This window comes from Triticum aestivum, chromosome 3A (assembly GCF_018294505.1).
Source record: "Triticum aestivum cultivar Chinese Spring chromosome 3A, IWGSC CS RefSeq v2.1, whole genome shotgun sequence".
Classification (NCBI taxonomy): domain Eukaryota; kingdom Viridiplantae; phylum Streptophyta; class Magnoliopsida; order Poales; family Poaceae; genus Triticum; species Triticum aestivum.
The window spans coordinates 585,804,610-585,876,211 of NC_057800.1; the positions used below are offsets into that span (position 1 = coordinate 585,804,610).

Genomic DNA, 71,602 nt, shown 5'->3' on the forward strand with positions numbered 1-71,602 from the left:
GAGCAAAACATGATCAGCACCAAGACTCCATGGGTGTTAGAATCATTACAATGTAATCTATATTATTGACTCTAGTGCAAGTGGGAGTGAGGGAGTCCTGGATTCGGGGGTGTCCAGATAGCCAGACTATACCTTCGGTCGGACTCCTCGACTATGAAGATACAAGATTGAAGACTTCGTCCCGTATCCGGAAGGGACTTTCCTTGGCGTGGAAGGCAAGCTTGGCAATACGGATATGTAGATCTCCTACCATTGTAACCGACTCTGTGTAACCCTAGCCCTCTCCGGTGTCTATATAAACCGAAGGGTTTTAGTTCGTAGCACGAACAACAATCATACCATAGGCTAGCTTCTAGGGTTTAGCCTCTCTGATCTCGTGGTAGATCTACTCTTGTACTACCCATATCATCAATATTAATCAAGCAGGACGTAGGGTTTTACCTCCATCGAGAGGGCCCAAACCTGGGTAAAAACATCGTGTCCCTTGTCTCCTGTTACCATCCGCCTAGACGCACAGTTCGGGACCCCCTACCCGAGATCCGCTGGTTTTGACACCGACATTGGTGCTTTCATTAAGAGTTCCTCTGTGTCGTCACTTTTAGGCCTGATGGCTTCTCCGATCATCAACAGCGATGCGATCCAGGGTGAGACTTTTCTCCCCGGACAGATCTTCGTATTCGGCGGCTTTGCACTACGGGCCAATTCGCTTGGTCATCTGGAGCAGATCGAAAGCTACGCCCCTGGCCATCAGGTCAGATTTGGAAGTTTGAACTACACGGCCGACATCCGTGGAGACTTGATCTTCGACGGATTCGAGCCACAGCCGAGTGCGCCGCACTATCACGATGGGCATGATCTAGCTCTGCCGCCGAACAGTGCCCTGGAGGCCACACCTGTGTCCGCTCCGACCCCTAGCTCGGAGCCGATCACACCAATCGAAGATGGGTGGTTAGACACTGCCTCGGGGGCTGCAATCTCTACGGCGATCAAGCCGAACACCAGCCTTGTCCCCTGCGAAGCCCGTGACACCAAGGTGCCGGACTCCTCTCTGGACTCCGAGCCCTCCGCGCCCCTGCCGATCGAATCCGATTGGGCGCCGATCACGAAGTTCACCGCCGCAGACATCTTTCAGCACTCGCCCTTCGGCGACATCCTGAATTCACTCAGGTCTCTCTCTTTGTCAGGAGAGTCCTGGCCGGACTATGACCGGCAGGATTGGGATGTGGACGACGAAGAAATTCGATACCCATCCACCACCCACTTTGTACCACTGTCGATAATTTAAACGACGTGCTCGACTTCGACTCCGAAGACATCGACGGTATGGACGACGATGTAGGAGATGAACATGAACCAACGCCTATAAGGCACTGGACAGCCACCTCGTCTCATGATGTATACATGGTGGACACACCCAAAGGAGGCGACGACGAGGAACACAGGGATGCAACGAGGGATCGTTCACTCGAAAAGCAATCAAAGCAGCGACGTAAGCGCCGCTCCAAGCCCCGCCTCGACAGAGACAACAGCCATACAGACCCAGCCATAAAGTAGGATGAGCCGGCGGACGACAAACATGCCTTTGAGCAGCCGTCCGAACAGGGCAACTTGGATAAACAAACTGAACACCCCGTCCCTGAAGAAAACAATAGTCCGGACGACCTTGCGCCGGATAAGCTCATGGAGCAAAAGAACCTCCATAAAAGACTCGTCGCCACTGCGTGTAGCCTGAAAAAGCAGAAGCGGAAGCTCAAAACTACGGAAGAGGCACTCAGAATCAGATGGAGCAAAGTACGCAGCACCGCAGACAAATATGGCGGCAGTCGCCGCACAAAAAGCTATCCAAAGCGAAAGCTACTGCCTGAATTTGACAAGGAGGCCTTAGAGCCCTGCAGTCAAAAAATAGGAAAGCCACCCGGTCGGATAGACGACCGCATGGCTAGCATGGAGCGGCAAGGGGCGCCGCACACAAGCCGGCACGCGATCCACCAAAGGATCCGCATCAAAAAGATGGCCCAGCCATATCTATCTACGGGCCAAGAAAGCAAGCTCTAGTAAGCAATGCAACACAACAAATATCCAAACATCACGGCACACCCAAATACAGGGGTGCCGCACACCCCCTATGTTTCACCGATGAGGTGCTGGACCATGAATTTCCAGTGGGATTCGAGCCCATAAACATAGAGGCGTACGACGGAACAACAGACCCTGGGGTCTGAATCGAGGATTATATCCTCCACATACACATGGCAAGAGGAGATGACCTCCACGCCATAAAATACTTACCCCTCAAGCTTAAAGGGCCAGCCCGGCATTGGCTCAAAAGCCTTCCCGAAAACCCCATTGGAAGTTGGGAAGAGCTTGAGGATGCTTTTCGGGCAAATTTTCAAGGGACCTATGTCCGCCCTCCGGATGCAGACGATCTCAGTCACATAACTCAATAGCCCGGAGAGTCAGCCCGGAAATTCTGGAACAGATTTCTTACTAAAAAGAATCAGATAGTTGACTATCCGGACGCCGAAGCCCTAGCAGCTTTTAAGCATAACGTTCGAGATGAATGGCTCGCCAGACACCTCGGCCAAGAAAAGCCAAGAACAATGGCCGCATTAACAAGCCTCATGACCCGCTTTTGCGTAGGAGAGGACAGCTGGTTGGCAAGATGTAGCACTAGCGACCCAAGTACATCCGAAGTTAGGGATGGAAACGGAAAACCCCAACGCAGCAAGGACCAGCACCAGAGAGAAACAGCCCAAAGAGCACGGCGGTCAACGCCGGATTCAAAAGCTCGCGGCAGAATCAGAGAAAGCCGCCCCTCAAGGATAACAGGGACGAGCTATCCAACTTAAACAAAATCTTGGACAAGATATGTCAAATACACAGTACTCCCGGGAAGCCTGCGAACCACACCCACAGAGATTGTTGGGTTTTCAAGCAATTCGGAAAACTCAACGCCAAACACAAGGGGCTCGACACACCAAGTGAGGACGATGACGAACCCCACAAGCAGAGCACGAGGAAACAAAAGGATTTCCCACAAGAAGTCAAAACAGTAAACTTACTTCACGTGACGAACAAAATGGCGCCAACAGAGACACGTGCCATACGGCCTATCCCAAAGGAGTCTCGCCAATGGTTGTTAAAACCGATCACCTTCGACCATCAGGATTACTCTAGAAGTATCCGGAACGCAGGCTGGACTGCCTTGGTATTAGATCCAATAATTGGCGGACTCCACTTTACAAATGTCCTGATGGACGGCGGCAGTGGTCTAAACCTGTTATACCAGGACACAATCCGCAACATGGGGATAGACCCAACAAAAATTCGCCATAGCAAAACCTCCTTTCAAGGGGTAACGCCAGGCCCGGATGCCCGTTGCATGGGTTCTCTCCAGCTAGAAGTTATGTTTGGCTCCCCCGATAAATTCCGACGCGAACAGCTAACTTTCCACATCGCCCCATTCTCAAGTAGCTATCAAGCACTGCTGGGACAAGAAGCTTTCGCCCGCTTTAACCTAATACTGCATTATGCATCTCTTACGCTTAAGATGCCCGGTCCACGAGGCATCATATCATTAAAGGGAAAACATTGAGTGTTCCTCTCGCACGGAAGACAGTGCGGCTGCCTTGACAGCCCCACAATAAAGCGGCTTCACCAGCCAAAGCACCTAAACAGGTCGTCAAGACCATGGACACGGCTAGACAAGTTCGGCATAAACATACAATTGATAAAGGCTTAATAGCCGTATACCCCTGTACTAGGGGCTCCGCGCATATAAAACAAGAGACAATAAAGCTCAATTTTACCCATTTCGATTTATACTTTGTTTATTTAGTATAACTCATGTTAGGCACGATCTTTCCTAAACTAAGTTCCTCTCTTTTACAGATAAACACCGTGCTACGCCCGTCCAGGATACGGCACAACGGAGACACATGCGCAGACGTGCAGCAGGGACCCGTTCCAAGGATTCTTTTCAGATTAAGACCCTGCGTAAACCTTTTTTACTGTCTCTTGTTGATACACATCCCTTGGTTTCTTGGTATAACCAAGGAGGAGGCTGGCGTTTTGGCATGTGGCCATGTCAGAGTTTTGCGTGTACCTGGACACTAGGGGCTTATTATTAAGGGCGTTATCCCGCCCGCCCTCATAAAGACCGAATACCTTAGAGAGTGTTCGGCGTCGTGAGTTTGGCCTTATATGCATCAGCTCCGAATCATGTCTTCGGTCAAATGTTGGGTTTGCCCGGCTCCTGTGTTTTGCTACCTTACGTTCTGCTCTATCGGCTAAGGCAGGACCAGGAGAACTACTGGGATTGTGCCCCGTTCGGCCAGGCGAGCACCTCAGTAGAGAAAGCTGAAAACTAACTGTCATGATATAGCGTGAGACTGGTCAACCACTCGATGACTTACCAGAATCTTTAGGATTCCTCCGCATTAACGAAGGGCCGCTTCCCGGCCAGGTACATACGCGCCCCGAGTTCGGGCGAGCACAGGCGCCACCAGGGGCTATATAAGTAGCCTCACTGTCAAACTCCTATGGGTAAGTGAAAGTGATAAAGCATCATAGTCCGATTTCCTAGTTCGCTATGCTATCACCTCCTTTGTAGGACCAAGACATTGGATCAAGTGTGAAAATGCGCCTTCTGCGAACACCCCCGCATTATGTGTGTGGGGGCTGAAGCCGACGACTGCCATCTTTCAGATTATATATACATATATGATAAACGGCCGCACAGGAGGTATTATAATACTTGCAGGCACAAGTATAAAAAGCTTCTACAATTTATCAAAATATTGTTTTACAATAATAATATGCTATTCGAATATAGTATCCTTCGAGCACTGCGTCTCTATTAAACGAGCGCCTTGCAGAACTTCCTGAAAAATAGTGCTCGGCAGGTACTCGGCTTCCATCCAAGTCCGGGGATGCAACAGCGGTGGCCTCCATTTCCGCCCAGTATGTCTTGACACGGGCAAGAGCCATCCGCACACCCTCTATGCACGCTGACCTCTTCATCGCATTGATATGCGGCGCCGCACCAAGGAACTGCTGCACCAAGTTGAAATAACTTTTCGGCTCTGGCCTCTCTGGCCACAGATGACTCATGACATACTTCATGGGGAGACCGAACAACCTATTTAGCTCGGCCCATTCGGCCAAACGATCGGCTAATGACAGTGGATGCTCCGGATTGTGGAACTATGACCAAAAGAGCTTTTCCACATCGCGATCTTCTTGATCTCGGAAGTGTTCGGCCGCATCTGCGGCACTCGCTGCCAAATCCAGATAGGTATCCGCCGTACTCCACATCCGGTCCAATGGAGCATGTTTAGGATCAAAGAACTTCCTCCGTAGCATAAAGGGCTTTCCAGCCGCGATCTCTCCGGCCTGACGCAGCTCCTCCTTCATAGCTCTCATCGCAGAGCGAGCATCCTTGGCATCGGCAACGACCTTCTCCAGGTCCGTCTGTTCCGCCTGATCTTCTTTTTCTAGAAGCTTACAACGGTCAGCAGCGCTCTTCAGCTTCACAGCCATCTCGGCCATTTCCTTCTTGCTTCGGCAGTGAGCAGCCTGTTCGGCTTTCAGCTCTTCAATTGCCTTTCCGGCAGCCGCATCACTTTTCCTGGCTTGCTCCTTGGCTCGGGCAAGTTTCGCCCAAAGATTCTCCGTGGCAGCAGCACCATCTGCATCAAGCGCACACATTGTAAGATACTGGCATAAAGCTCCTCTTACCAGGTGTCGCCGGAGTAATTATATACCTTGTGCCTCGTCAAGCCGCTGTTGACAAGCGCGATGTCGGCATCTACCACGTCAAGTTGCCGCTTTAGCTCGGCAAATTCATCAGTCCGGCTGACCACCCGACACTTCGCCACCTACATATGAAGGCGGCATATTAGACCTGAGATTATGATCCTCTGTGCGTCGTCACTTTTGACAACGCACAGAGTCTCAGGGGCTACTATCTACGCAGGGCGCATCTTATTTATGCGCAACTGTCCAAAAAGGGTACATTATTTCGCGTACCTCAAAACCTGTCAGTAAACTCCTGACGGCCTCGTGCAATCCGCTCTCCGCGGATGAAATCCTCTCAATCACCGTACCCATCAATGCACGATGCTCCTCTGAGATAGATGCTCGCCCTAGCAGATCCTTCAGCTCCTCCGACCGCGCACCAGACGGTGACGGACTAGTCCGATGGCCCTTTTCGAAGGCCAGACGCGGAGGGCTTTGGGGGGCCATATGACTACCTTCCGGCCATGCCGGATTCGGAGAAACCCTCTACGACGATACCTCAGGGTCGCCCGCCTCGCAAGGCGGTACGGCAGGGGGAGGCGTTCCGCTCTCCATCATCTCCGGAAGAAGATCCCCCGAAGACGAGCTCTGCTGAGAAGGGCTAAGGTCCGAGCTACAAGGTAAATTTTCGATTACTCTTCTCAGATATAACGCAAGGATTTCTCTCAATTCTTAAAAAGAAAAAATCCTCTCTACTTACGGCTTGGTGGAGGGTTGATCCCCTTGAGGGCATAATTCGGCCGAAGTATCCCCCGGCGCAGGACCCTCTGACGAAGATTTCTTCCCCCGCTTTGAGGCCATGGTCTCCGGGTCGTCAGAGGCGGTCCTCTTCTTCCCCTGAGGAGAGGAATTTTCGATTCCTCCCTTCCGGACAACCTTCTTCGAGGAGACTGTAGCTTCCTTGTCCCCTCCATCGCTTTCCTCCGAAGGCACAACCTCCAACATCCTGACTAGCACGGGATCCGGCGTGGTCTCGGGGAGGGGGGCCAGATACCTGATTAGCTTTGCTTTCGCTATCCACTCCTGTTTAAAGGACAGCTCTTTTAGGGGCAATTTGATGATAAATATACGGATAGCGAGTCCGGGCACAAGGCTACTTACTTGAGTATCCGGACGATTGCAGCTCAAACCTGCGTCCTCCATAGAATCTGGACACACTACTTGTGGTCCGAAGAACAATTTGTACATCTCCACGGGCGTCATGCCAAGAAAATGTTGGAGAACTCGTGGTCCCTCCGGGTTGAACTCCCACATGCGGAGGGGGCGACGTTTGCAGGGCAGAACTCGGGGAATTAACATAACCTGCGTCACCACGACCAGACTGATGTCTCTTTCTAGGAGATCTCGGATGCGGCCCTGCAACAGGGGCACATCCTTTGCCGACCCCCAGTCCATCCCCTTATTGACCCATGACGCCAGTCATGGCGGGGGACCCGAGCGGAAAGCAGGCAGCGCCACCCACTTGGTGCTCCTGGGAGCTGTGATATAAAACCACTCTCGTTGCCATAAGCTGGACTCCCCTTGAAAAGAGCCCTCGGGCCATGGAGCACTAGCATTCTTGCTTATAAAAGCACCTCCGCACTCTGCGTGCCGTCCCTCGATCATCTTCGGCTCTACTTTGAAGGTCTTGAGCCATAGTCCGAAGTGAGGAGTAATACGGAGGAAGGCTTCACACACGACGATGAATGAGGAAATATGGAGGATGGACTCCGGAGCTAAGTCATGAAATTCCAGCCCATAATAAAACATGAGCCCCCTCACAAAGGGATCCGTCGGGAAGCCTAGCCCCCGAAGGAAGTGAGACATGAACACCACACTCTCACCAGGCTTGGGAGTGGGAATGACCTGCCCTTGAGCAGGCAGCCTATGCCAGATTTCGCCGATCAAGAACCTGGCCTCTCTCAACTTCAGCACGTCCTCCTCCGTGACGGAGAAGGGCATCCATCGACCTCGAAGGTCGGAACCGGACATTGACGAAGGTCCGAAGCGCCTGCAATCTGGAGCCTTGGGTGTTGGAACTCGAGGTGAAGGGCGAACTCGTTTGAGATTGAAAGAAAGGAGTAAGGCCCTGGTCTCTTTATAAGAGGTTGAATACCAAGGGCCCTCCCCGTGACCGTTTGCGACTCGCCTTTGATCGAGAAAACATACCAACGGATACGGTTGGGTTGCCCACGCCCGTATTGATGAGAATCCCGGAATAAAGGGACACGATCTCTGCTTTGACAAGACATGCCAAGGAAACCGCCTCGCTAAACGCGCTGAGGTGGGACAGTAAAACGATTCGAATAAAGACTTGGCCGTGGTGTGATGTCACGCTACGGAATATGTCATCAGATTAGATTTGTGTAAATATTATTCAAACTTATTTTGCAGAACCGGACACTACCTTTGTGTTCAAAATCTTCTATGAAGTAGTTGGACGAGGAACCCGCCTTGCAATGCCGAAGACAATCTGCGCGGACTCGTCGTCATTGAAGCCTGGTTCAGGGGCTACTGAGGGAGTCCTGGATTAGGGGGTGTCCGGATAGCCGGACTATACCTTCGGCCGGACTCCTGGACTATGAAGATACAAGATTGAAGACTTCGTCCCATATCCGGAAGGGGCTTTCCTTGGCGTGGAAGGCAAGCTTGGCGATACGGATATGTAGATCTCCTACCATTGTAACCGACTCTGTGTAACCCTAGCCCTCTCCGGTGTCTATATAAACCGGAGGGTTTTAGTCCGTAGCACGAACAACAATCATACCATAGGCTAGCTTCTAGGGTTTAGCCTCTCTGATCTCGTGGTAGATCTACTCTTGTACTACCCATATCATCAATATTAATCAAGCAGGACATGGGGTTTTACCTCCATCGAGAGGGCCCGAACCTGTGTAAAAACATCGTGTCCCTTGTCTCCTGTTACCATCCACCTAGACGCACAGTTCGGGACCCCCTACCCAAGATTCACCGGTTTTGACACCGACACGGAGACTGAAGGAAATATGCCCTAGAGGCAATAATAAAGTTGTTATTTATATTTCCTTATATCATGATAAATTTTTATTATTCATGCTAGAATTGTATTAACTAGAAACTTAGTACATGTGTGAATACATAGACAAACAGAGTGTCACTAGTATGCCTCTACTTGACTAGCTCGTTGAATCAATGATGGTTATGTTTCCTGACTATAGACATGAGTTGTCATTTGATTAATGGGATCACATAATTAGAGAATGATGTGATTGACTTGACCCATCTGTTAGCTTAGCACGATGATCGTTTAGTTTGTTGCTATTGCTTTCTCCATAACTTATACATGTTCCTATGACTATGAGATCATGCAACTCCCGAATACCGGAGGAACACTTAGTGTGCTATCAAAAGTCACAAAGTAACTGGGTGACTATAAAGATACTCTAAAGGTGTCTTTGATGGTGTTTGTTGAGTTGGCATAGATCGAGATTAGGATTTGTCACTCCGTGTATCGGAGAGGTATCTCTGGGCCCTCTCGGTAATGCACATCACTAAAAGCCTTGCAAGCAATGTGACTAATGAGTTAGTTACGGGATGATGCATTACGGAACGAGTAAGGAGACTTACCGGTAACAAGATTGAACTAGGTATTGAGATACCGACGATCGAATCTCGGGCAAGTAACATACCGATGACAAAGGGAACAACGTACATCGTTATGCGGTTTGACCGATAAAGCTCTTCGTAGAATATGTGGGAGACAATATGAACATCCAGGTTCCGCTATTGTTTATTGACTGGAGACATGTCTCGGTCATGTGTACATAGTTCTCGAACCCGTAGGGTCCGCACGCTTAACGTTCGGTGACAATCGGTATTATGAGTTTATGTGTTTTGATGTACCGATGGTAGTTCAGAGTCCCGGATATGATCACAGACATGACGAGGAGTCATGAAATGGTCGAGACATAAAGGTTGATATATTGGACGGCTATATTCGGACACCGGAAGTGTCCCGGGTGATTTTGAAGAAAACCAAAGTGCGAGAGGGTTACTGGAACCCCCCCCCCCCCGGGGGGGGGGAAGTTGGGCCTTCATGGGCCATAGGGAAGAGGGGAGGCAGCTCACAAGGGGCAGCCGCGCCCCCTCCCTGTAGGGAGTCCTAATTAGACTAGGGAGGGGGCGCGCCCCCCTTTCCTTCTCCTCTTCCTCTCCCTTCCTTCCTTCCCCTTCCCCTCCTAGTTGGACTAGGAAAAGGGGAGTCCTACTCCTACTAGGAGGAGGACTCCTCCCCTCCTTGGCGCGCCCTTGGGCCGGCCGGCCTCCCCCCTTGCTCCTTTATATACGGGGGCAGGGGCACCCTAGAACACACAAGTTGATTGTTTCCAGCCGTGCGCGGTGCCCCCTCCACCATAATCCACCTCGGTCATATTGTCGTAGTGCTTAGGCGAAGCCCTGTGCCGGTAGCTTCATCATCACGCCATCATGCTAACGAAGCTCTCCCTCGACACTCAGCTGGATCGAGAGTTCGTGGGACGTCACCGAGCCGAACGTGTGCAGATCGCGGAGGTGCCGTACTTTCGGTACTAGGATCATGAAGATGTACGACTACATCAACCGTGTTGTCATAACGCTTCTTCTTATGGTCTATGAGGGTATGTGGACAACACTCTTCCCCTCTCGTTGCTATGCATCACCATGATAGATCTTGCGTGTGTGTAGGATTTTTTTTTGAAATTACTGTGTTCCCCAACAATTGCTTGCACATGAAGTCATTCTGCTTCTCTAGTTTGGCTATTTTTTGTCATAAGACCGTCTATCCATCACCCTGGCATAGTTATGGTCATGAAACATCTCCCACAATTTTGTCGGCACCTCTGAAGTATGACAGGCCAGGGACCATCAACCCACTCAATCACTCCACAGTCAATACCTCCCTGCCAATTTAGTTGACAGTAGTAATTGTATTCAGTTAACAATAATAAATTGAGTTCAAACTATGATTCAGTTAACACTATCAAATTCAGTTGAGAGTAGCAATTCAGTTAATAGTATCAAATTCAGTTAACACTATCCAATTCAGTCTATAGTACCAATTCAGTTAACAATATCAAATTCAGTTAACAGTATCAAATTCAATTGACACCACCAAATTCAGTTAACAGTAGTATTTCACTTAACAACAGCAAATTCAATTAACAGTAGTGATTCAATTAATAGTAGACAGTTCAATTAATAGATGTAATTCAGTTAACACTAGTGATTCAGTTCACACTATCAAATTCAGTTGGCACTACCAAATTCAGTTAACAGTAGTATTTTAGTTAACACTACCAAATTCAGTTAACACTAGTGACTGAGTTAATAGTAGCAAGTTCAATTAACAGATGTAATTCAGTTAACACTAGCACATTCAACTTCAGACCACATTCAATAAACAATAAGCTCATGAATTAATAGTAGCAAATCAGTTAACAAATGTGATTCAGTTAACACTAGCACATTCAATTACAGGCCACATTCAGTAAACAATAAGCTCATCAATTATTACCTACTTAGCACATCCATAGAATATTCTACCTACAATTTATGTCATCGAATGCAACACATTTCTTGACCCTAAACTAGTGAAGCTTGCATTTGATCTATGGATCAGTCATTGAACACATGGAAGGAAGCATCAATAGTTGTATCAAGATTCTCCTTCATTGACAAGAAGCCTCTTAGGCATGGATGAGAGGTGGAGAAGGGAGGATCTAAAATGTCACACTCTGCAATTCATAATATTCAACCCTAACCCTAACCTAAATGAAACCAGTGTATACGTACCCACACATCCACGTCCATGCCGGTGTAGGTCAGCTCGTTATCCTCACTGATATCTTGTAGATCTCTCGAAGAGGCCATTGCGGTGGCGGTGGTGGCGAGGTTGAGCAGTGAGGGTGCAGAGGGGGAGCGAGAGTGGGAGTGATAGCTCAAAGGGGGCCGAGTGAGCGGGTGAGGAGCGAGAATGGAGAGAGCGGACGATGTTTCCTTTTTGTGAATCTTTCGACCGACTCAGTTGGACAGGCCGTTAACGGCCGTTACTGCTTGCGACGTCCATCACTAGTCACTTGGTTGCTTTACCGCGTCAAAATGACCTCAATTCTTTTGTTAGGTGTGAAGTGTCACATTTTGTAAAGTGGTGGTTTTCCGCAAGTCATGGCACGAAAGTGGTGGTTCTGTTCATTTAACTCCACTCACAGTGGTGACTATTGCAACTACCACTTAGTAGGACAACATTGTGATTGTCTCTCAATAGGACTCTTGTTGTGAGATTATTTACCAGGGGGTCCACCTAATCCGACTTAGTAATTTAGGCCTTGTTTGGTTTACCAAAAGTTGTAGGAATTCTAAGGAATAAAAAGTTTTTAGAAAAAGTATTCGTTGGAGCCCTTTAGTTTGTATAATGGAATCCTATGCCTCTAGTGTAGCGACCCGACCTCAGACGGTCAAGTCTCTGTGCTTAAGTGTCATCCCTGGATCGGTATTGCTGACACACACAATACTCGAGGATTTATAACAGAGTTCAATCACACATTTATTACATCGAATGTCTCAAAAGATAACTTATTACAATAATATGGTTGAAGGCCATCTAAATAAGATAACAACGGAAGCTTCGAAGGTAGAAGAGTCCATCCAACTCCACGGCAAAACTGAGTGCATGACAACGACCTAGCGTACCTTACTCCTCGTCTGGAAACTCTGCAACATAATACATTGCAGCCTGTGTAGGTCACCACATGGAACATGCTCGCAAGATAACACTATAGAGCAATGAACAAATAACAACTATCACTACATGCATATATGGCTGGTGGAGGCTCTATGGTTATCATTTTCATAAAGCTAGTTTTTTCCTACAACAAAGGAATATATTTTATTTAACTACAAAGTTTGTTGATAATATTAAGGATGGTAACCCCATCTCAATCCCAAAATAATAATTAATAACCCAAGAAATTAATTAAGTAAAGTGATGAGATCAAATCAATAATTCAAGTAGTAGATACTCAAGATGTCCATAACCAAGGACACGGCTAATCATGATTAGTTTTTACACTCTGCAGAGGTTTGCGCACTTTTCCCCACAAGACTCGATCTCCTCCATTGAATTTCTCGCACTGCATGATGTTTGAGAAATGGATGACTGAGACACAATCTTTTCGAAGAGGTCCCCTTAACCGATAGATAGGCCGGTACACCTACAATCCCCTACATCTGCTAGCACATCATGGAAATGTTTCCCACAAGTTACTCAACTATGCCAGAGCCCATAATGGCATGTGTCTGCACACGAAAGTTTCTAGCATGAATAATCTTATGATCCCTTTGAGCCTGGGTGGCGAACCATATGATGATCACACAGATGCCCTGGGATCTCCTTGGACAACACTAGATTCCCCAGGTGCCCACAAACAATCCACCCAGATGTGGATTAAAGTAACCATTAGGTTATCCCTTAATTCATAATAATACTCACAACTGTCATGAATCACTGATGTCTACTACACAACCTTCTTTTTGTAGACGTTGTTGGGCCTCCAAGTGCAGAGGTTTGTAGGACAGTAGCAAATTTACCTCAAGTGGATGACCTAAGGTTTATCAATCGGTAGGAGGCGTAGGATGAAGATGGTCTCTCTCAAGCAACCCTGCAACCAAATAACAAAGAGTCTCTTGTGTCCCCAACACACCCAATACAATGGTAAATTGTATAGGTGCACTAGTTCGGCGAAGAGATGGTGATAAAAGTGGTATATGGATAGTAGATAAAGGTATTTGTAATCTGAAATTATAAAAACAGCAAGGTAATAATGATAAAAGTGAGCGTAAACGGTATTGCAATGCGTGGAAATAAGGCCTAGGGTTCATACTTTCACTAGTGTAAGTCCTCTCAACAATACTAACACAATTGGATCATAAAACTATCCCTCAACATGCAACAAAGAGTCACTCCAAAGTCACTAATAGCGGAGAACGAACGAAGAGATTATGGTAGGGTACGAAACCACCTCAAAGTTATTCTTTCCAATCAATCCGTTGGGCTATTCCTATAAGTGTCACAAACAGCCCTAGAGTTCGTACTAGAATAACACCTTAAGATACAAATCAACCAAAACCCTAATGTCACCTAGATACTCCAATGTCACCTCAAGTATCCGTGGGCATGATTATACGATATGCATCACACAATCTTAGATTCATCTATTCAACCAACACAAAGGACCTCAAAGAGTGCCCCAAAGTTCTACCGGAGAATCACGACGAAAACGTGTGCCAACCCCTATGCATAGGTTCATGGGCGGAACCCGCAAGTTGGTCACCAAAACATACATCAAGTGATTCACGTGATATCCCATTGTCACCACAGATATCCACGGCAAGACATACATCAAGTGTTCTCAAATCTTTAAAGACTCAATCCGATAAGATAACTTCAAAGGGGAAACTCAATTCATTACAAGAGAGTAGAGGGGGGAGAAAACATCATAGGATCCAACTAAAATAGCAAAGCTCGCGATACATCAAGATCGTATCACCTCAAGAACACGACAGAGAGAGAGATCAAACACATAGCTACTGGTACATACCCTCAGCCCCGAGGGAGAACTACTCCCTCCTCGTCATGGAGAGCACCGGGGTGATGAAGATGGCCACCGGAGAGGGATTGCCCCCTCCGGCAGGGTGCCAGAACGGGTTTAGATTGGTTTTCGATGGCTATGGAGGCTTCTGGCGGTGGAACTCCCGATCTATTGTGCTCCTGGATGTTTTTAGGGTATATGGAGATATATAGGCGGAAGAAGTACGTCAGGGGGGCCACGAGGGGCTCACGAGGGTGGAGGGCGCGCCCAGGGGGTTGGGCGCGCCCCCCTGCCTCGTGGCCTCCTTGCAGATCCCCCGTCGTGCACTCCAAGTCTTCTGGGCTTCTTTCCTTCCAAAAATGAGTTCCGTGAAGTTTCAGGTCAATTGGACTCTGTTTGATTTTCCTTTTCTTTGAAACCCTAAAACAGGGTAAAAACAGAAACTGGCACTGGGCTCTGGGTTAATAGGTTAGTCCCAAAAATGATATAAAAGTGTATAATAAAGCCCATAAACATTCAAAACAGTAGATAATATAGCATGGAGCAATCAAAAATTATAGATACGTTGGAGACGTATCAGCATCCCCAAGCTTAATTCCTGCTCGTCCTCGAGTAGGTAAATGATAAAAACAGAATTTTTGATGTGGAGTGCTACTTGGTATAATTTCAATGTAATTCTTCTTACTTGTGGCATGAATATTTAGATCCATAAGATTCAAGACAAAAGTTCATATTGACATAGAACTAATAATACTTCAAGCATACTAACAAAGCAATCATGTCTTCTCAAAATAACATGGCCAAAGAAAGCTATCCCTACAAAATCATATAGTCTGACTATGCTCCATCTTCACCACACAAAATATTTAAATCATGCACAACCTCGATGACAAGCCAAGCGATTGTTTCATACTTTTGATGTTCTCAAACTTTTTCAATCTTCACGCAATACATGAGCATGAGCCATGGATATAGCACTATAGGTGGAATAGAGTGGTGGTTGTGGAGAAGACAAAAAGGAGAAGATAGTCTCACATCAACTAGGCGTATAAACGGGCTATGGAGATGCCCATCAATAGATATCAATGTGAGTGAGTAGGGATTGCCATGCAACAGATGCACTAGAGCTATAAGTGTATGAAAGCTCAACAAAACAAACTACTGTGTGTGCATCCAACTCGCTTGCTCACGAAGACCTAGGGCATTTTGAGGAAGCCCATCATTGGAATATACAAGCCAAGTTCTATAATGAAAGATTCCCACTAGTATATGAAAGTGACAACATAGGAGACTCTCTATCATGAAGATCATGGTGCTACTTTGAAGCACAAGTGTGGTAAAAGGATAGTAGCATTGCCCCTTCTCTCTTTTTCTCTCATTTTTTTATTTTTTTTATTTGGGCCTTCTCTTTTTATGGCCTCTTTTCTTTCTTACTTTTTTTATTTGGGCTTCTTTGGCCTCTTTTATTTATTTATTTTCGTCCGGAGTCTCATCCCGACTTGTGGGGGAATCATAGTCTCCATCATCCTTTCCTCACTAGGACAATGCTCTAATAATGATGATCATCACACTTTTATTTACTTACAACTCAAGAATTACAACTCGATTCTTAGAACAAAATATGACTCTATGTGAATGCCTCCGGCGGTGTACCGGGATGTGCAATGATGCATGAGTGACATGTATGAAAGAATTATGAACGGTGGCTTTGCCACAAATACGATGTCAACTACATGATCATGCAAAGCAATATGACAATGATGAAGCGTGTCATAATAACGGAATGGTGGAAAGTTGCATGGCAATATATCTCGGAATGGCTATGGAAATGCCATAATAGGTAGGTATGGTGGCTGTTTTGAGGAAGATATATGGTGGGTTTATGGTACCGGCAAAAGTTGCGCGGTATTAGAGAGGCTAGCAATGGTGGAAGGGTGAGAGTGCGTATAATCCATGGACTCAACATTAGTCATAAAGAACTCATATACTTATTGAGAAAATCTACAAGTTATCAAAGCAAAGTATTACGCGCATGCTCCTAGGGGGATAGATTGGTAGGAAAAGACCATCGCTCGTCCCCGACCGCCACTCATAAGGAAGACAATCAATAAATAAATCATGCTCCGACTTCATCACATAACGGTTCACCATACGTGCATGCTACGGGAATCACAAACTTCAACCCAAGTATTTCTCAAATTCACAACTACTCAACTAGCATGACTCTAATATTACCATCTTCATATCTCAAAACAATCATCAAGTATCAAACTTCTCTTAGTATTCAACACACTCATAAGAGAATTTTATTATTCTTGAATACCTAGCATATTAGGATTTTAAGCAAATTACCATGCTATTTAAGACTCTCAAAATAATCTAAGTGAAGCATGAGAGTTCATCTATTTCTTCAAAATAAAACTACCACCATGTTCTAAAAGATATATGTGAAGCACTAGAGCAAATCACAAACTACTCCGAAAGATTTAAGTGAAGATCAATGAGTAGTCGAATAATTATGCAACTATGTGAAGACTCTCTAACATTTAATAATTTCAGATCTTGATATTTTATTCAAACAGCAAACAAAGCAAAATAAAATGACATTCTAAGAATGGCAAACATCATGTGAAGAAACAAAAACTTAGGATCAACCGATACAAACCGATAGTTGTTGAAGAAGAAAGGTGGGATGCCAACCGGGGCATCCCCAAGCTTAGACACTTGATACTTCTTGAAATATTATCTTGGGGTGCCTTGGGCATCCCCAAGCTTGATCTTTTGTGTCTCCTTAATTCCTCTCATATCACGGTCTCCCTAAATCTCAAAAGCTTCATCCACACAAAACTCAACAAGGACTCGTGAGATAAGTTAGTATAAACCATTGCCAAAACCTTATCATACTCTACTGTAGCAAATCACTAAAATTATTATTCAACATTGAATACTAAATTCCTCTGCATATTTAATAGTCCTATCCTCAAATAGAATCATTAAAGAAGCAGACATATGCAAACAATGCAAACATAACAGCAATCTGCCTAAACAGGATAGTCTGTAAAGAATGCTGCAACATCCATACTTCACTAACTCCAAGAATTATGAAAGAAAATTCCCACTGTAGTAAATTTATCAGAGCTTAATATGCAAAAGGTTTCAATATTTTATCACATTATTACTTTCCTAGGGAATTATTGCAACAGCGGTAAACTTTCTGTTTTCAAACAGCAACATGTGGACTTCTAAAATAGGCATAGTAAAGACTATCAATGCCACTTTTATTGAAATAAAAGATGCAAAACATTATTCTAAATAACAGAAAGCAAATCCTAACAAAATAAATTGACGCTCCAAGAAAAACACATATCATGTGGCGAATAAAAATATAGCTCCAAGTAAAGTTACCGATGAACGAAGACGAAAGAGGGGATGCCTTCCGGGGCATCCCCAAGCTTAGGCTCTTGGCTATCCTTGAATATTACCTTGGGGTGCCTTGTTCATCCCCAATCTTAGGCTCTTGCCACTCCTTATTCCATAGTCCATCGAATCCTTACCCAAAACTTGAAAACTTCACAACACAAAACTTAACAGAAAACTCGTAAGCTCCCTTAGTATAAGAAAGTAAATCACCACTTCAAAGTACTGTAATGAACTCATTATTTATTTATATTGGTGTTAAACTTAATTTATTCCAACTTCTCTATGGTTTATAAACTATTTTACTAGCCATAGATTCATCAAAATAAGTAAACAACACATGAAAAACAGAATCTGTCAAAAACAGAACAGTCTGTAGTAATCTGGATCAAACGTATACTTCTGGAACTCATAAAATTCTCAAATAAATTGCTGGACCTGAGGAATTTATCTATTAATCATCTTCAAAAATAATTAACTAAATATCACTCTCCAAATAAAAATGGCAGCAATTCTCGTGAGCAATAAAGTTTCTGTTTTTTACAGCATGATCAACAAGACTTCTCCCAAGTCTTCCCAAAGGTTCTACTTGACACAAACACTAATCAAAAGCATAAAACCACATCTAAATAGAGGATATATGAATTATTTATTACTAAAAAGGATCAAGAAGCAAGGAACAAAAATAAAGTTGGGTTTCCTCCCAACAAGCGCTATCGTTTAATGCCCCTAGATAGGCATGATGATTTCAACGATGCTCACATAAAAGATAGGAATTGAAACATAAAGAGGGCATATTGAAGAATATGACTAGCACATTTAAGTCTAACCCACTTCCTATGCATAGGGATTTTGTGAGCAAACAACTTATGGGAGTAATAATCAACTAGCATAGGAAGGCAAAACAAGCATAACTTCAAAACTTTAAGCACATAGAGAGGAAACTTGATATTATTGCAACTCCTACAAGCATATATTCCTCCCTCATAATAATTTTCAGTATCATCATGAATGAATTCAACAATATAACCAGCACCTAAAGCATTCTTTTCATGATCTACAAGCATAGAAAATTTACTACTCTCCACATAAGCAAGATTCTTCTCGTGAATAATAGTGGGAGTATCATAAGAGACTCGAATACTATAAATTGCTTCCACATTAAAAGAGTAATGTTCAGAGAAGGGGTAATCATAATCATGACAAGTTCTATAAATATAATCACTACTTTTTATAGCATAAGTATCATCACAATAATCATCATAAGTAGGAGGCATGCTATCATCATTATAAACTTGCATATCAAAACTTGGGAGACTAAAAATATCATCTTCATTAAGCGTAGCATCCCCAAGCTTGGGACAAACATTAATTGCAGCAAATATATTCTCAAAAACATCATCTTCATCAAACATAGCATCCCCAAGCTTGGGCCTTTTCATATTATAAGCATAATCACTCTCATCATTAATAGTATGGATAGCACCAATAGTATAGCAATTATCATATTCTTCCAAGCAAGTGCCAAAAAGATTTCCAAGATCATAAGAAGTATCATTATATTCCACAGTTATATTTTCATGAGGCACAATAGTAATAGGAGCAGCATTATCTGGGAGAGATATCTTTTTACCTCTCTTCCTTTTTCTTTTCTTCTTCTTCACCACATCATGCGTGGGAGAGATATCTTTTTACCTCTCTTCCTTTTTCTTTTCTTCTTCTTCACCACATCATAGGATCCAACTAAAATAGCAAAGCTCGCGATACATCAAGATCGTATCACCTCAAGAACACGAGAGAGAGAGAGAGAGAGAGAGAGATCAAACACATAGCTACTGGTACATACCCTCAGCCCCGAGGGAGAACTACTCCCTCCTCGTCATGGAGAGCACCGGGATGATGAAGATGGCCACCGGAGAGGGATTGCCCCCTTCGGTAGGGTGCCGGAACGGGTCTAGATTGGTTTTCGGTGGCTATGGAGACTTCTGGCGGCGGAACTCCCGATCTATTGGGCTCCTGGATGTTTTTAGGGTATATGGAGATATATAGGCGGAAGAAGTACGTCAGGGGGGCACGAGGGGCTCACGAGGGTGGAGGGCGTGCCCAGGGGTGGGCGCGCCCCCTGCCTCGTGACCTCCTCACAGATCCCCTGACGTGCACTCCAAGTCTTCTGGGCTTCTTTCCTTCCAAAAATGAGTTCCGTGAAGTTTTAGGTCAATTGGACTCCGTTTGATTATCCTTTTCTTCGAAACCCTAAAACAGGGTAAAAACAGAAACTGGCACTGGGCTCTAGGTTAATAGGTTAGTCCCAAAAATGATATAAAAGTGTATAATAAATCCCATAAACATTCAAAACAGTAGATAATATAGCATGGAGCAATCAAAAAATATAGATACGTTGGAGACGTATCAATCACTCAAACCAAACCACGTCTACGAGCATAGCATAGCAGTATAAGCATAACGTAGTAACTCCCCAGGGTTTGATATAAGGCAATAGGTTCTATCTCTTCAACTACTTCCCAATACCCACATGTTACCAAATCCTACTCATGCAATGTTTGAGGGTTGAAACTAATGCATAAAAACTGGGTATTAAAGGGATATGATCAAAGTGTTACTTGCCTTGCTGACGATCTGAAAACCCTAGTAATTCGTAGTAGCAAGCCTCGCACTTTGAAAACTCTATCGTGAACAAACAATAGCATACAGAAGCACTCAAGCATAAGATGCAAAGGTAAAACCCAAAAGAAAAGATCTGAATAGAAAGTTCAAGAGAAGAGCTTCGATTTGCAAAAAGAATCAATCAATTCGGAGCTACGAAACTCAAGTACGATCAAAAGAAGTTCAAATTCAAATCTGCTTGAAACCAAATTTTAAATTTTCAAAATATGTTTAAGTTGATTATATAGATAGAGGGAAACAATACGAAGATTTTGGCATTGGTTTCACTCGATTTGGATAGACGAGCAAAACTAGTGAAGGTTGAAGATCAGGGAGTAATCTGCAAGAAAACTATTTGCAGATAGGTCCCTGGCCAAAAATAAAACTAAAAATAAAAACCTAACGAACGAACGTTCACTAAGAGAGACTAACAAACGAAATCATTCGTTATAGGAAACTAATGGGTGAACGTTCGTCAACTAATGAACTAAAATAAAAACCAATCTAAAAATAAACCGGAGAAACCGAACAGTTTATACCGTTTAACCGGAGAAAACTGGCGGCGGTGGTTTCGACGGCGGCGGGATCCGGCGAGGTTCGGCGGTGAGGCGGGGCGGCTCCGGCGGCGTGCGGCGGCGCCGCGGTGGCTAGGCGGCGGTGGCTAAGGTGGCGGCGGCTTGATGAGAAGGAGAGGAGGCGGGGCCTCGGCTTATAAAGCCCGGGGGGCGGGGCGGTGGCTTGGGCGAGGGGGCACCGGAATGGGAGTCCGAGCCGGACTCCTCAGGCGGCAGCGGAGGCAGGGACTCCTCCCGAGCGAGGAGGAAGGCGGCGCGCGAGCTGGGCCGGCCCAGGAAGTTTTTTTAAAATAAAATAAATTTCTCCGCAAACAAAAATCCTAATAAAATATAAAAATTGTAAAAAAAATTCTAGAAACAATTTTCACCGTCCAAACCTAATATTTAGGACAAGATGATCATTTTTCTGGACTAAAATGCAATTTTCAAATATGCATGTTTTTTCTCTAATTCAAATAAAATAGCAAATAAAAACATCGATAAAATAATTTGATTTTAAAATTTCCTCTCCAATATTTCTCCTCTGTTGAAGAAGTCATTGTATCTTCTCTCATTTATTTTTTTATTAGAAATAATTTGAGAGAAAATATTAAAGTCAAATTGATCCTGTTTTTCAAGTTTGAATTAAATTCAAATATGAAAATTTTGTGAAACCGTCAACTCTTTCCTTGGGTCCTTGAGTTGCTTAAGACTTCTAAGATCACAACCAAAATGCAAATAAAATATGATATGCATATGATGATCTATGTATAACATCCAAATTGAAAATTGGGATGTTACAAACCTACCCCCTTAAGATGAATCTCGCCCTCGAGATTCGGGTTGGCTAGAAAATAGGTGTGGGTGGTCTTTCCATAGGTCTTCCTCTCGTTCCCAGGTGGCTTCCTCCTCGGTATGGTGGCTCCACTGAACTTTCCAAAACTTGGTAACCTTGCTGCGTGTAACTTGGCTGGCAAACTCGAGAATCTTGACTAGTTTTTCCTCGTAAGTTAGGTCACTCTCCAACTAAATTGCTTCCAGGGGCACTGTATCTCTCAGAGGAATATCGGCCATCTCTACATGGCATTTCTTCAACTCGGAAACGTGAAACACATCATGAACTCCTGACAGTCCCTCGGGTAACTCCAACTTGTAGGCCACTTCTCCCATACGTTCCAAAACTCGATATGGCCCTACAAATCTTGGGGCTAACTTTCCTTTAACTCCAAATTGTTTAACTCCTCGAAGCAGTGACACACGAAGATATGCTCTATCTCTGACTTCGTAGACTACCTCGCGTTTGGTGTCCGCATAACTCTTCTACCTGGACTGAGCTATCTTCAGTCTATCACGAATCAACTTAACCTTCTCTTTAGACTCCTTGATTAAATCTGGTCCGAACAACTGATGGTCTCCAACTTCATCCCACATCAATGGTGTCCTGCACCTCCTTCCATACAAAGCTTCGAAACGGGCCATCTTCAAACTAGCCTGATAGTTGTTGATGATGAGAACTCTGCGTAAGGCAAATTATCTTCCCAACTAGATCCATAATCTAGCACACAAGCTCTCAACATGTCCTCCAGAATCTGATTGACTCTCTCGGTATGTCCATCTATCTGTGGATGAAAGGCTGTACTGAACTCTAGCCTAGTACCCAAAGTTTGGTGCAACTGATTCCAAAACTTCGAGGTAAATTGTGTTCCTCTATCTGATACGATGGTCCTCGGAACTCCATGCAGACATACGATCCTGGTCATATATATCTTGGACAACTTCGCGCTCGTATAAGTGGTTTTCACGGGGATAAAGTGAGCCACTTTGGTCAAGTGATCAACTACTACCCAAATGGAGTCATATCCTGACCGCGTCCTGGGTAATCCGGTGATGAAATCCATGCCAAGCTTATCCCACTTCCATTCGAGTATCTGCAGAGGCTGTGGTAATCCCGCTGGCTTCTGGTGTTCTGCCTTAACTCTCTGACATACATCACATACTGCTACATACTCGGCAATATCCTTCTTCATACCTGTTGATACGTCTCCGTCGTATCTACTTTTCCAAACACTTTTGCCCTTGTTATGGACTCTAACTTGCATGATTTGAATGGAACTAACCCAGACTGACGTTGTTTTCAGAAGAATTGCCATGGTGATATTTATGTGCAGAAACAAAAGTTCTCGGAATGACCTGAAACTTCACAGAACGTCTCTTTGGAAATAATAAAAAATCCTGGCAAAAGATCAAGACCAGGGGGCCCACACTCTAGCCACGAGGGTGGGGGCGCGCCTGCCCCCTAGGCGCGCCACCCTACCTCGTGGGCCCCCTGGAGCTCCTCCGACCTCAACTCCAACTCTATATATTTGCTTTCGGGGAGAAAAAAATAGAAGAGAAGGATTCATCATGTTCTACGATACGGAGCCGCTGCCAAGCCCTAAAACCTCTCGGGAGGGCTGATCTGGAGTCCGTTTGGGGCTCCGGAGAGGGGAATCCATCGCCATCATCATCAACCTTCCTCCATCACCAATTTCATGATGCTCACTGCCATGCGTGAGTAATTCCATCGTAGGCTTGCTGGACTGTGATGGGTTGGATGAGATTTATCATGTAATCGAGTTAGTTTTGTTAGGGTTTGATCCCTGGTATCCACTATGTTCTGAGATTGATGTTGCTATTACTTTGCTATGCTTAATGCTTGTCACTAGGGCCCGAGTGCCATGATTTCAGATCTGAACCTATTATGTTTTCATGAATATATGTGAGTTCTTGATCCTATCTTGCAAGTCTATAGTCACCTACTATGTGTTATGATCCGGCAACCCCGAAGTGACAATAATCAGGACCACTCTCGGTGATGACCGTAGTTTGAGGAGTTCATGTATTCACTATGTGTTAATGTTTTGGTCCGGTACTCTATTAAAAGGAGGCCTTAATATCCCTTAGTTTCCGCTAGGACCCCGCTGCCACGGGAGGGCAGGACAAAAGATGTCATGCAAGTTCTTTTCCATAAGCATGTATGACTATATTCGGAATACATGCCTACATTACATTGATGAATTGGAGCTAGTTCTGTGTCACCCTAGGTTATGACTGTTACATGATGAACCGCATCCGGCATAATTCTCTATCACCGATCCATTGCCTACGAGCTTTCCATATATTGTTCTTTGCTTATTTACTTTTCCGTTGCTATTGTTACAATCACTACAAAATACCAAAAACATTACTTTTGTTATCATTACCTTTTGCTACTGTTACCACTACTATCATATTACTCTTCTACTAAATACTTTGCTACAGATATTAAGTTTCCAGGTGTGGTTGAATTGACAACTCAGCTGCTAATACTTGAGAATATTCTTTGGCTCCCCTTGTGTCGAATCAATAAATTTGGGTTGAATACTCTACCCTCGAATGTTGTTGCGATCCCCTATACTTGTGGGTTATCAAGACTATTTTCTGGCGCCGTTGCCGGGGAGCATAGCTCTATTCTTTGAGTCACTTGGGATTTATATCTGCTTATAATTATGAAGAACTTGAGAGATCCAAAAACCAAGATTTATCCCTCAACTACGAGGGGAGGTAAGGAACTGCCATGTAGCTCTGCACTTGATTCACCTTCTATTTTGAGTAAGCTTGCGACACCTAAACCTGCTTCTGCTATTTCTGATATGTCGCATGTTATTGATGATGCCACTTATGCTATGCACGATACTTATGATGAAACTACTTCTATGCTTGATACTACTATGCCACTTGGTGAATTTCTTGATGAACAACTTGCTAGGGTTAGAGAGAATGAAATTATTGAAACTGATAATATTGATGAAAGTGATGATGAAGACTCTCCCCCTAATAAATATGAATTGCATGTTGTTCCTGAGGGTTATGTTATGGATGAAGAAGCTACTAGAGCTATTTTAGCATGCAATGATAGATATGATCTAAAGAGGTTATTAGCTAAATGGAATCAGCAGTCCCTTAATGCTAGAATGAAACCTAGCCCTGCTTTTGCTACTTCACTTATCTGTGTTACTGATAAGTATTATGAATTCTCTGTTGATCTGGATATAATTACTTTGGTTGAATCTGATCCTTTTTATGGCTATGAATCTGAAACTGTTGTGGCACATCTTACTAAATTAAATGATATAGCTACCCTGTTCACTAATGATGAGAGAACTCGCTACTTTTATATCCTTAAAATATTTTCGTTCTCATTAAAGGGTGATGCTAAGATATGGTTTAATTCTCTTGATCCTGGTTGTGTGCGTAGTCCCCAGGATATGATTTATTACTTCTCTGCTAAATATTTCCTTGCTCATAAGAAACAAGCTGCTTTAAGGGATATATATAATTTTGTCCAAATTGAAGAAGAGAGTCTCCCATAAGCTTGGGGGAGGCTTCTCCAATTACTTAATGCTTTTCCTTATCATCCTCTTAAGAAAAATGAAATACTTGATATCTTTTATAATGGACTAACTGATGCTTCCAGAGATTACCTGGATAGTTGTGCTGGTTTTGTTTTCAAGGAAAGAACACCGGATGAAGCTGAAATTCTATTAAGTAGTATGTTGACTAATGAAAATAATTGGACACTTCCTGAGCCAATTCCTAAAGCAACTGCGAAGAAGAGAGGTGTTCTATTTCTCAGTCCTGAAGATATGCAAGAGGCAAAGAAATCTATGAAAGAAAAGGGAATTAAAGCTGAAGATGTTAAGAATTTACCTCTTATTGAAGAAATACATTATCTTAATTTACTGCATGTCGAAGAAATGCATAATTTTAATCCATCTCCTATTGAAGATAACCCGACACAGTTAGTAAAGGTAAATTCTCTCTATAGATATGATAAAGCTGAAATCCCATTCACTAAGTTTGCTAGCCCATGCTTAGATGAGTTTGATAAGTTTATGGTTAAGCAAGAAGACTTCAATGCTTATTTTGGTAGAGAATTAAAACGCAGTTCTGATATGCTTGAACACTTGGGTGATTATATGGCTAATGTTAAAGGTGAACTTAAACTTATTAGTAAACACGCTTCTATGGTTACCACTCAAGTAGAACAAGTACTTAAAACTCAAAATGATTTGCTCAATGAATTGAATAGTAAGAATAATGATTATGTTGTTAGAGTGGCTACTAGAACTGGTAGAATGACTTAGGAACCTTTGTATCCTGAAGGCCACCCTAAGAGAATTGGGCAAGATTCTCAGAGAAAGAATATAGATGCACCTAGTCCTTCTAAAAGGAAGAAAAAGAAAAATGATAGGACTTTGCATGCTTCTAGTGAACCTATTACTGAAACACCTGAGAATCCAAATGATATTTCTATTTCTGATGCTGAAACACAATCTGGTAATGAACCTGAAACTAGTGATAATGTTAATGATAATGTTCATGTTGATGCTCAACCTAGCCATGATAATGATATAGAAATTGGACCTGCTGTTGATCTTGATAACCCACAATCAAAGAATCAACATTATGGTAAGAAAGACTTCATTGCTAGGAATCACGGTAAAGAAAGAGAACCATGGGTTCAGAAACCCATGCCTTTTCATCCCAAACCATCCAAGAAAAAGAATGATGAGGATTTTGAGCACTTTGCTTAAATGATTAGACCTATCTTTTTGCATATGCGTTTAACTATATGCTTGTCACTAATAAAAGAAAGATACCGGAAGCTGAAATTTCCACCATGCTTGCTAATTATACTTTTAAGGGTGGAATACCTAAGAAACTTGGAGATCCAGGAGTACCCACTATACCATGCTCCATTAAAAGAAAGTATGTTAAAACTGTTTTATGTGATCTTGGATCCGGTGTTAGTGTTATGCCTCTCTCTTTATATCGTAGACTTGATTTGAATAAGTTGACACCTATTGAAATATCTTTGCAAATGGCTGATAAATCAACTGCTATACCTGTCGGTATTTGTGAGGATGTGCCTATTGTGGTTGCAAACGTTACTATTTTAACAGACTTTGTTATTCTTGATATTCCCGAGGACGATAGTATGTCTATTATTCTTGGAAGACCCTTTTTGAATACTGCAGGGGCTGTTATTGATTGAACCAAAGGCAATGTCACTTTTTATGTTAATGGTAATGAGCATACAGTACACTTTCCGAGGAAACAACCTCAAGTCCACAATATCAATTCCATTGGGAAAATTCCATCGATTATTTTTGGAGGTTTTGAATTTCCTCTCCCTAATGTCAAGAAGAAATATGATATTCTTATTGTTGGGGATGTGCATATCCCCGTTGAGATAACCTAGTGTTATTCGAAAATTCTCCGGTTCCATGTTATTCAGAATGAGTTTGTTAACAAGACCTGATCAACCTTGTTAGTGGATTCCTTTTGATGAGCATGAGATGGATGAATTTAGAAAACACAACTCTCTGTACCCTCCTTTTACTTTCTGTTGTTTATAATAAATAAAGTAAAAATAAGTATTTTCCGTCTGTTATCTGAATTATCCGTGCAATATAAAAATACCCCGAAAATAAAAGTTCTCCAAATGCCCTGGAATTTAAATATGATTTTTTCTGGAATATTTGAGAATATTTGGCACTAAGAACACAGCATGGGGGCATCTACCTGGCCACGAGGGTGGAGGGCGCGCCCTACCCCCTGGGCGCGCCCCCTGCCTCGTGGGCCCATGGTGGCCCTCCTCCACTTATTACTGCACCCACACACTCCTTCTTCCTCCCACAAACACCATTATCCCGCTCAAACCCGAGTCCAAGCTCATTTTGCTGCCATTTTCGATCTCCTTGCTCAAAGCACGTCTCACAAAACTGCTTGGGGGATTGTTCCTTGGTATGTGACTCCTCCATTGGTCCAACTAGTTTTTTTTCTAGTGCTTTATTCATTGCAAATTTGTGCTGCTTAGGTGACCCTGTTCTTGAGCTTGCATGTCAACTTTATATGGTTAAAAGTAGTTTTGATGCATGATATAGGCTCTAGGCACTTGTAGGAGTAGTTGCTATCAATATTATTGAGTTTGGTTCACTTTTATTTTAAGTTACTTAAAATTTCAGAAATTTTTCAAAGGAAGAAATATGTTTAGGAAAATGTACCAAGGTGTCTCTTCAAGGAAATAAGAACCCAGGCTTGCAATGCGTGATGCTGATGATGAGCCACCAAGGGACGCTCCAGTGCGGCCCTGTGAATGGCCTTCAGAGGACTTTATGGATCGAGCGGAAATCAAGGAAGAATTTAACGCATATTTGTGTAACGCTGATCTTTTGATCTTCGAGGAGGAAAAGTGCCGCCAGTACCACTATCTCACTAGTTCCTTTGTGAGGAGGCAAATGGGAGATATTTTATAACCAGAGAGGAGGCGGAAGAGTATAAGAGGAGGGCTGAGATGGCTAGCCTCCAAGCTGCAGCCCACGATGCAATGACTGCTGCTTCTCAGTACGAACCCAACTATTACTGTGGATATCCGCTAGCCCAACCGTGGCCACAGACCAACTTAGGCCAAAAGCCTAAGCTTGGGGGAGTACGTATTTCTCACTGACATTACATTTATGTTCACACACTCATTGCTAGATGTCGGTGCTCATACTTTTTCATTGTATCATCCATGCTAGTTTATTTTCTCTTTCTATGCTTTCTTCTTGTGTGTTTAATAAACCTTAAGAAAAACCAAAAAATTAGTTGTAGCTTTTAGCTAGTTTAATTTTCATGCTTGTAGTAGTAATTAAAAAGAAAACCCAAAAAGATTTCCTGCTCTTCTTTTGCTTGTTGGGAGCTTTCCCATGTAAATAGTTTTATTTCTTTTCTTTGGGGGTCGATAGGAGAAGACCATGATTAAATTGTTGAAGTGGCTCTTATATGCATTATTGTTGATCTGACAAAAGAGCCCATATTGCCTTGTCTTCTCTTGTTTATTGAATGCTTGTAGATTCCACCTTAGTCCAATGCACGCACACTATTATTATTACTCACATCGTTCAGTCGTGCAAGTGAAAGGCAATTATGACGATATATGATGGACTAACTGAGATGAGAAAAGCTGATATGAACTCGACCTCTCTTGTTTTTGTAAATATGATTAGTTCAACGTTCCTGATTCAGCCTATTATGAATAAACATGTTTGCAATGACAACTAGAGATCATAGTTTCTTGTGCCATGCTTAATTAGCTAGGAGCTTATAATGGTTTACCTTGAATGCCAACATGCTATTAAAATGGTTGTGATGTGGTATGATAGGGTGGTATCCTCCTCTGAATGATTTAAGTGACTTGACTTGGCACATGTTCACGCGTGTAGTTGAAACAAAATCGACATAGCCTTCACGATATTTATGTTCATGGTGGATTATATCCTACTCATCCTTGCATTTGGTGTTGATTAATGTAACATCCCAAATTTTCAATTTGGAATGTTATACATAGATCATTCTTGCATATCATATTTTATTGCATTTCATCTCGCCATCCTCGAAATCCTAAGCAACTCAAGGACCCTTGGAGAGAGTTGGGGATTTCCCTGGTTTTCAAATTTGATTTTTATCAAATTTTGGAATGAGGATTTTTGGTTTTAATTATTTTTCTTCCGTCAATATTTCATATTAAAATATATGAGAGGAGATAATATGACTTCTCCAAAATAAATGAAATATGGAAGGAAAAAATATTAAAATCAAATATTTGTTTTTATTTGGATTTTATTGCAATTTTATTTGCATTAAAAAAATTGCACATTTTTCAAAGTTGCATTTTAGGGCCAAGAAAATGTTCATCTCGTTCTAAATATTTTATTTAGACGGTGAAAATTTGTTTTGACATTTTTAGATTTTTATTTTATTTTCTACGATTTTTTTTCTGTTCGGCGGAATTGTTTTTAAAAAAAATTGCGCACTGGCTAACTGGGCCGAAGCCCAGCCGCCGGCCCGCCTCCCCCGTGACGCCATCTCCTCCAGGAAACCGACGCCGCCACGCCGCCTTGCACCTAGAGTCCGGCCAGGACTCCGCCTCCGCCGCCCTTGCCCCCTCCCCAAGCCACCCCTCCCCCTCTTAAATACCCAGCCCCCCACCGCCACCACCACCCGCCACCGCCGCCCGCAGCCCCGCCGCGACTCGCCTTGCCCCGCTGTCGCCGCGCGTCTCGCCGGACTGATGAGGTAGCCGTTGCCGCCGTTTTTTAAAGAAAAACCAATCCGGTTTTTTTAAAGAAAACCCTAGGTTTTTTTGGATAGATCGGTTCGCCGTTTTTTCCCGGTTTTTCTTTTTAGCGGACGTTCGTCCGTACGTTTGTTTTAACGAATGGTTTTCGCTCGTTAGTTACAGACAACGAACGCTCGTTCATTAGCATGTTCGTTAGTTTTCTTTTATCGGATTTTTCCGCGATTATTTCTGATCGCGATTTCTGATCCGATTTTCCTTTTAGTTTTTCTTTTCGCTCGTTTGTCGGAATCAGGCGATTCAAGCACCTAGATCTTCGTCTCGAGACCCTCTTTCTATTTAATCAACTTGAACAAGCTTTTGCTACTGTAAAATTTGACCTAGGTCCAGATTAGTAAATGGATCTTGTTTCTTTCGCCGTTTGAGTTTCGTTGCTCCGTTCGATTTGATTCTTTTTGCTAACCGGAGTTCTTAAGTTGAACTTTCTGGTAGATCTTCTTATTCGAGATTTACCCGTTCTTCTTTGCTTGATTGCTTATGTATGCTATTGTTTTTTTGCGATAGAATTCCTGGAGTGCGGAGCGTGTTATTTGGAGTCCCTAGGTTTCGCGGATCGTCAGCAAGACAAGTAACACTTTGATCATACCCCTTTATCACCCAGTTTTATGCATTAGCTCCAATCCTCAAACATTGCATGGTTAGGATGTCATTAACTTGTGGGTTGGGAAGTAGTTGATGATGTAGAACCTATTGCCCTATTATATTCAAACCTTGGGAGTTACTTATACGAATTGCTTATACTGCTATGCTATGCTCGTAGACGTGGTTTGGGTGAGTGAAATCCATGACAGATGTGAGATTGTTAAATAATGGTTAAACTTAAGGTGGCAACTTGAATACACATCTGGGTGGATTGAGGCACCTGGAGTACCTAGTGTTGCCTGTATTTTTGGAGATCCCGGGGTTCCGTGTGATTTTCCTATGGACAGCCACCCAGGCTCAAAGGGAACTGAGATGATTCATGCTAGAAACTTTCGTGTGCAGCCAAAGGCTATTATGGGCTCTAGAATAGTTGAGTAAGTTACGTGAAGCTCTTGAAGGGGTGGATCAGCAGGTAGTGGGTTGTAGGTTTGGTATGGTCTGCCCGATGTAGAGAGTTAATGTTTCTGAAAGACTGTGTCTCGGTCATCCGTTTCTCAAACATCATGTAGTGCGAGAAATTCATCGGAGGCGATCGAGTCTTGTGGGGAAAAGTGCGCAAACCTCTACAGAGTGTACAAACTAATCATGGTTAGCCGTGTCCCCGGTTATGGACATCTTGAGTATCTAGTACTTGGAGTATCTTAAGTATCTCATCACTCTAAATTACTAATTGTTGGGTTGATAATTACTTTAATTGGGATTGAGTTGGAGGAACCTTCTCAATGATGTTTCAACTACCATGATAGTTAAAGTAAAATCTATTCCTTTGTTGTAGGGAAAAATTGGCTTTTTGCAAAATTGTAACCATAGAGCTTTCCACCAGCCAAATATGCATGTAGTGATAGCATTATTCTGTTCTTGCTCTACTGTGTTACTTTGCCAGCATATTTCATGTGTTGACCCGTTTTCGGGCTGCAACGTATTATGTTGTAGACTTTTCAGATGAGGAGTAAGGTTCGTTAGGTCATCGCCGTGCAGCTCAGCTATGTCGTTGGAGTTGATGGACTCACTTTATCTTCCAAGCCTTCCGTTGTTATCGTATTAGATGGCCTTAAGCCATATTTATTGTAATAAGTTCTCTTTCGAGACATTTGATGTAATAAGTGTGTGATTGCTACTCTGTTATAAATCCTTGAGTACTGTGTGTGTCAGCATTACCGATTCAGGGATGACACTGAAGCACAGAGACTTGACCATTTGAGGTCGGGTCGCTACAAGATGGTATCAGAGCACACGCTGAGTGTAGGACACGACCACTAAGCTAAAACCATAGATCACTATTCTCTTCTCATTTCTGACTTCTCTCCATTTTCCATTCTTTAGGATGGCGGATGCAAGGAACAAGTTTGCACAACCGGATGAAGAAGCACCTTTTGGACGACACTTGAAGGAAGTCACTAGGTACCTGAACATTGGAATACCAAGTTTCACTGGGACTTACAACGCCACTTTACCAGAAGAGGACCGATGGATGATTCAAGTTCAAGTTCCAGGAAGGACATTCATGACAGTCACTAAGCCCATAGAGTTTTCCTTCGATGCACCAACCTGGAGTCTAGGAAAGAGTATGGCAGCTCACATCACCATGGGATGCATTGGAGAAGTTTATCACAAGGAGCTTAAGGATACTATCTATCAGATTTGTGGGCGCCGAGACGAGCAATGGGAGATGATCAGCACCAGGAAGGATAGATCAATTGCAGCTTTCATCCAGGAACTAAACCAGCACATTTGACGCCAGGAGAATCAGATGTGTGCAGGCATGATAGATCTGAAGAAGGCAATGACTAGGATCACGGAACTGGAGGAAGAACTCAAGGCTACACGTGAAGATTATGAGGAAGAAATCGTCGTACTAGTGGAGAAGAATGACGACCTGATTAAGAAGATCGGGGTATTCCTGGGAGACCCCGCTCCATGAGGAGAAGACAAAGAACCCAAGGAGATTCGCCCGGAGGACTACATCATCATCGACGACACCGACTCCGACCTTAGTGATGATGACTATGAAGACGAAGCTGGAGCAGACATCATGGAGTCTTCAACCGAGGAATATTTTTAGCAGAACACCACATCAGTAGTAGTATTTCACCATGTAAATATTGTAGTCCGAGCACTTTTGCGATAGTTCTAGACCGATTGTATGCCCTTACTTGATTGATTGAGTGAAATGATTGTGTTTGTCTCATGTGCATATGGGTAGTGCTTTCTCATTAGACCTCATTCTATTCTAATTCTCTCCCCTCTAAACCAATCAGATGCCTCCGAGACGTGACCCCGGATTTACCTTCCCACTGGAGCTCACTCAGTTGATCCAGCAACAGAATACCCTGATGCAATTGTTAGTCCAGAAACAAGGCAACAACAACAACAATCCACCACCACCACCAGTTGACAACTTAGACCGTTTTCTGAGGTTGCGGTCGCCGATGTTTTCCAGTAGCACCGAGCCTATAGTAGCAGATGATTGGCTCCACGGGATTGGAAGGGAGTTAACCACTGCAGGATGTACCGATGCTGAGAAGGTGCGTTTTGCCGCACATCAGTTGGATGGACCAGCAACCTCATGGTGGGAGAATTACACGGTCACCTACCCTACAGCCACGGTGACATGGGACCAGTTTCAGCAAGCTTTATGTATAGCCCATGTCTCAACTGGAGCAATGAGTATGAAGAAGCGTGAGTTTCGCAACTTACGCCAGTGGAACCGTACTGTGGCTCAGTACGCGGATGAGTTTAGCAAGTTATCTCGCTATGCCCCGATGATGTGGCCACAGATGGCGCAAAGCAGGAGAAGTTTATGGAAGGGTTAAATGATGAAATGAGCATGAAGTTGATGGTGGCAACATTCAACAACTACCAAGAGTTGGTATATAAGGCTCTTATGATTGAAGGGAAGCAACAGCAGATTGAGAATCGTAAGAGGAAATATGGACAAGGGAGGTATAACTCAGGAGCTCAGTGGAAACCTCGCCTAACCCCGAACTCAGGAGGACTTGTTCATAACCATGGAGGCCACACCCATAATGGAGGAAGTAACCATAACCATACATGTCCAAGGAATGGGAATGGGAATGGAGCAAGCAACAAGCAGAACCGCCCCAATCCAGCCACACCCACCAAGAGAGACCTAAGTCGCGTTACTTGTTTCAAGTGTGGGAAGACTGGACACTATGCCACGGAGTGCCCTAAAGGGAAGAATGGAAACAGAAATGGGAGCGCTGGGAAGAAGCCCAATCCATTCAACAAAGGACAAGTGAACCACGTTAACGTGGAGGAGGTTGAAGAGCAGCCAGACGCGGTTATAGGTAAGTTTTGGTTAAGTAATTTACCGCTCTTGTTCTTTTTGATACTGGTGCATCGCATTCATACATATCAAGGGAATTCGTGGATAAGTTTAAACTACCAACCCAAACCCTTAGGACCCCTCTGTTAGTAAGTTCACCTGGAGCAGAGTATATGGCTAGTCGATGGTGCGACCAGATACCCTTAACCATTGGCAACCATGTTTTTCCGTCTGACCTAATTATGTTGGAGTCACAAGGATTGGATGTGATATTAGGAATGGACTGGATGTCAAAGTACGGAGGAAGCACTGACTGTGTTAGTAAGTCAATTTGTCTCACCACCCCGGAGGGAAAAAGGATCAAGTATGTATTCAGGCATGTGCCAAGAAGTAGCCAAGTAAATACCCTCACGGGAGTTGTTCAGGAGGAAGTGCCTGTAGTAAAGGATTATCCGGATGTTTTCCCAAGGAGTTACCAGGCATGCCATCGGATCGAGATATCGAGTTTTTGATAGAGCTATTGCCAGGCACAGGGCCAATATCCAAGAAACCCTATCGGATGCCTGCGAATGATTTGGAGGAGATTAAGAAATAGGTCAAGGAGTTATTGGAGAAAGGTTACATTCGACGAAGTTCATCACCATGGGGGGGCCCAGTGCTTTTGGTTGAGAAGAAGGATAAGTCCCTAAGAATGGTTGTTGATTATCGGGCCTTGAACGAAGTAATGATTAAGAACAAGTACCCATTGCCGATGATCAATGATCTGTTTGACCAGCTGCAAGGAGCTAAGGTGTTTTCGAAGATCGATCTGCGATCAGAATATCACCAGCTGAAGATACGAGAGAAGGACATACCAAAGACAACATTCACCACACGGTACGGGTTGTATGAATATACGGTCATGTCATTTGGACTGACTAACGCCCCTACCTATTTCATGAGCATGATGAACAAGGTGTTCATGGAATATTTGGATAAGTTTGTTGTGGTGTTCATTGATGATATAATGGTATATTCGAGGAATGAAGAGGAGCACCAGGAGCATTTGCGTTTAGTTCTCGAGAAACTCAGGGAACATCAGTTGTATGCCAAGTTCAGAAAATGCAAGTTTTGGTTGAAGGAAGTCGGATTCCTTGGACATGTTATATCAGGAGAAGGTATAGCAGTAGACCCCACCAAGGTACAGTCAATCACTAAATGGTTGGCACCCACTTCAGTTAGTGAGATCCGCAGTTTTCTTGGACTCGCAGGATACTATCGGAGATTCATTGAGAATTTTTCCAAGGTTGCGAAGCCAATGACGGAATTGTTGAAGAAGGATACCAAGTTTAAATGGACGGAAGATTGCGAGGCAAGTTTCCAGGAGTTGAAGAAACATTTGACTACAGCCCCAGTGCTGACACTGCCAGATATACGTAAGGATTTCCAAGTGTATTGCGACGCCTCTCGCCTAGGACTTGGAAGTGTGCTTATGCAGGATGGAAGAGTTATTTCGTATGCCTCACGACAACTAAAACCACACGAGTTGAATTACGCTACGCATGATTTGGAGCTAGTAGTCGGTGTGCATGCGTTGAAGACCTGGAGGCATTACCTCATTGGAAACCATTGTGATGTGCACACGGATCATAAGAGTTTGAAGTACGTTTTCACACAGAAGGAACTGAACCTTAGGCAGAGGAGATGGTTGAAGCTTATAAAGGATTATGACATGAAGCTTCACTATCATCCAGGAAAGGACAATGTCGTAGCAGACGCTTTGAGCCGGAAGAGTTATGCTAATACCCTAGAGAGCACGGGATTGCTGAAGGATTTAGCAGAGGATCTCCGGGAACTTCGATTGGAGATTGTTCCTAGAGGTTTTGTTGCAACAATGGATGTTCAGTCTACATTGTTGGGAAAGATTCGAGAAGCTCAGAAGGATGACAAAGAGATTGTCGAGATAAAAGAGAAAATGAGTGAAGGAAAGGCCAAAGGTTTTTGTGAGGACGATCACGACACCTTATGGTTTGAGGACCGTGTTTATGTGCCCAAATAACACAGAGATCAGGAAGTTAATACTTCAGGAGGCTCATGACTCACCATACTCGATACACCCTAGAAACACCAAGATGTATTTGGATTTGAAGGAACGTTTCTGGTGGACAGGGATGAAGAAGGATATCACCGAGTATGTAGCCGTATGTGATGTATGTCAGAGAGTGAAGGCAGAGCATCAAAAGCCAGTAGGATTGTTACAACCTATGCCGATACCTGAATGGAAGTGGGATAAACTTGGCATGGATTTTATCACTGGATTGCCCAGGACCAAATCAGGATATGATTCTATATGGGTAGTAGTTGACTGCTTGACCAAAGTGGCACACTTTATCCCAGTGAAAACAACTTATACCAGTGCAAAGTTGGCCAAGATATATATGACCAGGATCGTATGTTTGCATGGAGTTCCGAGGACCATCATATCAGATAGAGGGACACAGTTTACCTCAAAGTTTTGGCATCAGCTGCACCAGACTTTGGGAATGAGATTGGAGTTCAGTACAGCATTCCACCCGCAGACCGATGGACAGACCGAGAGAGTCAACCAGATTCTGGAGGATATGTTGAGAGCCTGTGCGCTAGATTATGGGTCTAGTTGGGATGACAATCTGCCTTACGCAGAGTTCTCATACAACAATAGTTACCAAGCCAGTTTGAAGATGGCACCGTTCGAAGCCATGTATGGATGAAGGTGCAGAACACCGTTGATGTGGGATGAAGTTGGAGACCGACAGTTGTTTGGACCAGACTTGATCAAAGAGTCTGAGGAGAAAGTTAAACTGATTCGAGATAGACTGAAGATAGCTCAGTCCAGACAGAAGAGTTATGCAGATTCGAAACGCAAGGAGGTAACCTATGAAATTGGAGATAGAGCATATCTGCGAGTATCACCTTTGCGAGGAGTGAAACGTTTTGGAGTCAAGGGAAAGTTAGCCCCGAGATTAGTAGGACCGTATCGTGTTTTGGAACGGATGGGAGAAGTTGCCTACAAGTTGGAGTTACCTGAAGGACTGTCAGGAGTTCACGATGTGTTTCACGTTTCCCAGTTGAAGAAGTGCCATGCTGAGATGGCCGATATACCGCTAAGAGATACCATACCCTTGGAGGCGATTCGGTTGGACAATGATTTGACTTATGAGGAGAAACCAGTCAAGATTTTGGAGTTTGCCGGTCGAGTCACCCGCAGCAAGGTTATCAAGTTTTGCAAAGTTCAGTGGAACCACCATACCAAGGACGAAGCCACGTGGGAACGAGAGGATGATCTCCTCAAAGACCACCCACACCTATTTTCTAGCCAACCCAAATCTCGAGGGCGAGATTCATCTTAAGGGGGGTAGGTTTGTAACATCCCAAATTTTCAATTTGGAATGTTATACATAGATCATTCTTGCATATCATATTTTATTGCATTTCGTCTCGCGATCCTCGAAATCCTAAGCAACTCAAGGACCCTCGGAGAGAGTTGGGGATTTCCCCAGTTTTCAAATTTGATTTTTATCAAATTTTGGAACGAGAATTTTTTGTTTTAATTATTTTTCTCTCCGAAAATATTTCATATTAAAATATATGAGAGGAGATAATATGACTTCTCCAAAATAAATGAAATATGGGAGGAAAAATATTAAAATCAAATATTTGTTTTTATTTGGATTTTATTGCAATTTTATTTGCATTAGAAAAATTGCACGTTTTTCAAAGTTGCATTTTAGGGCCAAGAAAATGTTCATCTCGTTCTAAATATTTTATTTAGACGGTGAAAATTTGTTTTGGCATTTTTAGATTTTTATTTTATTTTCTAGGATTTTTTTTCTGTTCGGCGGAATTGTTTAAAAAAAGTTGTGCAGTGGCTAACTGGGCCAAAGTCCAGCCGCCGGCCCGCCTCCCCCGTGATGTCGTCTCCTCCAGGAGACCGACGCCGCGGTGCCGCCTCAGACCAAGAGTCCGGCCAGGACTCCGCCTCCGCCGCCCTTGCCCCTCCCCAAGCCACCCCTCCCCCTCTCTTAAATACCCAGCCCCCCTCCCCACCGCCACCACCACCCGCCGCCCGCATCCCCGTCGCAGTCGCGCCCGCTGCCGCGCCTCGCCCCCGCCTCGCCCCGCCGTCATCGTTGCGTCTCGCCAGACCGACGAGGTAGCCGTTGCCCCCGGTTTTTTAAGAAAAACCGATCCAGTTTTTTTTAAGAAAACCCTAGTTTTTTTTTGGATAGATCGGTTCGCCGGTTTTTCTTTTTAGTGGACGTTCGTCCGTACGTTCGTTTTAACGAACGGTTTTCGCCGGTTAGTTGCAGACAACGAACGCTCATTCGTTAGCCTGTTCGTCAGTTTTCTTTTATCAGATTTTTCCGCGATTATTTCTGATCGCGATTTCTGATCCGATTTTCGTTTTTGTTTTTCTTTTCGCTCATTTGTTGGAATCAGGCGATTCAAGCGCCTAGATCTTCGTCTCGAGACCCTCTTTCTATTTAATCAACTTGAACAAGCTTTTGCTACTGTAAAATTTGACCTAGGTCCAGATTAGTAAACGGGTCTTGTTTCTTTCGCCGTTTGAGTTTCGTTGCTCCGTTCGATTTGATTCTTTTTGCTAACCGGAGTTCTTAAGTTGAAATTTCTGGTAGATCTTCTTATTCAAGATTTACCCATGCTTCTTTGCTTGATTTGTTATGTATGATATTGTTTGTTTACGATAGAATTCCCGGAGTGCGAAGCGTGTTATTTGGAGTCCCTAGGTTTCACGGATCGTCAGCAAGGCAAGTAACACTTTGATCATACCCCTTTATCACCCAGTTTTATGCATTAGCTTCAATCCTCAAACATTGCATGGTTAGGATGTCATTAACTTGTGGGTTGGGAAGTAGTTGATGAGGTAGAACCTATTGCCCTGTTATATTCAAACCTTGGGAGTTACTTATACGAATTGCTTATACTGCTATGCTATGCTCGTAGACGTGGTTTGGGTGAGTGAAATCCATGACAGATGTGAGATTGTTAAATAATGGTTAAACTTAAGGTGGCAACTTGAATACACATCTGGGTGGATTGAGGCACCTGGAGTACCTAGTGTTGCCTGTATTTTTGGAGATCCCGGGGTTCCGTGTGATTTTCCTATGGACCGCCACCCAGGCTCAAAGGGAACTGAGATGATTCATGCTAGAAACTTCTGTGTGCAGCCACAAGCTATTATGGGCTCTAGCATAGTTGAGTAAGTTATGTGAAGCTCTTGAAGAAGTGGATCAGCAGGTAGTGGGTTGTAGGTTTGGTATGGTCTGCCCGGAGTAGAGAGTTAATGTTTCTGAAAAATTGTGTCTCGGTCATCCGTTTCTCAAACATCATGTAGTGCGAGAAATTCATCGAAGGCGATCGAGTCTTGTGGCAAAAAGTGCGCAAACCTCTACAGAGTGTACAAACTAATCATGGTTAGTCGTGTCCCCGATTATGGACATCTTGAGTATCTAGTACTTGGAGTATCTTAAGTATCTCATCACTCTAAATTAATAATTGCTGGGTTGATAATTACTTTAATTGGGATTGAGTTGGAGGAACCTTCTCAATGATGTTTCAACTACCATGATAGTTAAAGTAAAATCTATTCCTTTGTTGTAGGGAAAAATTGGCTTTTCGCAAAACTGTAACCATAGAGCTTTCCACCAGCCAAATATGCATGTAGTGATAGCATTATTCTGTTCTTGCTCTACTGTGTTACTTTGCCAGCATATTCCATGTGCTGACCCGTTTTCGGGCTGCAACGTATTATGTTGCAGACTTTTTAGACGAGGAGTAAGGTTCGTTAGGTCGTTGTCGTGCAGCTCAGCTATGCCATTCGAGTTGATGGACTCACTTTATCTTCCAAGCCTTCCGCTGTTATCGTATTAGATGGCCTTAAGCCATATTTATTGTAATAAGTTCTCTTTTGAGACATTCGATGTAATAAGTGTGTGATTGCTACTCAGTTACAAATCCTCGAGTACTATGTGTGTCAGCGTTACCGATCCAGGGATGACACTGAAGCACAGAGACTTGACCGTTTGAGGTCGGGTTGCTACACTTAATTTTAATGCATGTTCATGACTGTTGTCACTCTCTAGCTGGTCGCTTCCCAGTCTTTTGCTAGCCTTCACATGTACTAAGCGGGAATACTGCTTGTGCATCCAATCCCATAAACCCCAAGGTTATGCCATATGAGTCCACCATACCTACCTATGTACGGTATCTACCTGCCGTTCCAAGTAAATTTGTATGTGCCAAACTCTAAACCTTCAAATAAATATCATGTTTTGTATGCTCGAATAGCTCATGTATCAACTAGGGCTGTCCGTATCTTCCATGTTAGGCGGGTTATTCTCAAGAGGAGTGGACTCCGCTCCTCACTCACGAGAAAGTGGTTGGTCACCGGGATGCCCAGTCCCATGCGTTATGCAAACTAAATCAAAATAATTGCAAACAAAACTCGCCCTGGGACTCTTGTTAGTTGGAGGCACTCGTTGTTTCGAGCAAGCCATGGATTGATGCTTGTTGGTGGAGGGGGAGTATAAACTTTACCATTCTGTTTGGGAACCGCCAATAATGTGTGTAGCATGGAAGATATCGCCATCTCTTAGTTGTTATGTTGACAATGAAAGTATACCGCTCAAAATATTATTCATCTCTATTTCAAAACTGAGCTCTGGCACCTCTACAAATCCCTGCCTCCCTCTGCGAAGGGCCTATCTATTTACTTTCATGTTGAGTCATCATCCTCTTATTAAAAAGCACCAGTTGGAGAGCACCACTGTCATTTGCATTCATTACTATTAGTTTACATTGAGTATGACTTGACTGGGTCTCTTTTACCATGAATTATAATGTCTAGTCAGTCCTTGATCTTTAAAGGTGCTCTGCATTTATGTTTTGCGGTCTCAGAAAGGGCTAGCAAGATACCATCTTGTTATATCATATTATGATTGTTTTGAGAAAATTTGTCATCCGAAATTTATTATTATTGCTCGCTAGTTGATTATGCCATTGATATGAGTAAACATGAGACCTATGAGTTATTGTGAATATGGTTAGTTTATAATCTTTGCTGAAAACTTGAATCATGGCTTTACATATTTACAACAATAAGAGCAAACAGAGTTTGTAAAAGTTTTTCTTTATCACTTTTAGTTTATCAACTGAATTGCTTGAGGACAAGCAAAGGTTTAAGCTTGGGGGAGTTGGTACGTCTCCGTCGTATCTACTTTTCCAAACACTTTTGCCCTTGTTTTGGACTCTAACTTGCATATTTGAATGGAACTAACCCGGGCTGACGCTGTTTTTAGCAAAATTGCCATGGTGTTATTTATGTGCAGAAATAAAAGTTCTCGGAATGACCTGAAACTTCACAGAATGTCTTTTTGGAAATAATAAAAAATCCTGGCAAAAGATCAAGACCAGGGGTCCCACACCCTAGCCATGAGGGTGGGGGCGCGCCTGCCCCCCTAGGCGCGCCCCCTACCTCGTGGGCCCCCTGGAGCTCCTCCGACTTCAACTCCAACTCTATATATTTGCTTTCGGGGAGAAAAAAATAGAAGAGAAGGATTCATCGTGTTTTACGATACGGAGCCGCCGCCAAGCTCTAAAACCTCTCGGGAGGGCTGATCTGGAGTCCGTTCGGGGCTCCGGAGAGGGGAATCCGTCGCCATCATCATCATCAACCTTCCTCCATCACCAATCTCATGATGCTCACCATCGTGCGTGAGTAATTCCATCGTAGGCTTGCTGGACAGTGATGGGTTGGATGAGATTTATCATGTAATCGAGTTAGTTTTGTTAGGGTTTGATCCCTGGTATCCACTATGTTCTGAGATTGATGTTACTATTACTTTGCTATGCTTAATGCTTGTCACTAGGGCCCGAGTGCCATGATTTCAGATCTGAACCTATTATGTTTTCATGAATATATGTGAGTTCTTGATCCTATCTTGCAAGTCTATAGTCACCTAATATGTGTTATGATCCGGCAACCTCGAAGTGAAAATAATCGGGACCACTCCCGGTGATGACCGCAGTTTGAGGAGTTCATGTATTCACTATGTGCTAATGCTTTGGTCTGGTACTCTATTAAAAGGAGGCCTTAATATCCCTTAGTTTCCGCTAGGACCCCGCTGCCACGGGAGGGTAGGACAAAAGATGTCATGCAAGTTCTTTTCCATAAGCATGTATGACTATATTCGGAATACATGCCTACATTACATTGATGAATTGGAGCTAGTTCTGTGTCACCCTAGGTTATGACTGTTACATGATGAACCGCATCCGGCATAATTCTATATCACCGATCCATTGCCTACGAGCTTTCCATATATTGTTCTTTGCTTATTTACTTTTCCGTTGCTATTGTTACAATCACTACAAAATACCAAAAACATTACTTTTTTATCATTACCTTTTGCTACCGTTACCACTACTATCATATTACTCTTCTACTAAATACTTAGCTGCAGATATTAAGTTTCCAGGTGTGCTTGTATTGACAACTCAGCTGCTAATACTTGAGAATATTCTTTGGCTCCCCTTGTGTCGAATCAATAAATTTGGGTTGAATACTCTACCCTCGAAAACTGTTGCGATCCCCTACACTTGTGGGTTATCACCTGTCCACCAGAAACGTTCCTTCAAATCTAAATACATCTTAGTGTTTCTGGGGTGAATCGAGTATGGCGAGTCATGCGCCTCTTGCAGTATTAACTTCCTGATCTCCGCATCATTGGGCACATAAATACGATCCTCAAACCATAAAGTTTCGTGCTCATCCTCATGAAACCCTTTGGCTTTTCCTTTGCCCATCTTCTCCTTTATATCCTTTATCTCCTTATTAGTCTTCTGCGCCTCTCGAATCTTTCTCAATAATGTGGACTGAACCTCCAATGCTGCAACAAAACCTCTCGGAACTATATCCAATCGAAGCTCCCTGAGATCTTCGGCTTACTCCTGTGGTAATCCTTCGGTTAGGAGAGTATTGACATAACTCTTGTGCCTCAAAGCATTTGTTACAACATTGGCCTTTCTTGGATGATAATACAGCTTCATATCATAACCCTTTATGATCTCCAACCATCTCCTCTGCCTGAGATTCAGCTCCTTCTGCGTGACGATATACTTCAAACTCTTGTGATCCGTGTATACGTCACAACGGTTTCCAATAAGAAAATGTCTCCAGGTCTTGAGCGCGTGTACTACGGCTGCTAACTCCAAATCATGTGTGGCATAATTTAACTCATGAGGTCAAAGCTGTCGTGAGGCATATGAAACAACTCTTCTGTCTTGCATAAGTACACCTCCAAGTCCATGGCGAGAAGCGTCGCAATACACTTGGAAATCCTTGCTTATATCCGGAAGAATTAGTACTGGGGATGTAACTAAACGTTTCTTCAACTCTTGGAAACTGGCCTCACATTCCTCGGTCCATTTGAACCTGGTGTCCTTATTTAACAACTCTGTCATGGGCTTCGCAATCTTGGAAAAAGTCTCAATGAATCTCCAATAGTATCCTGCGAGTCCAAGAAAGCTGCGGATCTCTCCAACTATGGTGGGTGCCAACCACTCAGTGACAGACTAACCTTTGTAGGGTCTACTGCTATACCTTCTCCTGATATAACATGTCCAAGAAATCCAACTTCCTTCAACCAAAACTCGCATTTGCTGAACTTAGCATATAGCTGATGTTTCCTGAGCTTCTCGAGAACTAATCACAAATGCTCCTTGTGTTCCTCTTCATTCTTCGAGTACACCAATATATCATCAATGAACACCACAGCAAACTTATCCAAGAACTCCATGAAAACCTTATTCATCATACTCATAAAATAGGCAGGGGCGTTAGTCAATCCAAAAGACATGACCGTGTACTCATAAAGCCCATACCTTGTGGTAAAAGCTGTCTTAGGTATATCCTGTTCTCGGATCTTCAGCTGGTGGTATCCTGATTGAAGATCAATTTTGGAGAATACTTTGGCTCCCTGTAGCTGGTCAAACAAATCGTTGATCACCGGTAGTGGGTATTTGTTCTTGATCGTCACCTCATTCAATGCATGATAATCAACAACCATTCTCAAAGATCTATCCTTCTTCTCAACTAAGAGCACTGGGGCTCCCCACGGTGATGAACATGGTCGAATATAACCTTTTTCCAATAACTCCTTAATTTGCTTATTAATTTCCTCCAGATCATTTGTGGGCATCCGATACGGTCTCTTTGATATTGGTCCGGTTCCTGGCAATAGCTCTATCAAAAATTCTATATCCCGATCTGGTGGCATGCGTGGTAATTCCTCTGGAAATACATCAGGATAATCCTTCACAACTGGCACTTCTTCCTGAACGACTCGTGAGAGTGCATTTACTTGAGTCCTCCTTGGCGCATGCCGAGACACATACTTGATCCGTTTACCCTCTGGGGTGGTGAGGAGAATTGACTTACTAGCACAATCAATATTTCCTCCATACATCGATAGCCAATCCATGCCTAGTATCACATCCAATCCTTGTGACTCCAAAATTATTAGGTCTGAGGGTAAAACATGCCTATCTATGGTCAATGGCATCTGAAAACATCCTCTGCTTGCCATATACTCCGCTCCGGGTGAGCTTACTAACATAGGTGTCTTAAGGGCTACGATGGGCAACTTAAACTTATCCACAAATCCCCTCAATATGTATGAATGAAATGCACCAGTGTCAAAAAGAACACTAGCAGTAAATGACTTAATCAAAAACTTACCAATAACTACATCCGGATGTTCTTCAACTTCCTCCACGTTAACGTGGTTCACCTGTCCTCTGGTGAAAGGGTTGGGCTTCTTCCCAGAACTTCCATTTCCGTTACCATTCTTCAACTCAGAACAATCATTGACATAGTGGCCAGTCTTCCCGCACTTATAATAGGTGACATGACTTAGATCCTTCTTAGCGGGTGTTGCTGGGTTGGAACGGTTCTGATTGTTGTTTCTTCCATTCCCATTCCCATTCTTAGGTCCACTGTGGTTATGTGAGCTTCCTCCATTGTGAGTATGGCCTCCACAGTTATGATGGGTATGTCCTCCCAAGTTTGGGGTAAAATGAGGCTTCTGTTGAGCTTCAGAGTTGTACTTTCCCTGTCCATACTTCCTTTTGCGGCTCCCTATCTGCTGCTGCTTGCCTTCAATCGTAAGGGCCCTGTCTACCAACTCCCAGTAGTTGGCGAATCTTGCCACCATCAACTGCATACTCGGCTCATCATTCAGCCCTTCCATAAACTTCTCCTACTTCGCGGCATCCGTGGCCACATCATCTAGGGCATAACGAGCTAACTTGTTGAACTCATCCACGTACAGCGCCACAGTATGATTCCCCTGGCGCAAGTTGCAAAACTCACGCTTCTTCATACTCATGGCTCCAGCTGACACATGTGCAGTGCGGAATGCTTGCTGAAATTGATCCCAAGTGACATTGGCCACGGGGAAAGTGGCAGTGTAATTCTCCCACCATGAGGCTACGGGTCCATCCAGTTGATGTGCGGCAAAGCGCACCTTCTCAGCATCTGTGCAACCTGCGGTGGTCAGCTCCCTTCCAATCTTGCAGAGCCAGTCATCAGCAACAATTGGCTCGGTGCTACTAGAGAACACCGGCGGATTCAACCTCAGAAAACGGGCTAAGTTGTCAACTGGAGGTAGTGGCGGTGGGTTGTTGTTGTTGTTGTTACCTTGGTTCTTGACTAACAACTGCATCAAGGCATTCTGCTGTTGGATCAACTGAGTGAGCTCCGGTGGGAAGACAAATCCGGGGTCACGTGTCGGAGGCATCTGATAGGTTTGAGGGGTGAGAATAAAATAGAGTGAGGTCTAAAGAGAGTCCCATATGCACATGAGACAAACACATTTATTTCACACCACTCAATTCAAACAAGATCATACAATCGATGTAAACTACCGTTACAAAATACTCGGACTATTACTATATACATGGGGGAATAATACTAATAATATGGTGGTCGACTAGAAATTTTGATTGGTGGAAGACTCCATGATATCCGCTCCAGCTTCGTCTTCCTAATCAACATCACTATCTTCATCATTGTTGTCAGGGTCGGAGTCGGTGTGGTCGATTATGATGTAGTCTTCAGGATGGTTGTCCTCCTCAGGTTCGGGATCCCCCGTGAATACTCCTAGCTTCTTCCTTGGGTCTTCATTCTTCTCCAGTAGTACATCAATTTCTTCTTCATATCCATCGCGCGTAGACTTGAGTTCCTCTTCTAGCTCCATGTTCCTGGTCATCACCTTCTTCATGTCTATCATGCTGGCGCACATCTGGTTCTCCTGACGTCGAATGTGCTGATTTAACTCCTGGGTATAGGCTGCAATGGATTTATCCCTCCTGGTGCTAATCATCTCCCATTGCTCATCTCGACGTCCACATATCTGGTAGATGGTGTCCTTAAGATCCTTGTTGTAGATCCCGTCTATGCGTCCCATGGCGATGTGGGCGGCCATGCTCTTTCCTAGACTCCAGGTTGGTGCATCAAAGGAAACTCTATGGGCTCAGTAATGGGTGTGAACGTCCTTCCTGGAACATGTACTCGAATCGTCCAATGCTCTTCTTTTGGTAAGGTGGTGGTGTAGGTCCCGGTGAAACTTGGTACTGTCGTCCAAAAGGGGTGTCCTCATCTAGTTGAGTGAACTTGTTCCTTGGGTCCGCCATCTATAGAGTAGAAAATGGAGAGAAGTCAGAAATGAGTATAGAAGAGTATCATGTGGCTTGTCCTAGTGGTCGTGTCCTACAGTCAGCGTGTGCTCTGATACCATCTTGTAGCGACCCGACCTCAGACGGTCAAGTCTTTGTGCTTAAGTGTCATCCCTAGATCGGTATTGCTGGCACACACAATACTCGAGGATTTATAACAGAGTTCTATCACATACTTATTACATCGAATGTCTCAAAAGAGAACTTATTACAATAATATGGCTGAAGGCCATCTAAATAAGATAACAACGGAAGCTTCGAAGGTAGAAGAGTCCATCCAACTCCATGGCAAAACTGAGTGCATGACAACGACCCAGCGTACCTTACTCCTCGTCTGGAAACTTTGCAACATAATACGTTGCAGCCTGTGTAGGTCAGCACATGGAATATGCTCACAAGATAACACTATAGAGCAATGAACAAATAACAGCTATCACTACATGCATATATGGCTGGTGGAGGCTCTATGGTTATCATTTTCATAAAGCTAGTTTTTCCCTACAACAAAGGAATATATTTTATTTAATTACAAAGTTTGTTGATAATATTGAGAATGGTAACCCCATCTCAATCCCAAAATAGTAATTAATAACCCAACAAATTAATTAAGTAAAGTGATGAGATCAAATCAATAATTCAAGTACTAGATACTCAAGATGTCCATAACCGGGGACATGGCTAATCATGATTAGTTTGTACACTCTGCAGAGGTTTGCGCACTTTTCCCCACAAGACTCGATCTACTCCGTTGAATTTCTCGCACTGCATGATGTTTGAGAAATGGATGGCCGAGACACAGTCTTTCTGAAGAGGTCCCCTTAACCGATAGATAGGTCAGTACACCTTCAATCCCCTACATCTGCTAGCCCATCATGGAAAGGTTTCCCACAACTTACTCAATTATGCCAGAGCCCATAATGGCATGTGTCTGCACACAGAAGTTTCTAGCATGAATAATCTTATGATCCCTTTGAGCCTGGGTGGCGAACCATAGGATGATCACACGGATGCCCCGGGATCTCCTTGGACAACACTGGATTCCCCAGGTGCCCACAAACAATCCACCCAGATGTGTATTAAAGTAGCCACTTTAGGTTATCCCTTAATTCATAATAATACTCACAATTGTCATGAATCACTCAAACCAAACCATGTCTACGAGCATAGCATAGCAGTATAAGCATAACGTAGTTACTCCCCAGGGTTTGATATAAGGCAATAGGTTCTATCTCTTCAACTACTTCCCAATACCCACATGTTACCAAATCGTACTCATGCAATGTTTGAGGGTTTAAAACAATGCATAAAACTGGGTATTAAAGGGATATGATCAAAGTGTTACTTGCCTTGCTGACGATCTGAAAACCCTAGTGATTCATAGTAGCAAGCCTCGCACTCCAGAAACTCTATCATGAACAAACAATAGCATACATAAGCACTCAAGCATAAGATGCAAAGTTCAAGCCGAAAAGAAAAGATCTAAACAGAAAGTTCAAGAGAAGAGCTCCGATTTGCAAAAAGAATCAATCGATTCGGAGCTACGAAACACAAATTGTGATCAAAAGAAGTTCAAATTCAAATCTGCTTGAAACCAAATTTTAATTTTTCAAAATCATGTTTAAGTTGATTATCTGGATAGAGGGAAACAAGACGAAGATTTTGGCATCGGTTTCACTGGATTTGGATAAACGAGCAAAAAGTAGTGAAGGTTTGAAGATCAAGGACTAATTTGCAAGAAAATTATTCACAGATAGGTCCCTGGCCGAAAATAAAACTAAAAAGAAAAACCTAACGAACGAACATTCGCTAACAGAGACTAACGAATGAAATCATTCGTTATAGGAAACTAACGGGTGAACGTTCGTCAACTAACGAACTAAAATAAATACCAATCTAAAAAAATAACCGGAGAAGCCGAACGGTTTATTACATTTAACCGTTGAAAACCGGCGGCGGTGGTTTCGACGGTGGCGGGATCCGGCCGGGTTCGGCGGCGAGGCGGGGCGGCTCCGGCGGCGGCAGCGGGCGGCGGCGGCAGTGGGTTGGTGGCTCGGCGGCTCGGCGGCGGTGTCTAAGGCGACGGCGGCGGCTTGATGAGGAGGAGAGGGAGGCGGGGCCTCGGCTTATAAAGCCCGGGAGGGCGGGCCGGTGGCTTGGGCGAGGGGGCGCCGGAACGGGAGTCCGAGCCGGACTCCCCATGTGGCCGCGGCGGGGACTCCTCCCGGGCGAGGAGGAAGGCGGCGCGCGAGCTGGGTCGACCCAGGAACATTTAAAAAAAGAAAAAAATTCTCCGCAAACAAAAATCCTAATAAAATATAAAAATTCTAAAAAATCCAGAAAGAATTTGCACCGTCCAAAACCTAATATTCAGGACAATATGAACATTTTTCTGGACTAAAATGCAATTTTCAAATATGCATGTTTTTTTCTTTAATTCAAATAAAATAGCAAATAAAAACATCAATAAATAATTTGATTTTAAAATTTCTTCTCCAATATTTCTCCTCTGTTGAAGAAGTCATTTTATCTTCTCTCATTTATCTTTTTATTAGAAATAATTGAAGAGAAAATATTAAAATCAGATTGATCCTCTTTTTCAAATTTGAATTAAATTCAAATATGAAAATTTTGTGAAACCTCCAACTCTCTCCTTGGATCCTTGAGTTGCTTAAGATATCTAGGATCATAATCAAAATGCAAATAAAATATGATATGCATATGATGATCTATGTATAACATCCAAATTAAAAATTGGGATGTTACATCTAGAGGAAAGGAACCAAGGAAGAAAAACGTTAGCATAGACCCAATGAAAAAAAACATATCCTAATGAACGAAATAACATCTCTTTCCCTGTAGGATTTGAGAAACATGTCATCTCACTTATGACTTTCCTATACTATGAACCAAAGGATACCTTAATGGAAGTAAGGCAGTCAACAAAAGCCGAAAGAATTGTTATGGTCAACAAGTCAAAGAAGATGTAAGAAGACAGTCAACAAAGTGGGCAAGAAACAAAGAGCCAAAGATTAGAATCCACCATATAGCAAAAGCCCATAGACTAGTGACAGTCTAGACCAAGATTTACCACATACCCTTACGGGCAATACATCAAAGGTATGTTAATCAAACTGTTGTCTTTGACCTGGACTTACGACTTCTTATTCAACATTTCTTCTCGTTTTTTCCCATGACTTTTCACATTTTTATCTCTCTATGGTGCTCTCGTATATTGCTGCAAAGGGTGAAAGAAGGTGAAAAGGCGTATCAATATCAACGTGTGCATGTACTCACAAAGATACCATACACCCTAGCATGTTAACACAACTAGGCGGCTCAGAAGGCATAAGAAGAGAAAACCGTTGCAAGTGGCACCATCATACTTGTCTGTTGGGGGACAAAAAAGGGCGATGGCTACATATTGCTCGCTGTGAGCAATATGGCTCGTGTCGCCTAGAACCCTTGCTCGATCGCTAGCATGGTGGGCCGGCCCATTAGGGCGCCTCGCTCACTCGCTAGTTGCTGCAGTTGCTCCCAATATTCATGTTCCATAATTCATATAGCCAAATATCATTGAAATATATTGAAAAGGTTCCTTGCAACAACGTGCATGGAATCATCTAGTTGTAAAAATGACCATGTTTTCACAGATTTGCCTCAAGAAAATGGAAACAATTTAGGAAATGTTAGAAAAGTTTCAAGAAATCATAGAACCCATAGAAAAAAATCAGAAAAATGTGATAAAACAGAGAAAATCGCGGAAAGCAGAAGGAAAACGAGAACCCTCTGGGACCTATTATTTCGCCCTTTCATGCTCCTCTTCCAACACTAGGAATGAGACCAACCTTTCCCCCACAAACAAGAAACAATGTTTCCTTATAAGGGTGGATTTTCAACCCTGGCAATGATGAAAGATTTCAGGGATTGAGTTTATTGACCCGCACTCATAGGTGGTGACTATTGCGACTACCGTTCAATAGGACTCATGTTGTGAGATAATTTACCGGGGGTCCCAGCTAGTCCTACTTAACAAGTTATAATGGAAGTTTGGGTAGTCAAAAAATTCCAAAAAATTGTTGTTGTCTACAAGTCAAAGAATATGTAAAAACAGACTCAGCAAAATGGACAAGAAACTAACGGAGCCAAAGCTTAGGGCCTCTTTGATTCGCATGATTTGAAAAATGTGGGAATAGGAAAAACGTAGGATTGGAATGTCATGCTCATCTCAATCCTACTGGATTTTGGGTTGTTTGATTGCATCATAAGAAAAATGAAGGATTCTTTCAAAAAGGTTTGAATGGATGCTAGAAATCATAGGGGAAGTAGTATATAAAATCCTTAGAAAAATTCCTATAAGATTCAATCCTATGAATCAAACAACTAACATGAAAAATTCCTATGGATTCTAATCCTCTAAAATTCACATGAAAATCGTTTGAATCAAATGAGCTCTAGAATGGGCCAATATAGCCAAAGTTCATGTACTAGTGGCCCTCCACTTTTTAGGGCTCTTTGGTTTATAGGAGTTTTGTAGGGAAAATTTCTTTGAAGCCCTTCCGTTTATAGGAATATAATCCTATTCCTGTGTAGGATAGGAGTCGATCCCTTGTATATCATAGAAAAAACACATTAGCCTAGATTTAATGAAAAAAAATCTTATCATATTAATCAAATGACGACGTCTCTTTCCCTGTAGGATTTGATATGTATGTCATTTCACTTTTTCCTATTCCTACGAACAAAGGAGCCTTGCTAGTCTATATCATGGATTAGTGCACCAAGTTTTACCAACATACTCCCTTCGTCCGGTAAAGAGTGTATATCTAGCTTCAAAATTTGTCCACAAAAGATGCTACATCATCCACAAGCAAGACACTATTTCTGTTGTCTTATTTTTTTTGAGGAAATATCATCATGGCTCACTTTATTGCTATCAAATAGATGCTACATCATCCACAAGCAAGGAAATAATAAAACTAGGAGGTTCATCAACCCAAACATCTCATTAGCCAAAACGACCTCCCTTCTGATACCCAATGCTCCTGTGATAGCTGCATCAATCGCATAAGAAACTTCTTTGTTACACGCAGCAAGAGATCGTCCCATGTCTGAATAACGTATGTCTGATATCCTCACATTCCAGAGGGCACCTAGGACACTGACTTGATGATGTTATAATGTGTCTATTAGCTAACACCCGGTAACAGGGGAGGACACCAAGCAGAGTTTTCCAAGCAATTTTTTTTTCTTTTGCTGCAACATCTGTAGCCCATATAGTGTTTTCCAAGTTCGAGCTTCAATTGATCCTCCAGGCCGAACCAAATGCTCGACAGCACCAAATTGATGATTCAACTATTTCTGTTGTCTTTGATCTCTACGTACGTATCCACAGAGATACCATACGCCCTAGCATGTTAAACACCACGAGCTACGCAGCTCAGAAGGCACCACCCTACTTATTCGTTGGGAAAAAAAATACAAACTTTTACCAATGAGTGATGTTGTTCGCCCAAAAAAAAGGTGATGCCACGATTTCTTTCGCTCGAATGGACCCATCCAATGCTCATGTTTCAAACCAATAATGATAAAAGTGGAGTCGAAAGAAATTTGGGCCTCTGCCAAGGTGTGCAGCTAACATTTGGCCACGAAAATGGAGGTACTACAAGACTAAAAATGCATTGCTTCTGTAAGATATCAAGAGGGGTCGGACAGTCCCCATGCTGGATAATGTAGAGCGTGGGGGGCTTATTTTTCTGTACTCCGGAAACTTAGAACTGGAACTGCATCTCCTTTGTGTATCCGAGCTCCTCGAGGTGCGCAGCCATCGCCTTGTTCATCGGAGGAGGGCCGCATCTCAAGATCTGGAATATAACAAAGAAAAACCGCGTTATCTCGGAGAGGCGATACAGATTGGAGTTTCCTGGAAAATGACCACTTGTGCTTTCTTGTAAACGTAGTTGCAACTTGCAAGGAATGAACACTTGAGTTTTACTTTACCTGAATATCCTCAGCAGGTGCTGGACAGTGGGTCTTGATCATGTCCTGGGACACAAACCCAACACCACCATTCCAGACTTCAGGAGGCTGCAAATGCAAACGACAGTATGAGATTCTGTTGCAAATGCCTTTATAGTGCAATGGAAGTTGTGACTCTGGATGTAACTCTGTACCATTGGACTAGGGGCAATGAGAGCGCACAGTTGTTTTTAGCAGATAAAAGACAAATTCATAATGCGGATTTATTAAAGAACATGGTATTCATCCAATCAAAATATATTTAGCACATAAAAAAAGGGCAGACGGGTGCATGTAGCTCCCGCTTGTGCAGGGTCTGGGGATGGGTCCGACCACTTTGGGTCTATTGTACGCAGCCTTTCCCTACATTTCTGTAAGAGGCTGTTTCCACGGCTGGCTAACAAGGCAGCAGCTTTACCACTGCGCCAAGGCTCCCCTTCAATTATTTTAAGTAGTCCAACACTATTCAAAACCTATCTTGTGACCGGTATTATGCATACAGCTCTGTCCTGCAATTATCTAGCAGCACTACGTTACCATGTGTTCAACGATCAACAGCCTGCCCCATGTTGTTGCTGTGAGTCATAACAGAAATTCTGCACCTACTTATACTAGTAGTTCCCAATAAATGGAAAAGTCCTGGATCCATTGTTTCCGAACAGAACTACTGACGTGCTTCCGCATAATAAATGCAGTGTACTGATTTGATATGCACATCTAGTTAAAACATAAGAACATAGGGTGAACCTGATTCAACACGTAGAAGATCTTGAAGCGGTCAGGATATTCTTCGGCCAGGCTGTCCAGCTCTTCCTGCACAGATTAAACAGACCTATAAAGTCGGTACCAAGCAAAATAGCACAGCACTAGTGAAGTGCGTCCATCATACAAGAACATCCCTTGGCTCAAGCCCATGCTGCTTTCATGATTTGAGTAACTTTGTAATTCATGTATTCAGTTATAGATGGTTTAATATTTATAATAAAAAAGGAAGCCAGGGAAGTTGTATGTAAGTTCCAATTACAAATTACTGTGTGACTAGTTCCCTTTTACCGTAGTACAAGTTGTGCGCAAGTTCTGAATCACCTTGGACATTCTAGATATTTTACACTAAAATATCCTAAAGGGAATAAGGGAAAACAATACTTGGCATCCAAGTGTTATATCATCAACAACTATACGGAGTAGATACATCGCTGATAAGTGATAACAACCTTATAAAGTTCTAGTCAAATGTGTCATATATGCTCACAGTAACTCCGGTCTAATGGGTCAAGAGTTGCAAAGTATATATGTCTTGGATATGGTTTCTGTATCAGATAACTGCACGAAAACCAAAAAAGGGTTTCTACAGAAAAGAGGACGGTGATTCCACCTTCAGAAGAATGTCTTCAGGTGTGACATTTGCATAGACTAGATGAACCTTCGTTTTGTCATTAGGGTTCTCAAGAATTGCCCTTGCAACCTGTGAGAACAGAAAAAAGATTGTTAGTGGAGACCAAAGAAACCGGTTTGTAGCATCATTGACTGTAATATAGAACTTTGAACTTCTTTTTACTTGGAACATCGGAGTAATGCCAGATCCACCAGCCAGCATTCCGAAAGCTCTCACTTGTCCTACTTGGTACTTGAAACGACCCTAGATCAGAGAACAACCCATGTTAAACTTATAATTAGATGGCAAATAAGCATGCATTGTGAATGTGGACTATAAAAAACGACACCCTGTGCTGGCTAAACCAGAGCAAAAGGAAATTTTCAGGCTTAGCAAGCAGCTATTTCTTATGAACCTAACACAGGTTGCTCATGATAAAAAAGAGTGTTACCTTAGGTCCCTTCACAGACATATAATCACCAACTTTCATTTCACGGAAGTGATGCGACATTCTTCCTTGAGGGTACATCTGCATTTTGGGGAAAAGGAAATATTAAAAAAAGAAAAGGTGAAGAAACTACAGCTGAACACACAATCATGTGGAGCAAAAATATAAGATTGTTGACCAATATTATTGTAGTATAAAGAAATGAACACATACCTTTATAACAAGCTGAAAATTTCCTAGATCAGAATCCAATGTAGTAGGTGTGTAAGGCTTGATTACTTCTTCACCGGTAGCATCTTGACCCCTGAATAAAAGGAGGGAACATTAACATGATTTAAAATTTAGAAGAAGTACTCCCTCCGATCCGAATTAATTGACACAGCCCAATTAATTTGGATCGGAGGGAGTACATTATAAAAGCAAACTTCAGAACTCAGAAGCAGCACATAATTCAAACCTGCAACTGATATGTTGACCAATTGGAAGGCCTAACACAGAGGTAGGGGTTGGAAGAGCAAATCGGAATTTGGCAACATTATGGCTTATTTGTGTCTTTTCCACAAGTTTAAACTTCTTGAAGTTCTCAGGATCCAAGCAGCCTGATGGGGACAAAAAGAGCACGAAGAATGACATTAAGCTACAGCATATTACCCTCCAATAGCAGAAAGAATGCTCGAGCAATTTTTTTATTTGGTTAATGAAACAAAGAATGAAAGAAGTAATGAATGCTAGAATGAGGTGTGAAATTCCACAGGCAATTACTTAAAAAGATTCGACAGAACTACCCATGACAAACAAAACAAAAAAAGATGTTGCAGAATAGTAGGTGCCAAGTTATTTAACTCTCATCAGTAGCACATCTAACTCCATAATCTCACAACAGGCGTAACAGGTTTAGCCACTAGGCAGGTCAAATGGATTCCTTTGCTTAGATCCTGTAGCCAGGCAATAATTCTTTTCAAGTATAGTGAATACTGATGATAACATGGTAAGACTAAATCAACCAAGACACACTGGGAAAATCTGCTAGCAGCACAGCTCCGCTCCGCTTGGGCCTCCTGAAATGGAGCCGGCAGTAAAAATAACCACGGCACTCTGCCACTGGGGTTCACTGAAGTACGGCTCATATCTTCTAGTCGTTCAACAGACTTGTCTGAACACGAACAATACTTGGCTGGTTCAGTTTAGTAAGGAAAACAAACACTTCATTGGTTTATCATCTCCATATAGCGAGCAGCATCGACACCGCAAATGGCCACTGCCCAGACCAAGCCCAGCAGGTAGTGTCTGTCACCACCAAAAAGCACCAGCTCACAAACCGAATTCAGCAATTTTCACAGCACAATGGCCGAATTGGCGACCTCGTCTCCACGGCCTCTCAGCGAGAACTAATTGGAAGCTGCCGGATTCGGGCCAACCAGGATACGAATCACAGGCAATATCATGTAAGCACGCATGTATCTGCCGAACATACGCGCAACCATACATACATATATACATACCCTTGGGCCTCTTGGATCGGCGGAGGAGGAGCGCGCCGCCCACGGCGACGGCGACGACCGCGACGGCGACGGCCACCATGGTCTCGACGCTCTGCCCCTGTAGGAAATCCATGGCCGGGAACCTCCCCTTCCACCCGCGCGGCTGTGTCCCTCGCTACGCTCGGGTTGGGGGTTGGTTGGGCTGCGGTGTTTGGTGCGGGGTTTAGCTGGGTTTGGAATTAGAAGACGGGGGAGGGCGCGGGGTTGGCTGCGGGAGCGGGGGTAGGTGGGGTGTGGTGGTGGTGGTAAGACGGAAACCACCGGTGGTGACCGGTGAGACCTGTGGGCGCCGCGCGGTGGCGGTGGCGGAGATCGCGAGGTCGAATTCGCCCTTTTGCCCTCGCCACAGTTCAGAACAGAGTCTGAATTTCAGGTGTGCAAAAGCACCTTCAGAAACTGTGAATACACTGCAAAAGCACCTTCAGAAACGCAAACAGAGTCTGAATTTCAGGTGCGTCTCGGTGAGCACACTGCAGAAGTAGCTTCAGAAATGCTAGTAGTACCAAACTGTGATGAGACGACAGATTGCACTATATACACACTTAACACGTGAGATGTGAGCGCCTGATCCAAAGCCTGGTATGAATAAAAGGCGATTTCCTGCATGTCATTCGAGAATCACGAACTGAAGCTAAGGGCCTCTTGGATTCACAGGATTTAAAAAATGTAGGAATAGAAAAGGTATAATTGCAGTGGCATGTCAGCTTGAATCCTATAGGATTAGCAAAGAGTGTTTGATGCCACATAAAAAACAAAGAAATTATAAAAAAAGATTGAAGTGGATGTTAGATTTTCTATAAAATATAGTACAAAAGATTTCATAGGATAAATTTTTATGGAATCCAATCCTATAAATCAAAGGGCCGATATAAGAAAAATTTCTAAGGGTTTCAATCCTTCAAAAATTCTAAATAATTCCTTTGAATCAAAGGAGCCCTAAGCCTGTAGAGAAATTCATTTTTGAGGGTTGTAATATGAACTGTAATGGTGATGCATGGTTAGCGCATCGCCATAGCGGGGGTTGGGAGAGTAATTTCGTTCGAGCTCGCGTCAATCGCTGTCTGGGTATGGGACGCTGGGCCCAGCTCTGTGATCGACCGGAATGGCGCCCTCATCCCAACGTGGATTGATTTGTAGATAGAGTAGATCGATAGATGCCCTGGTCAGTTTTTCAATTGGCATCGGCGGGCTTGGTCACTTGTTTAGACCGCTTTCTACCACCACCACACCACTTGTGCGTCTCCATTTCCGGCGGTCGGGTCGGACCATCGGCTCTGCTGATTGCTGTATGATTAAACTTGGTCGTGTTTGGACTACGGAGGCGGAGCAGCAGCCGCACAATTACACTTTCCACCATCAAAATGAAGCGAATATCGGCGCCGTTCGTCGGATCAGGGCAGATCCTTTAAAAACCAAACAGGGTCTGCCTTTGAAGCTGCGAGTTGCCCAAGTTTTTTTTTTTTTGAGCCGACGAGTTGCCCAAGTAACACTAGTTTTTTTCTTTTTTGAGCCGACGAGTTGCCCAAGTAACACTAGTTTTCCTCCTAAAAAAAAGTAACACTAGCTCTTGGGCCATAAACAGTTCACCAGAAATGGCCCGCTCAAGAATTAGGCCCTCCCAAGCAACGGCCTTCTGGGGCTGATAGGAATGCGGTGAATTAGGCCCTCTCAACTCTCAAGCAATGGCCGCCTCTCAGCAGTCAGCATCACCTGAATTCTGAACATAGGTAATTTCCGTCCCCTCCTGTTAGGGTTTTTGTTTCCTCTCAGCGACTCCATGAGCCGCCGTTGAGATTAACTCTTCCCCTCGCCGATCTTCCTCCGGTTCCCAGCCGGGCTAGGGTCGATCCTGGGCGTTCTCCGCCTCTCGACCTCGGCCCCGGCAGGTTTTGTGGAGGCAGGTAGGCAGTTAGGGTTTCGTCAAAACCTGGTGATCTACTGTCGTCAGGTTAGGGTTCTTGAGGTATGGCTAGCCGCGCGCCGGGTTCTGGCGCCCGGATGTCGAGGAGATGATGAAAAACCTGGGCATCACTTAGGACGATCTCGACGACGTGGTTTTCGAAGAGCAAGATGTTCCAGCGGAAGCGGTTGTGCATTGGATGGCCATCGCAAGAGTTCACACCCCAAAGAGTTACAGCCAATATTGGTTCTACCGCAATATGAGGGCTGCCTGGGATCTGGCGCAGGAGGTAAAGATCCGCCCGCTTGAAGAAAACCTGTACACAATGCAATTTGCTTGCCTCGGCGATTGGGAACGTGTCATGATGGAGGGACCTTGGACCTTCAAAGGGAACGCGGTGGTACTGGCAGAGTATGATGGGTTCACTAAACCATCAGAAGTTAACTTGGACATGCTGGATATATGGGCTCAAATCCACAACTTTCCTGATGGTTACTTCCCGATGATCAAAGCTCTAGCAGGGAAGATTGGGCAGTACATATACGCTGAACCGAAGTCACATGACTTCGAAGGTAATTTTGTCCGGGTCAGGGTCAAGATCAATGTCCATCGCCCTCTAAAAAATGCAGTCTCGAAGGTGAAAGAAGGTAAAAGGAAAATCTTGCTGGTAAAATACGAGCGCTTACCTGACTGGTGCGCTGTCTGTGGCCACCTTGGTCATCAATTCAAGGAGCATGGCGACGGTGTTCATCCTCCTGAGGCTCTGGTCTTTAAGAATCTTCGGGCATCATGATTTAGAGGACCGGGATGGGGACCGGGGGAAAGAAGAGGACGTGGCAGATCGGGGCGTGGACGCGGGCGAGGCTGTTGGAAATATGCCCTAGAGGCAATAATAAAAGCATTATTATTATATTTCCTTGTTCATGATAATTGTCTTTATTCATGCTATAATTGTGTTATCCGGAAATCGTAATGCATGTGTGAATAACAGACACCAACATGTCCCTAGTGAGCCTCTAGTTGACTAGCTCGTTGATCAACAGATAGTCATGGTTTCCTGACTATGGACACTGGATGTCATTGATAACGAGATCACATCATTGGGAGAATGATGTGATGGACGAGACCCAATCCTAAACATAGCACAAGATCGTATAGTTCGTTTGCTAGAGTTTTGCAATGTCAAAGTATCTTTTCCTTAGACCATGAGATCGTGTAACTCCCGGATACCGTAGGAGTGCTTTGGGTATGCCAAACGTCACAACGTAACTGGGTGACTATAAAGGTAGACTACGGGTATCTCCGAAAGTGTCTGTTGGGTGACATGGATCAAGACTGGGATTTGTCACTCCGTATGACGGAGAGGTATCACTGGGCCCACTCGGTAATGCATCATCATAATGAGCTCAGAGTGACCAAGTGTCTGGTCACGGGATCATGCATTACGGTACGAGTAAAGTGACTTGCCGGTAACGAGATTGAACGAGGTATTGGGATACCGACGATCGAATCTCGGGCAAGTAACATATCGATAGACAAAGGGAATAGCGTACGGGGTTGATTGAATCCTCGACATCGTGGTTCATCCGATGAGATCATCGTGGAGCATGTGGGAGCCAACATGGGTATCCAGATCCCGCTGTTGGTTATTGACCGGAGAGTCGTCTCGGTCATGTCTGCTTGTCTCCCGAACCCGTAGGGTCTACACACTTAAGGTTCAGTTACGCTAGGGTTGTAGGGATATGTATATGCAGTAACCCGAATGTTGTTCGGAGTCCCGGATGAGATCCCGGACGTCACGAGGAGTTCCGGAATGGTCCGGAGGTAAAGATTTATATATGGGAAGTCCTGTTTCGGGCATCGGGACAAGTTTCGGGGTTATCGGTATTGTACCGGGACCACCGGAAGGGTCCCGGGGGTCCACCGGGTGGGTCCACCTGTCCCGGGGGGCCACATGGGCTGTAAGGGGGTGCGCCTTGGCCTAATGGGCCAAGGGCACCAGCCCCACATAGGCCCATGCGCCTAGGGTTTAAGGGGGAAGAGTCCTAGGAGGGTAAGGCACCTCCTAGGTGCCTTGGGGGGGAGGGAAACCTCCCCTTGGCCGCCGCACCCCTAGGAGATTGGATCTCCTAGGGCTGCGCACCACCCCCCCTTGGCACCCCTATATATAGTGGGGGAGAGGAGGGACTTCATACCTGAACGCCTCGGCCTTTGGTTGCCTCCTTCTCCCTCCCCAACACCTCCTCAACCTCCATAGTGCTTAGCGAAGCTCTGCCGGAGTACTGCAGCTCCATCAACACCACGCCGTCGTGCTGCTGCTGGTGCCATCTCCCTCAACCTCTCCTCCCTCCCTTGCTGGATCAAGAAGGAGGAGACGTGGCTGTTCCGTACGTGTGTTGAACGCGGAGGTGCCGTCCGTTCGGCGCTGGTCATCGGTGATTTGGATCACGTCGAGTACGACTACATCATCACCGTTCTTTTGAACGCTTCCGCTCGCGATCTACAAAGGTATGTAGATGCATCTAATCACTCGTTGCTAGATGAACTCCTAGATGATCTTGGTGAAACGAGTAGGAAAATTTTTGTTTTCTGCAACGTTCCCCAACAGTGGCATCATGAGCTAGGTCTATGCGTAGTTCTTCTTGCGCGAGTAGAACACAATTTGTTGTGGGCGTAGATTTGTCAACTTTCTTGCCGTTACTAGTCCTTTCTTGCTTCAGCGGTATTGTGGGATGAAGCGGCCCGGACCAACCTTACACGTACGCTTACGTGAGACCGGTTCCACCGACTAACATGCACTAGTTGCATAAGGTGGCTGGCGGGTGTCTGTCTCTCCTACTTTAGTTGGAGCGGAATCGATGAACAGGGTCCTTATGAAGGGTAAATAGAAGTTGACAAATCACGTTGTGGCTTTAACGTAGGTAAGAAAACGTTCTTGCTAGAACCCTAATTCAGCCACGTAAAACTTGCAACAACAATTAGAGGACGTCTAACTTGTTTTTGCAGCAAGTGGTTTGTGATATGATATGGCCAAAGTTGTGATGAATGATGAATGATCTATATGTGATGTATGAGATGTTCATGCTATTGTAATAGGATTCACGACTTGCATGTCGATGAGTATGACAACCGGCAGGAGCCATAGGAGTTGTCTTTATTCTTTTATATGACCTGCGTGTCATCAAGAAACGCCATGTAAATTACTTTACTTTATTGCTAAACGCGTTAGCCATAGTAGTAGAAGTAATAGTTGGCGAGCAACTTCATGGAGACACGATGATGGAGATCATGATGATGGAGATCATGGTGTCAAGCCGGTGACAAGATGATCATGGAGCCCCAAGATGGAGATCAAAGGAGCTATGTGATATTGGCCATATCATGTCACGTTTATTATTTGATTGCATGTGATGTTTATCATGTTTTGCATCTTGTTTACTTAGAACGACGGTAGTAAATAAGATGATCCCTCACAATAATTTCAAGAAGTGTTCCCCCTAACTGTGCACCGTTGCGACAGTTCGCTGTTTCAAAACACCACGTGATGATCGGGTGTTTTATTCAGACGTTCACATACAACGGGTGTAAGACAGATTTACACATGCAAACACTTAGGTTGACTTGACGAGCCTAGCATGTACAGACATGGCCTCGGAACACAGAAGACCGAAAGGTCGAGCATGAGTCGTATAGAAGATACGATCAACATGAAGATGTTCACCGATGTTGACTAGTCCGTCTCACGTGATGATCGGACACGGTCTAGTTTAACTCGGATCATGTAATACTTAGATGACCAGAGGGATGTCTAATCTAAGTGGGAGTTCACTAATAATTTGATTAGTTGAACTTAATTATCATGAACTTAGTCTAAAATCTTTGCAATATGTCTTGTAGATCAAATGGCCAACGTAGTCCTCAACTTCAACGCGTTCCTAGAGAAAACTAAGCTGAAAGACGATGGCAGCAACTATACGGACTGGGTCCGGAACCTGAGGATCATCCTCATAGCTGCCAAGAAAGATTATGTCCTACAAGCACCGCTTGGTGACGCACCCGTTCTCCCTGCAGAACAAGATGTTATGAACGCTTGGCAGGCACGTTTCGATGACTACTCCCTCGTTCAGTGCGGCATGCTTTACAGCCTAGAGCCGGGGCTCCAAAAGCGTTTTGAGAGACATGGAGCATATGAGATGTTCGAAGAGCTGAAAATGGTTTTCCAAGCTCATGCCCGGGTCGAGAGATATGAAGTCTCCGACAAATTCTTTAGCTGTAAGATGGAGGAAAACAGTTCTGTCAGTGAGCACATACTCACTATGTCTGGGTTGCATAACCGCTTGACTCAGCTGGGAGTTAATCTCCCGGATGATGCGGTCATTGACAGAATCCTCCAGTCGCTTCCACCAAGCTACAAGAGCTTTGTGATGAACTTCAATATGCAGGGGATGGAAAAGACCATTCCTGAAGTATTTGCTATGCTGAAATCAGCAGAGGTAGAAGTCAGAAAGGAACATCAAGTGTTGATGGTCAATAAAACCACTAAGTTCAAGAAAGGCAAGGGTAAAAAGAACTTCAAGAAGGACGGCAAGGAGGTTGCCGCGCCCGGCAAGCAAGCTGCTGGGAAGAAGCCAAAGAATGGACCCAAGCCCGAGACTGAGTGCTTTTATTGCAAGGGAAGCGGTCACTGGAAGCGGAACTGCCCTAAGTACTTAGCGGATAAGAAGGCCGGCAAAACAAAAGGTATATGTGATATACATGTAATTGATGTGTACCTTACTAGTGCCCGTAGTAGCTCCTGGGTATTTGATACCGGTGCAGTTGCTCACATTTGTAACTCAAAGCAGGGGCTGCGGAATAAGCGGAAACTGGCAAAGGACGAGGTGACGATGCGCGTCGGGAATGGTTCCAAGGTCAATGTGATCGCCGTCGGCACGCTACCTCTGCATCTCCCTTCGGGATTAGTTTTAAACCTTAATAATTGTTATTTAGTGCCAGCTTTGAGCATGAACATTGTATCGGGATCTCGTTTAATTCGAGATGGCTACTCTTTTAAATCTGAGAATAATGGTTGTTCCATTTTTATGAGAGATATGTTTTATGGTCATGCTCCTATGGTGAATGGTTTATTCCTTATGAATCTCGAACGTGATGCTACACATATTCATAATGTGAGTACCAAAAGAAGTAAGGTTGATAATGATAGTCCCACATACTTGTGGCACTGCCGCCTTGGTCACATAGGTGTTAAACGCATGAAGAAGCTCCATGCTGATGGACTTTTAGAGTCTCTTGATTATGAATCATTTGACACGTGCGAACCATGCCTTATGGGTAAAATGACCAAGACTCCGTTCTCAGGAACAATGGAGCGAGCAACCGACTTATTGGAAATCATACATACTGATGTGTGCGGTCCGATGAGTGTTGAGGCTCGCGGTGGCTATCGTTATGTTCTCACCCTCACTGATGATTTAAGTAGGTATGGGTATATCTACTTAATGAAACACAAGTCTGAAACCTTTGAAAAGTTCAAGGAATTTCAGAGTGAGGTTGAAAATCAACGTGACAGGAAAATCAAGTTTCTACGATCAGATCGTGGAGGAGAATACTTGAGTCACGAGTTTGGGGCACACTTAAGAAAATGTGGAATAGTTTCACAACTCACGCCGCCTGGAACACCTCAGCGTAATGGTGTGTCCGAACGTCGTAATCGCACTCTGTTAGATATGGTGCGATCTATGATGTCTCTTACCGATTTACCGCTTTCTTTTTGGGGCTATGCTTTAGAGACTGCCGCATTCACTTTAAATAGGGCTCCGTCGAAATCCGTTGAGACGACACCGTATGAATTATGGTTTGGGAAGAAACCTAAGCTGTCGTTTCTAAAAGTTTGGGGATGCGATGCTTATGTCAAGAAACTTCAACCTGAAAAGCTCGAACCCAAATCGGAAAAATGCGTCTTCATAGGATACCCAAAAGAAACTATTGGGTACACCTTCTACCTCAGATCCGAAGGCAAGATCTTTGTTGCCAAGAATGGGTCCTTTCTGGAGAAAGAGTTTCTCTCGAAAGAAGTAAGTGGGAGGAAAGTAGAGCTTGATGAAGTATTACCTCTTGAACCGGAAAATGGCGCAACTCAAGAAAATGTTCCTGAGGTGCCTGCACCGACTAGAGAGGAAGTTAATGAAATGATCAAGATACTTCTGATCAAGCCCCTACTGAAATTCGAAGGTCCACAAGGACACGTTCCGCACCAGAGTGGTACGGCAACCCTGTCTTGGAAATCATGTTGTTAGACAACGGTGAACCTTCGAACTATGAAGAAGCGATGGCGGGACCGGATTCCGACAAATGGCTGGAAGCCATGAAATCCGAGATAGGATCCATGTATGAAAACAAAGTATGGACTTTGACTGACTTGCCCGTTGAGCGGCGAGCCATAGAAAATAAATGGATCTTTAAGAGGAAGACAGACGCGGATGGTAATGTGACCATCTATAAAGCTCGGCTTGTCGCTAAGGGTTATCGACAAGTTCAAGGGGTTGACTACGATGAGACTTTCTCACCGGTAGCGAAGCTGAAGTCCGTCCGAATCATGTTAGCAATTGCCGCATTCTATGATTACGAAATATGGCAAATGGACGTCAAAACGGCATTCCTTAATGGTTTCCTTAAGGAAGAATTGTATATGATGCAGCCGGAAGGTTTTGTCGATCCTAAGAATGCTGACAAAGTGTGCAAGCTCCAACGCTCGATTTATGGGCTGGTGCAAGCATCTCGGAGTTGGAACATTCGCTTTGATGAGATGATCAAAGCGTTTGGGTTTACACAGACTTATGGAGAAGCCTGCGTTTACAAGAAAGTGAGTGGGAGCTCTGTAGCATTTCTCATATTATATGTAGATGACATACTTTTGATGGGAAATGATATAGAACTCTTGGACAGCATCAAGGCCTACTTGAATAAAAGTTTTTCAATGAAGGACCTTGGAGAAGCTGCTTATATATTAGGCATCAAAATCTATAGAGATAGATCAAGACGCCTCATAGGTCTTTCACAAAGCACATACCTTGATAAGATATTGAAGAAGTTCAATATGGATCAATCCAAGAAGGGGTTCTTGCCTGTGTTGCAAGGTATGAAATTGAGCTCAGCTCAATGTCCGACCACGGCAGAAGATATAGAAGAGATGAGCGTCATCCCCTATGCCTCAGCCATAGGTTCTATTATGTATGCCATGCTGTGTACCAGACCTGATGTAAACCTTGCCGTAAGTTTGGTAGGAAGGTACCAAAGTAATCCCGGCAAGGAACACTGGACAGCGGTCAAGAATATCCTGAAGTACCTGAAAAGGACTAAGGAAATGTTTCTCGTTTATGGAGGTGACGAAGAGCTCGTCGTAAAGGGTTACGTCGACGCTAGCTTCGACACAGATCTGGATGACTCTAAGTCACAAACCGGATACGTGTATATTTTGAATGGTGGGGCAGTGAGCTGGTGCAGTTGCAAGCAAAGCGTCGTGGCGGGATCTACATGTGAAGCGGAGTACATGGCAGCCTCGGAGGCAGCACATGAAGCAATATGGGTGAAGGAGTTCATCACCGACCTAGGAGTCATACCCAATGCGTCGGGGCCGATCAAGCTCTTCTGTGACAACTCTGGAGCTATTGCACTTGCCAAGGAGCCCAGGTTTCACAAGAAGACAAGGCACATCAAGCGTCGCTTCAACTCCATTCGTGAAAATGTTCAAGATGGAGACATAGAGATTTGTAAAGTACATACGGACCTGAATGTAGCAGATCCGTTGACTAAACCTCTCCCTAGAGCAAAACATGATCAACACCAGAATTCCATGGGTGTTCGATTCATCACAATGTAACTAGATTATTGACTCTAGTGCAAGTGGGAGACTGTTGGAAATATGCCCTAGAGGCAATAATAAAAGCATTATTATTATATTTCCTTGTTCATGATAATTGTCTTTATTCATGCTATAATTGTGTTATCCGGAAATCGTAATGCATGTGTGAATAACAGACACCAACATGTCCCTAGTGAGCCTCTAGTTGACTAGCTCGTTGATCAACAGATAGTCATGGTTTCCTGACTATGGACACTGGATGTCATTGATAACGAGATCACATCATTGGGAGAATGATGTGATGGACGAGACCCAATCCTAAACATAGCACAAGATCGTATAGTTCGTTTGCTAGAGTTTTGCAATGTCAAAGTATCTTTTCCTTAGACCATGAGATCGTGTAACTCCCGGATACCGTAGGAGTGCTTTGGGTATGCCAAACGTCACAACGTAACTGGGTGACTATAAAGGTAGACTACGGGTATCTCCGAAAGTGTCTGTTGGGTGACATGGATCAAGACTGGGATTTGTCACTCCGTATGACGGAGAGGTATCACTGGGCCCACTCGGTAATGCATCATCATAATGAGCTCAGAGTGACCAAGTGTCTGGTCACGGGATCATGCATTACGGTACGAGTAAAGTGACTTGCCGGTAACGAGATTGAACGAGGTATTGGGATACCGACGATCGAATCTCGGGCAAGTAACATATCGATAGACAAAGGGAATAGCGTACGGGGTTGATTGAATCCTCGACATCGTGGTTCATCCGATGAGATCATCGTGGAGCATGTGGGAGCCAACATGGGTATCCAGATCCCGCTGTTGGTTATTGACCGGAGAGTCGTCTCGGTCATGTCTGCTTGTCTCCCGAACCCGTAGGGTCTACACACTTAAGGTTCAGTTACGCTAGGGTTGTAGGGATATGTATATGCAGTAACCCGAATGTTGTTCGGAGTCCCGGATGAGATCCCGGACGTCACGAGGAGTTCCGGAATGGTCCGGAGGTAAAGATTTATATATGGGAAGTCCTGTTTCGGGCATCGGGACAAGTTTCGGGGTTATCGGTATTGTACCGGGACCACCGGAAGGGTCCCGGGGGTCCACCGGGTGGGTCCACCTGTCCCGGGGGGCCACATGGGCTGTAAGGGGGCCAAGGGCCAAGGGCACCAGCCCCACATAGGCCCATGCGCCTAGGGTTTAGAAGGGGAAGAGTCCTAGGAGGGTAAGGCACCTCCTAGGTGCCTTGGGGGGGAGGGAAACCCCCCTAGGCCGCCGCACCCCCTAGGAGATTGGATCTCCTAGGGCCGGCCACCCCCCCTTGGCACCCCTATATATAGTGGGGGAGAGGAGGGACTTCATACCTGAACGCCTCGGCCTTTGGTTGCCTCCTTCTCCCTCCCCAACACCTCCTCAACCTCCATAGTGCTTAGCGAAGCTCTGCCGGAGTACTGCAGCTCCATCAACACCACGCCGTCGTGCTGCTGCTGGTGCCATCTCCCTCAACCTCTCCTCCCTCCCTTGCTGGATCAAGAAGGAGGAGACGTGGCTGTTCCGTACGTGTGTTGAACGCGGAGGTGCCGTCCGTTCGGCGCTGGTCATCGGTGATTTGGATCACGTCGAGTACGACTACATCATCACCGTTCTTTTGAACGCTTCCGCTCGCGATCTACAAAGGTATGTAGATGCATCTAATCACTCGTTGCTAGATGAACTCCTAGATGATCTTGGTGAAACGAGTAGGAAATTTTTTGTTTTCTGCAACGTTCCCCAACAGAGGCCGTGGTCCGTCTCAGAGGAGCAACGAGATGTGGACTGAGCAAGAGGATCCAGAAAGTTTGAGGTGAGATGTGGCCATGGATGACGTTGAGAACAACAGAAAGAGGGTTTCTCCGGCGACACCGAACTCAAGCCTTGCGAGTTCATTGCCTACTGCCAAACCAAGCAATCCTTTGCTCTTGGAGCATAACCAAGATGCACCTGCGAGCTCTCCTTCAAAGCAGGAACCCAAGAGGAATAAATTGTCACTTCCTACTCCAGATAATGCTACGGTTAAGAGCTTAGTGTTGTCTCTCAACAATGATGCGCGTTTGGCGGGCTCCCATGGGGAGTCGCTGTAACGCCCTCGATGCGGCTATATTTCCCACGTGTCGAAGCACGACTTAGAGGCATAACCGCATTGAAAGCAATGTCACAAGTGAGGTAATCTTCACACAACACATGTAATACATAAGGAAAAGGGATACATAGTTGGCTTACAATCGCCACTTCACACAATTACATGAATAAAGCATTACATCAAACAGATACAATCAAGTTTCGACTACGGAACCAAAAATAAAAGAAGAACCCCAAATGCGACAAGGTCCCCGATCGACCCCAACTGGGCTCCACTGCTGATCGACTAGAACGAAACAACACAAAGGACAAGATCTTCATCGAGCTCCTCCTGAGCTTGGTTGCGTCATCTGCACGGACTCATCGGCACCTGCAAGCTGGTTTTGGAAGTATCTGTGAGTCACGGGGACTCAGCAATCTCACACCCTCGCGATCAAGACTATTTAAGCTTATGGGTAAGGTAAAAGGTATGAGGTGGAGCTGCAGCAAGCGGCTAGCATATATGGTGGCTAACATACGCAAATGAGAGCGAGAAGAGAAGGCAAAGCACGGTCGATAGAAGTATGATCAAGAAGTGATCCTAAAATAACCTACGTCAAGCATAACTCCAACACCGTGTTCACTTCCCGGACTCCGCCAGAAAGAGACCATCACGGTTACACACGCGGTTGATGTATTTTAGTTAAGTTCAACTTTAGGTTTTCTACAACCGGACGTTAACAAATTCTTATCTGCCCATAACCGCGGGCACGGCTTTCGAAAGTTCAAAACCCTGCAGGGGTGTCCCAACTTAGCCCATGACAAGCTCTCATGGTCAACGAAGGATATACCTTCTAGCGGGAAGGTCCGATCAGACTCGGAATCCTGGTTACAAGACATTTCGATAAGGTAAAACTAAACCAGCAACACCACCCGAATGTGCCGACAAATCCCGATAGGAGCTGCACATATCTCTTTCTCAGGGCACACTCAGATTGTCCTAGGTACGGGTAGGCCAGCCCAGAGTTGCCCCTGGTGGTCACCGGCAGCTGACAGGTTGGACCAACACTCAGAGGAGCACTGGCCCCGGGGGGTAAAATAATGATGACCCTCAGGAGCGCAACTCCCAAGGGAAAAGAAAAGGCTATGTGGCAAATGGTAAAACCAATGTTGGGCATTGCTGGAAGAGTTTTATTCAAGGCGAACTGTCAAGGGGTTCCCATTATTACCCAACCACGTAAGGAACGCAAAATCCGGAAACATAACACCGATATGACGGAAACTAGGGTGGCAAGAGTGGAACAAAACACCAGGCATAAGGTCGAGCCTTCCACCCTTTACCAAGTATATAGATGCATTAATTAAATAAGATATATAGTGATATCCCAACAAGTAAACATGTTCCAACAAGGAATAACCACTCCATGTTCCAACAAGGAACATACTTCAATCTTCACCTGCAACTAACAACGCTATAAAAGGGGCTGAGCAACGCGGTAACATAGCCGAACAACGGTTTGCTAGGACAAGGTGGGTTAGAGGCTTGGCTTAACAATATGGGAGGCATGATAAGCAAGTGGTAGGTATCGCAGCATAGGCATAGCAAAAGAGCGAGCAACTAGCAAGCAAAGATAGAAGTGATTTCGAGGGTATGATCATCTTGCCTGAAATCCCGCAAGGAAGAAGAACAAGCCCATGAAGAAGACGAACGGACGTAGATGAACGGTTTCTCACAAACACGACGTTACCGGATCCAACCCGAAGAAGCAAACACCGAAAAGAAGCACACAACATAGTAAACAAACCACACATGAACATGGTATGATATGCGGGATGCGGAATGCGATGCATATGCAAGATTTGACAAGGAATGAATGAACCTGGCCTCAACTTGGAAATCCAAGTGTGCCATTGGAAAGGTGAGATGAAATCGCTTGAAAACGATATAAAGATCACCGGAATCGGAGTTACGATTTGGAGATGGCAAGCAAATCAAATATGGCACCGGTCTGCGATATACAACAAGTAGCCATCTAAATGCAACAAGATGAACATGCAACATCACTCAAACATGACAACAAAATACATGGCGGGAATCCATTCATGATTCTTAACAAAAGACTAGCACTGAGCTACGGCCAATTCATCCATTAGCAGGTTCAAACAAGCATGGCAAAAATGCAAACGATAACATGTTTCAGACTTAGTGAAATTAACATAAGCCTGGAATTTCAGATCAGGTAGCACACTTCGAAGCATGAAAACTACATGCTATAGGACCTGAACATGGCAAGGTAAAGCATGGCATGGAGCTACTCAAAGAGCTTAACAAAAGTCCCTTAGTGACCTTGAGCCAAAAGGGATCAGAAAATACAATTGCAAGCATGTGAACATGGCAAAAACTTAATCAGATCACAGACTTAGTGAAAACTGGAGCATGCTGAAACAGATATCAAGAAGGCATGTTTACGAGCTCGATGTACTCACTACAGAGCAAGTCATGACAATCTAAGCATGCACCCATCAAGAATACACATTATAAAAGCTAGAAATGGCAAGAACAATAACATAGCATGCACGGATCAACTACAACATCCTCGGCAAAATCGCTAACAAGTAGACAATCTGCCCAGATTCATGAAATAGCAAAAGTAGACCTCGATTGACTCAAGCTAGGGTGCTCCATAATTGTAAACAAAGACATGGATGGATAGAGCACTACAAGATTAACAAATCATCCTTACTGATCATCCTCAAAAGAGGCACGGATCACTAGGAAACAACATGAACATATGGCATATTGAGATAAACAGACCAAGGACTTAGTGGAAATGCTAAGTCCCTGAAATCAGCATTAACGAATGCACCACTTTGCAAGCTTGTGCTAGTCACCACACACATCACAAAAATACATGGATTGCACCTCTATATAGAAGGCAAAACATATAACAAAACACATGTAGAACTCAGGGGCATATCATGCACACAATAATCATGGCAAAAATGACAAATAGCTATTTGATGCAGCAGATCTGACAATTATCTCAAATAGCTCTCTTCCAACAACATTTCGGGCATTAAGATGAACTCAAATGAAAATGATGCAATGAGATGAAATGATGTACTCTCTGAGACGAACATTTTGATATGCTAAACGCGCAAAACGGAGCTACAGATGATGAGTTATGGCATGATGAACATGGGTATATGAAACATGGAAAACTCGGGGACTTAGTGGAATTCTCACCTCGCGGAAAAAGTCAACGCGGCGCGGAGAACGAGGATGGCGGCAGATCTGGCCGGAACTTTGCCGGAGATGGCGGGTCCGGCCGGATCCCGGCGCGGGGCGGCGGAGGATGGCTGCCAGCGGGGTCGGCGCGCGGCGCGACGCTCGCTGCCGGCGATGGCCGGAGCTGAAGGAGTACGGGGTGGCACGGTTGTCG

General features: G+C 44.1%; 1 protein-coding gene across 1 annotated transcript; it reads right to left on the reverse strand.

Annotated features, from left to right (window-relative positions):
* Positions 1–52,416: 52,416 nt before the first annotated feature.
* Positions 52,417–56,589, reverse strand: LOC123062399 (NADH--cytochrome b5 reductase 1). The gene is made up of 9 exons (XM_044485889.1): positions 56,261–56,589; positions 55,216–55,357; positions 54,972–55,062; positions 54,762–54,839; positions 54,494–54,574; positions 54,311–54,400; positions 53,683–53,748; positions 52,918–53,004; positions 52,417–52,781 (listed from the first exon to the last, which is right to left on the reverse strand). The coding sequence occupies exons 1-9, from the start codon at positions 56,370–56,372 to the stop codon at positions 52,689–52,691; spliced, it is 840 nt and encodes a 279-aa protein (XP_044341824.1). The 5' UTR covers positions 56,373–56,589; the 3' UTR covers positions 52,417–52,688.
* Positions 56,590–71,602: the final 15,013 nt, after the last annotated feature.

Excerpts from the sequence above, each read along its gene's own strand:
- LOC123062399 (XM_044485889.1), bottom strand. The coding sequence starts at position 56,372 with ATGGATTTCCTACAGGGGCAGAGCGTCGAGACCATGGTGGCCGTCGCC. Across the intron at positions 55,063-55,215 it reads GGTCAACATATCAGTTGCAG|GGGTCAAGATGCTACCGGTG; the intron begins GTTTGAATTATG and ends CCTTTTATTCAG. Across the intron at positions 54,401-54,493 it reads GCATTACTCCGATGTTCCAA|GTTGCAAGGGCAATTCTTGA; the intron begins GTAAAAAGAAGT and ends CTGTTCTCACAG.